We start from the raw sequence: 72089 nt of genomic DNA, 5'->3' as shown, positions 1-72089 counted from the left end.
AACATTTTATACTATGCTCCCGTATCCCCCAAATTCTCTGCTTAGTCTATGTCCCTTATCTCAATAATTGGCAACTCCCTTCCTTGAGATGCTCAGAGGAAAAGATTAAAGGCATCTTCCACATGGCACATATAATTACATCAGTTATTCAGCATATAGTGTTACCCCCAAAATAAGACCTAGCCGGATAAGATAAGATAACATAATAATATATATTGGGTCTTATATTGATTTTTGCTCCAAAAGATGCATTAGAGCTGATGGTCCGGCTAGGTCTTATTTTCAGGGAAACACGGTAGTATTGTATAAATTATCTAGAATCCAACTATTTCTCACCATGTCCACTGTAACTACTGTGATGTAAGTCAGTATTATCTCTAGCTTGGATTTTTTTTTTTGCAGTCTAATAACTAGTCTCTACGTTGACCTTGTACTTCTACAGGCTGTTCTCACTCAGTTACCAGATAACTCTTTTAAATTATGTATCCAATTTACAATGTTGGCACTTTGCTGCAGATTGTTCAGTGGCTGTCCATGTCTCCCAGAATAATAAAAATCAGTATTCTCACCTTGGAATGATCATTCTCTGTGTGATCCGATCTCGTGTACCTTGCTATCTTCATAATATCTTGTTAGCTCAGGTCCAGCCTCCCTGTCCTCCCTGCTATTCCTCAGACTTGCTATGAAAGCCCCTGTATCACAGCCTTTGCTCTTGTTCCTGGAATGTGCTTTTTTCTGTGGCCACATGATTCCCTTCCTTTCTTCTTTCAGGTCTCTACTCAAAGTATTCTCATCATGGAGTAGCCTACATCCTATATGTTTGGGTTTTTTGTTTTTATTTTGTTTTCTCTTTCTAATATGGGTCATTGCCTGACAGATATTCAGTTGATTGTTTAATGCCTACATTTTCTTAATCTGAATGCAAGCTATATGTGTACAGGGTCTTTTGTTCTGGTTTCTTACCGCAGTGTATGCTGCTTCTAGAACTCAGATAGGTACTTAATGAATATTTGTCCAATGAACAAATAACTGAATGACTATTCTGAATGTTAAATATGTGGATGATCCACACTTTCTTACATAATGTATTTTTGAAGAACAAGGCATGTAGAGTAAAGTATAAAATAACCAAAAGTAAAAAAAAAAAGGACAGGAATTTTCAATACCAAGATCCAAATGCTTTATGAAAACACCCAATGTATCTGCCTATTAAACATACACATGAAAGATGCATTTTTAGCATGTGTTTTCATCATTGATTTTAATTTTCAACATAATATAACATTCAGAATGAGGTATCACTATTTTTTGATTGTATACTGTTTTTTATCTTTTCAAATACAATGTTTTCTCTCAGATAGTTCTCATTTTTCCCTTCTACTATTTTACTAAGTAAAGGAGAAATGCAAATAAATATTCAAATACAAAGTGAATGTATTATAATACATTCAAAGACAAAAGTGTTGATACTGCTGGAACAGAACTCTTAGCTAATAGGCAACATCATGATGTAACAACTTTTAACTTTCATCAGCTGATGTACAAAGGACCAAATTTGGTTTCTAAAAGGCAGCTCATGAGCATCAGTGTGTAGAGAGTGTGGGCTGTCTAGCTGCTGACTTGGTCATCTCTCAGATCTGAGGAAAAAGAATAGAATTTCCTCAGGGTTCATAACAATGATTCACATTCCTTCACCCCTCAGAGAGACTGAGTTCCTGGATGCTGGAAAACAACAAATCACGGTTTTAGCAAAAAACAAAATAAAAGTAAAGAACCCTAGGGTGCTGATGGTGTAAGATGCTTGATACTTTAGGAAGCACACTACGTTGAGGAGAGCACATTATAATAATGCATACCTTTTTGGTTTCTAGTTGTCTGAATGCTTTACTTATATCCCATTCTCTTGATATTTCAAGCTTATTGACATAACTCAAAGTCTTTTTGAAACTGCATCAAGGACCTCTACATCCTCAGTTGTACCTCAATCTTTTTGAAATGAGTAGCATGAATAATCTTTTTCCTTCATGCTTATTTTTGGAGAGTGTAGATAATAGGAATTTTTTCTAGCACTGGCTTTTTAGCTTCAGGCATATATATATATATATATATATATATATATATATATATATATATATATATATATATTCTTTCCAATATGTAATTCTTCCCATTACTGTTTCAGTTGTATCAGTTTCTCTCCATCCCAAGACTGTAAAGGGAGTTGCAGAGGATATGTTATCTTTGAAGCTGAAAAAGCTACAGTGGTTAAGATATGGGTAAAATCCTGTCTTGGTAGGATTCAGATACTATTATATTTCAAGTTCAGTGTTGAATAAAAGTTTTCTATAGCTGAAAGTTTAATATAATTAGCTGTAGCTCAATTTATGCTACATTATAAATATCATTTTCACCAGATATATTGTATGCTTTATTTTCCCTCAAGAATTCTTCCACTTGGGAGTGAAATTCTTCTGAAGTACCTATATTTCAGAAATAAATAACTGAATTCAGAATACTCCTTCAAATAGAATGTTACATTTTAGATTAGATTAAATATACAATAAAAATTGAATTTATTGTCAAACCAATTTATTTGCTGATTATTAACAGATATTTATAAGTATTTCTTGAAGTTATAAAGTTAATGTTTATTAATGTAATATAGGCTAATAGAGTTTAGAAATATTTGAAAATCTCTTGATGACCATGCACTATGTACTTGTGGTAGTTATTTCTGTATTCCCCAGTAACAGTGTATCATAAGGGCTCTTGGAAAATTTCCACATTTAACTATAATGAACACAACCAAAGCAAGATCAGTTAGATGAAGACAACACACAACAAGGACAGACATATGAAGTTATAAAATATCAGTTATCTAAAGAGTATTAGGGGAATTTTTATTTGCAATGTGATAGAACCACCCTAGTTGAAATGGCTTAAACAAAAGGAAGTTTCTTATTTTAGTTGAGAAGTTCAAGCCTAGCTGGGCTATTTTCCTCCGTATATTCTTCACTCACAAGCAGGTGATTTCCTTTTTCCATTGGTTGGAGTTGGCTTCAGCAGTTCCAACCTACATTTTATTTTCCAGCCGTACATGCAGAAAAGAGATTTGGCTTTACCAAAAATTTCAGTTAAATGGTGAGGCTGACAGTAGATGGCCCAACTAGATTATGTACCAACCCATTTACCGGGATAACACGAACGTGCTTAGGACTGATACATGGTCCTAAGCTTGGAGCTGGAGTGAGAAGTCAATGTCAATTCTGCAAGTAATGCTAGATTTAGAATAGCGAGGATGTATATTTTTGTCAAAGATAAAATGGAAACTGGGTAGGCAGTAAAAGCAGACATTTATCACAATGAAAATTGTTCCATGATTCCTTTAAGATTGGAGAGAACAGGATTAATATACTCCCTGCTTTTGATCAGTTAATAAATGTCATGACTTTAACTCCCTCCTGCATTATGATACTTGATGTTTGGAATAGCCAGTGGACAACAGCTGGTTTTGTATAGTAGTGTTATCTATTTCATGAGGAATAAATGGGGGAAAGACTAAAAAAGATAGACTCCCTTATCATTCTTCTTCCATTTCTATTCATTTTAATTATAGTTTTTTTTAGTATTTCTTTTTCGAAGCATCAGTATTAACCATACCAGTTCTGCAGTCTAATTTCAAAAGATATTCTCAACACTTCCAGAACCAATGTGACTGCTTTGTTTTACCCACTCTGAAAAAAAAAAAAAGTTTAATTTGCTTTTGATGAAATTGAATCTCCAGTGCAAACTCTTCTTTGTATAATTAAGGAAACTATTTTATTTTCTTAGATGTTTATAATTCATTCTCTTTTGATATTTTCTTACCAAATCTACATTACAGTTATCATTAGACCTTCCATAAAAGTTAACTATTAATCATTGGAGAACATTTTGTGAAGGGATTTTGTGGAGAACATTATAGAATAACTCATTGCCTTGATCAGGTATAATGATAATAGACCGGAGATAAGTTGGGAAATTAGACTTCAATGAATTTAGATACAGAAAGAAATTTAGCCTCAATATTTACATTTCATCCACCATGATAAAACTACACAACGATGTAAATCTATCAATTAAATGTGGCCTTAAAATGACGTGTTTTAAAATTTGTCCAAAATATGTTAAAAGATCACTAATCTCTTATCATAATGACCAAAATAGTTACATTTTTTATATGTATTGAACATGTCATCGAATATTAGAGTAAGAAGGAAACTGAAAGTTATCGAGTATAAATCTTTTCTATTATAAATGTATTATTTAATGAACATAGGGATTAAATGTCTTGCCCCTAGATAATAAACCAACTTGACACAAAAACAAAGATCCCTTGCTCAGTGGTCTATCACCTATTTAAAAATGTATGGACAGATAATTCCCTAAGTACGGATCAAACATAGTGTCCTTTGTTATTATGGCTTTGAATATGCAACACTAAGAAGATGACAAAGAGATACCTGTTGAAAGAGTTGGATAAAAAGGGCTAGGAAAGTATTATCCTTCAGGGTTTTGTTTACTGTGTAAATCCTGCCATTTGTTGTAATTTTGTTATGATAACAACAAAAGGCTACTTGTTCTATTAGTTTTAATTTTAACATTTAAAAGCAAAGAGTACTTTCAATTTCAGGGTAATTTAGAAATAGCTAACATTGTTCATGTCAGGGAAATAGTACACATACAAAAAAAAATTATTAGCTAACACATGCATACAAATTTATTGTCTCAGAGCTTGTCTGTCACATGGATCACTGATCAATAAAGACATATTAAATGTATGTTTAATTCTGTACGTACAACACTGCAGTGGGAGATTATAGGGCGTGGGTATGGGGGGAAATGTGGTAGCCCTTGTCCCGAAAACTTAAAAATGTTGATCAGGGAGAAAACACGTCAAATGAGACACCATTTAAGAAAATTAGAAAGCAGTCTATAATGAAGGGATAAACATGTAAAGCATAAATATTTGAGAAAGGGAAAAAGTCAGGTCATTCAGTCATATTGCATTTATTTATCTACTCAATACATTTGCTTCAATGTACTCCTTCTGCTACATTTTCTAATCACAGTCCAAGAGATTACAGTGTAAAAAACCTTGAGAAAAATCTCCATATGGAAGCTTTTTTTTAATAATAAAAAAATATTTTTCTAGTACTCGTGGACCCCCCGCAGTCCCACTGCCCAACTCAGAGTCACAGTGCTGTGTGCCTTGCCCCAGGGGCCCTGCCAGGTGTGGGAAACTGGCTCTCGCCAGCGGTTGTGCAGGGGTGCCACCACCTGAGACCAGGACTGGACAGTGAAGTGAGCATGCATGAACCACAAAGCCACCAGCTTTTCTCGCACCACGTGCCCTCACCAAATGTCCTCACCTCAGAACTCTTTACGAAACATCTCTTCCTGGCCACCAGGCAACCTTATTCTGAATGTGGTGAAGCAGTAGAGAGAGAGTTCAGAAAATGATGTGAATCCTAAGACTCCATCCAAACACAACTTTACAAGATAACAATTTTACAGATATTTACAAAATGTAAGATCCTAAGATATCTATGTTATTTGTGAACCTATATAATATCACTCTGACAATCTTTATTTTAGGCTATGCCTCTTCTATTCAAGCATCTTTTCATACTTTATTTATATTACTAGCATGGAGGTAAAATCTGAGTTATTTGAACATAACTGTGGGGAATATATTCTTCTAAAACCATAAAAATATTTATTGTACATCCATTATGTCACAGGCATATAATGAAATAAGCAGTGATCTCAATCAGATATATACTGATCAAGTAGTTTTTAAAGTAATAAAAGTACCAATAAATCAATACCAATATCTTTTCTATTGTAAGACATTATAGAAAGAGTCAGTGTGACTCAGGTCACGTTGAAAATGCCAAATGAAATTGACAACAAATAGTGCATAGACCAATTTCTCTTGGAGATATATTTATAAATTACCCGAGAAAAAGAGATTTCTCTATGTCCTTTTTTATTATTGATATATAATTTACTTATTGTGTAAGTTTAATGTATACAAAGTGTTGATTTGATAATGCTTTTCAAGCATCTGACTGATATATTTCACAAATGAAATAACTTTTTACAAGTACTCTCAAGTCTTACTTATTAAAACTGGTTGATGTAGATATGTGGTTAGACAGCTAACTCCAGGAAAAAAGAGCCATTATTTAGAATCTGAGTGTGATGTGTAGTGAGTCAGGAATTCTAAGAAATCAAGGAGATGGTAATAGCTTAAAAAGCTTCCTATTTAGAACAGTATTAACATTTTGGAAACCACCATTACGTATCCTGCTGCCCCAGCTATTAATCCTCAATTCATCAAATAGAAAAAAATATGTATCTTTTTCCAGTAAAGCTTAAAATATGGATCTGTTAAATTAGTCATCTGCTTGTGAGATTTGTTTTTAAGGGTATCAATAATTCCGCTGAATTATTCCCCTCTCCTGACTCCCTGCATGTAGGATTGTAATGCAGCATATAGGATTTTTCTATTTTATGTCAATTATTTTGTGTACTGTTAAAGGGTTCTCCAATGCCAAAAAGCAAATGCCCAAGAAGGAAAATATACTAAAATATTTATGATGGGAAAAATGGCAGAGACAGAGCAAACTCGTCAGGAAAACAGTAGCAGAAGAGAAGAATTTGCTCATACTACCTCTTTGCCCTTTCTGCCTTCTTGAACACACATGGTGAAATTAGACTCATGACAGTCTTCTCATTGATCCTCTGCAAAACTCGTGACTGACTTGGTGTCTTGAATTATAATTTTAGTCTCCATAACTCAAAATAATGTCATAATATCAATGCTGCTATTTTCTTGTCGTCCTCCATGTCATGTATTTTGAAGGGGGGAGAGACCCCGGGGTGGGCATGGGAGGAAGTGCCCATAAATATTTTTTTGGTCCACGTACCTACTTGTATTTCAAAGAATATATATATAAGATATGCTATTCTAATACTGCTTACTTTCTAAATTATTTATAATTGTAATATGTATATATTAAGAATTATAAACTTTGTCTAAAGCTAAGTTTGTTTAAAACAATACCTGATTAATGGCCATGACTTCCAAATTATAGATATATCTATTTTAACCTTTGAGTTCTAGAAAAATATAATGGAGAAAGAGACAATAGTTACAGGAAGAAAGTTTTGGCACTTGAAATAGAACAAACTGGTCAACTTAAAAGAGTATAGAGGAGTGTTTGTCCTTCCCCACTGACAACGTTCTTGCCCAAGATCTGAACCAAAGAGAAAACTCCATCAAGTCTGAGATTTTGGTAGTAATTTATGAAATCACTAGAGAATAATTCCCACACTTATATTAATATTATATATTCTGTCTTCATGTAAAACTCCAACTATAATGAAACTGTGTGTGTGTGTGTGTGTGTGTGTGTGTGTGTGTGTGTGTGTTACATTGAGGATAAGGGACTATGGAGAAAATTGACAGTGTGTATTTTATTACAACAATGTATTCCTAATAAGCAGTGTGTTTTAATGATGGTAGAAGTCAGATAGAGTGGCTAGGTGTAGGGTGATCAGGGATGAGCCAAGATTTAAATGTGAATACAATTATAAACAACTATGCGACTAGCACATTTATTAATCTACACTAGTTGAGTGTGTCATACATACAGAAGATTGGTAAGAGTGACTGTGCAGATCTGTCTACCCCTTTAGTTAATATAGGAATTTTACCTTTACCCACAGGGCAATGAGAGGGCATGGTGTGAACATGCTCTCTTTACAAATGCCTATCAAAAATTGGGCTCATCTCACTCTAGACCAAGGAAGCAGAGTGGGGGCGGGGGGGGGGGGGAGTGGAGAAGTATTGCAGAACAAAGGAAAGGGAAGGTCATCATGCATACTTCAGGAAGAACATATCAGAAGTGATTCATTGTTGGAAGGGGGAAGGATGCCAGAAATGTTTAAAAAGATATTATCTTCTAAAGAACATAAAGTAGTATCTTCTCTATGAAATAGAAGCAAAGTCAAAGAAAAAATAAGGCTAAAATAAATTTTTAAAAAATAGTGTGGCATTAAAAGGCAATCATTTATAGAAAGAGCTCACAGAAAATAAAAATGTAATAGTAAAATTAACATCTGCAAGGCAGTCAAAGAAGGCGTGTACTCATGTACTCTGGAAAATCAAATTAATAATAATGGATAGCAAAACTGAATCTTCTTCCAAAATGAAGAAAAGAATAATGAATATGATGATCAAAAAGCATATAGTAAACAGTTTATAACAAAAATAAATGGCACATCATTCTTAAGAGACATAATTACAATCAGAAAAACAGTATAAAAAGTTACATAATTTCATTCATTGCTTCTCATTATCCCATCCTTGTATATTTCTAGACCACCAACATTAGTTAATCTCCCACTGTAGAGAAATTCAGTCTTTCTAATCCTAAAACTCATTCTCAGGCCAGAACATCAAAGAAACTATGTAATATTTTTAAAATATGTGTACAATATTCAATGCAATGGAATGATTATTTCGGGATGACTTTTTTTGTTATGTCTAATTGTGTGTTAGTAAAATAGCATTAAATTTGAAGTATAGGAAGCTTGCATTAAAATATATACAAAATAAATAATATCAATAGAACTATCTATAAAGGCCCTCAACAATAATCTGTTGTGTTAAAATGGTTATATCAATAACGGTAAATTCAAGATTTCAATAAGAGTTTATTTAAAACTATATTTTCAGTTCCATTAAAGAATCATTTGAAGCCTACTAATGTATAAAAAGTTATTCTCATCATAACCAAACATATAGTAAACTACTTATAATTTCTAATGATCTTGTGAACCCTCTTTAAAGTGGATGTGATGTGGTATAATTTTTAGCAGAAACACATAATAATAAAAAGTAAACACAGAAACATGTTATGTGCTAAGAGAAAATTAAATTACTTTGACCAAATTGGATCAAAATAATAGCTTTTATCTGTTATTACATAAAATCCTAATTTTTGTTTTTAGGTAACAGACAAATGGATAATGTTAATTTGTCATAATAATTTTATCACTAAAATTCTAACTAGCCACTTATTTTGGAGATTAATTTTCATTATATTTGTGAAGCAATCTGAAACATTTCTTATTAAATTGGTTATCCTTTTCAGGTTATAATTTTTCATAAGTGAAACTATACGAATATTTAAAAATTACATGTTTTAGCGTTTTTTTGTGAAGAATAGTATTTTCAGCATTGCTATTCAACTGCTTGACAACAAAAAGAGACACAATTTCACTTCAGTGAATCTTCATGTGTCAGGCTCTATCCTACGTGTTTATCAGTTTACATCTACCCTATCATATCTCCCTTCCATTTTAATAAGAAGAAACTAAGAATCGTGGAATAAACACTGCTGAGGTCCCACAGTCTGTAAGTTTATTACTACAAAGTTCATGCATTTGCAATTTCCCCAAACAGGGGCAAGACATGGTTAATTATTTTCTACTAACCTTTATCTTAAAGCAAAACAAACTTTTCTACAAATCTACACTAAGTTGACCAAAAATAATTTTAAGTGCTGTGAGGAACATACTCATACATCCAAATAAATCAAGAATCACTGAGTCTCCTGGAGTCAGATTAGTGTCTGCTTGTATTGGTCTTGGGCAAGTTAGTTAACCTCTTTCCACTGGACACGTAATGGGAGCTGCCAAATAAGTTGATAGAAATTAAATAGAATGATAAGTGAAACATTCCTAAAACAGTGTTGTAACCTAATAAAAAATAGCATGAGCTATTGCTGGATATGATTGATAAGTTGTGCAGATATACTTCCAAATGTACAGTTGTTTTAACCAAGAACCTAAAGAATCGCCTCCTCCAAAGATACAAGGATGCTAGGAGCCGAAAAAATAAATTTTGCATAGTCCCTTAATTGTGAAAAAGTTCCTGTTACCTCTTGCTGTCCAACAGTGAAGAACTAGAATGAAATGGTGTTAAAGGAATAGTATTTTTTATATGTAGAGAAATAAATTGTGTTTTTTGCTCAATTGCCTAAAACATTGCAGCAGCTTTCCAGGTAAAAGATGTAGGCAGTTTGTCTTTGTCAAAAGAACTTTCCTAGGCGACTTGCACAGATCACAAAGAACAGTGGGAAGTAAATGGGAAAATAGAAGCTGGAAATGATGTAGTACCCAAATCTAGTAGAGTGTAAAAGGAGAAAAGCAGGAAAGGCAAGAAAAGAAATATCAGTTAGACCTGAAGAACTGAAACTTTTTTCCATGTTGCCTGGGAACAAGGCCAGGTGTATAGTTTACCTCTACTAGTCTCATGGATAACATAAACTAGGCTTGATATAAATGCTTAATGGGTATCAGAAGTGATATATATAAAGTAAAATTTGTTGCACCTCAATGTAATCCAGTTTTCCACCTCTCATTCTTGTATTTTGAGATTGATTTTTTTATTGTATTAATTGCTTAGGAAAGTATGAGATAAATCAATAGCAATAACAAGCATAGTAGGCATTTAATAAATACCTATTAATTTGTTAATTAAAATAATGGAGAAAATATTTTTATATCTGGAACATCATAGGGCAGTGCTTATGTGATACACGTTTTTAAGCTGGAAGCTCTTTTTGTAGTTTTTATAGAAAAGGTCATTGAAATGTACAGATTCACTGGAGTTTATTGAGTAGTTAAGGGAATGATTAGGACCAGAAACCTTGCAATTCTTATTAAAGAATGTGTGTGTATGTGTGTGTTTATGTTTAGGTGTGTGACACATACGGAGAGAGATAGACGGAGGGAAGGAGGGAGAGAGGGAGGGAGGGAGGGAGGGAGGGAGGGAGGAAGGGGAAGAGAGAGACCTATAAAATTACATTATTGTGTTTCTTTCTTTTCAGAGTCAGTGTATGTTCTGTGCAGATGACAGCCAGAATCATTTGTTTATATTGCCAGTGAGTTCTAATTACGTTATTTAGGACAAATTTCTAAAGGACATTAATAATAGTAAATATAGACTGGCTGAATTTGTTGACCAACACTGCAATCTATAAATATGTATTAGGTAATTAACAGTCAGTTTATCAGGCATCTGGGCTGTGTGACCCTCTGTGTCTCCAAGCAAATCTCTCACTCCTGTATGCTTCAATTGTAGAACCACTTGCAGTTCCCTATTTATGGTCTTCCTGGTCTCCAGATCCCTACAAATGCCATTTCCTCTAGTGTTAACTATTATCTTGTCAACTTGAACTGATTCTCATCTTCCTAAGGTCCTACTGTATAGGTCACTTTTCAGACTCTCAAAGCTCAGGTCAAGCATCTCCTATAGGAATCACTAGTGTGCTGTGTTAACCCCTGTACAATCATTCCTATCCACTCACTCACTTGGCTCTTTTGTCTACTGTTAAGTTCTTTATAGAATGGGCACATTTTGTTCCATGTCATTGTCCCCATATCTAGTAGTACAGGTCCTGACACAAAGTATATGCTCAGTAGAGAAATGTTAAATAAATGACTTGGTGAGCAGGTAAAATGGAAATGTGTGTGTCACGTAGATTAGTGGTAGGAAGAGGAATTATTATTTCCATTTGTGCCATACAGTAAATAATTTTATGGTCTTTATTCTGACAGCTTCTCTCAACATTCTACCAAGAAGCTTCAGAAAGATTAAGTTAGCTGTCCATATACGTAGCTAGATTATTGAGACTGACACATATGAAAGAATAGACAATAAATGTTGAATTATAAACATGTGTAAAATTCATGTTTCTGACTAAATGTTCTATATGAATAAAAATTCAAAGAAGTAATTTGGGTTGGAAGATAGAGTGGGAGATGAGACAGATTTCAAGACATAACAATCTAGAACAGGGTCAACAAATGGTTTTATAAATACCAGATAGTAAACATAAGAAAGTCGACATATGTAATTTATAAGTAAATGGGTGTGGGTATGTTCCAATAAAACTTTTAATTTAAATAATAAAAATCAGGCAGTGTTTTGGATTTATCCTGGATGCTCTAATTTGCAGACACTTGGATTAGAGGAAACTGAATAAATAGGGGTACTTTTGGTGGGGGCGGGAAAAAGAGGTTTCTTTCTACATGATTCGTCTAGGATTAGGTAAGCCAAAGTTTTTGGTAATTATCTAGCTGCATGTAGTTTCTAAAGAGAACTGAACACACACACACACAGTGTTACCAGAGACATGCACGACTTGAGAAAGAGAAAACATGAATGCACTCTGTGGTCCTATTGTATGATTTTGATTATGACTATTAGATATGAATATCTAATAGATCTCATGCAATTATGTGAAAAATTAGGTAGACATTTTCTTTCTTGTTTTTCAGTAATATTGTTCCAATTTTTCTATCCAGAATGTAGAAATATTTTGTGCAATTTTATCTCAGTACAGTAAAAAGTTGTAAAACTGTATGCTTTTTTCCTTTCATAATCAGCATTACCTACCCAGTTATTTAATAACATCACTGGGGAAAACCATTTACATGTAATTTTATTTTAATATAATTACATACTTTTAAAATTGTGTGTTATACAACTATAAATCATAAAGCTTATCCAGATCAATATTTGCTGTCACTAAATAATTATCCTTAAGTTTGCTTTCCTAAAAACAGATAAAACAGTCAACTATCTTTATTTTAAAAGGCATATTGAAAAATGATGAACTTTAAAGAATGGTAAAAACTATGAAATCTACCCCTCATGACCAAGTGAGTAAGATGAATAGAGAAAAAAATTATTTTTCATTATCATTTTGTGACTTCTTCATATTTGATGCTTTAAGATTTTTCTACCTGTTAAATAAAGAAGAAACTGTAACTAGACCTATCATAAAATCAAAAAATGAAAACAATCAAGGAGGCTCTAAAAACACTTCAGTGCTTTGCAATTCAATTTTAAAAGACATAAAACGCTAAGGTCCTGTTAAATAATTACACACTTACAAAGATGGAATTTCATTATTATGATTTTTTTGGGGTGAAATTCTCATCACTTCATGTGTCTCAATTAAATATTTATATGAAATGTTTTAAAATAACTGTCAGTGCTTGCTAAAGATAAGCTTAATGTCAATGTCTTTTTCTTTTATAATCTATTGGACTGGGTTAAAATGAACATTAAACAAAGTTTTAAAGTAAATTTGTCTCTACAGAAAAAATCCTGGACTTTTACAAAATCCACATATACTATGTTTTAAATAAATAACGGCATCTCTTCTCCTTAATTTGTGACAAAACAATCATAAGACTCTTAAATCCAAGAAATTGATGCAAATGAAATTAATTCATGTGCATCCTCCATATTCAGATTACATACAAGCCTTGGTTTTGTGACAAAACTGGTCTTACTGTTATAATGCAGTAGGATCTTCCTTACACACAGCAGAGCACTCTCCTCAGGATACTCTAAAACATGGCCTGTAGAGACTCTTCTCCAAACACAAAGGCGCCTTGCAGTATATAACCACAATGCCAATTGCACAATCATTGACTGGATTTTTGTCAATGGTTATACAAGTATAAACATTGTGAATTTAATCACCTTAATGTCCAAGAAATTAGGTTATTGAAACAATTGTTCAAGCTAAAATCTTCCTGTAAGATCTGTGACACCCTGTCTGATGTCCTGGGTTTTGTGAACTAGAGATGAAGTGTAGTCACCTCACGTGAAATCTGACACTCTCTGTCCCTTGATCACATGGACATTTAGTGCCTGCGTCATCAGAGGGTATCATTCTAGATGATTTCTAGTCACTTACACTCTGTTCTTTATATACAGTTGTTACTTGCTTTGCTATTTCAGTCTCCTAGGGACTACTGTAGAATTTCACCTGAAGCACAACATGCAAACCAAAGTGTATTAAATATAGTCTCATAAAAATGTCTAAAGTAAAAAAGAATGGCTCACTTGTGTGGAAAAGGTAGTCTATTGATAACAAGGAAGCGAAACTATAGCCATTTTATAACCTGATAGTAATTGATTATAATTAATCTTTAATTTATGCATATCTACCATGTTAGAATTGGCTAGTCAATGTGTGGCAAAGCGTAGCTGACACTGGCATGTCCTGGGACATATTTTAGAAACAGTAGAATCTCAGTTTCTACCCAAATCTACTAAATAAATTTAAGAAACAAGTTTCTAGAATATGTTACTACCACCTCCAAGCTATTCACATTTCCCAAGCACCAACTATATTCCATAGCCCGTGGTAAATAGTGGTGTGTTGTGAATGTTAAATCTTCATATGTTCCTGGTGCTTTAGCATCCTCACAAGCAGGCTCTGAGCAACCCCTCCCATTGACCACGTGCCCTGCTGTAATTGAGTTTCTGGCCCCAAATTCCCCTCCTTGCCCTCCCCTTCCCGTGACCTAGTAACATACAAATGTACCAGTGAAACCCCTTCATGTCTTTCCCATGTATACTCTGCTCTGATCCTGGGGAAAGGCTCTTGCCCCGGAGTCCTCACTCTCTGTCTGCGCTCTCCACTTGCTCGGCTGAGCCCACTCCCTTGGCTGTCTGTCCTGTCCTGTAATCCTTGAGTGGTGTGTGCTTCCCTCTTCTGGCAGCTGCGAGTATGGTAAATCCTTTTATTTCATATGCCCTTCAGAGTGCAATTTCCATGCTCTCACTGGAGTGATCTTTAAAAACCCCACAAGAAGGACTTGCTCCTCCATTTACTACACAAATGGGAATAACATAAATTATTCCTGGTCCCTGTCCCAGGAGCCCATGGCCTAATGGGGAAGATAGCAGGCACATAGGGTGGTATTTGGTGAACAAAATGTGAAGCAGAGAGTAAAGATGGAATTACATTTGTTCCCTTGTGGTGGTCAGAAAACTGGAATGAGCCTTTTCATAGGTGGAAAACGTCATTTGAGAGAATAGTGTAGTTTTCACTCTTCCTCAAGACATCAACCCTCCATCAACAAGGGACATGTGAGAGCTGTGTTTGTAGTAAGACTTTATTTCCCAGAAATCCTTAATTCCATAAAAAGGGTCAATTCCATAAAAAGGGTCACACCTTTGGAATAAATGCACCCATCATGAGCAGGGAACAAGACTAATCTCTGTACAGGTATTAATAGATACTCTCCGTGGCTCATGCCCTGCCTGGCTAGGGGTTAAGGAGAACCAGCTCAACACTGCACCTCATTTACAGCCATCCTACCTCTTCCTAACACCTCACAGCCTTGCCATCACTATACCTTGACTTCTCTAAGACCAATGTCATGATGTCTGAGAATGTCAGTCACCAAAAGAAGCTGCAGACTATCAGACCACCACCTCCTCCTCTCTCTAATACTTATGTGCTCTAATACCAGTAGCCCTCAGCACAGTCTCTCGTTAGACTTTTTTTTATCTGTCCCCAATACCCAAAATGCTTCCTTTGTGCCCTCTGGAATTCATTTCCCATCAACAGTAAAATCTGCTATGTTATCTACCTTTATCCTGATCATTTCCTTCATCTTTTTTTTTTTTTTCTCAGCAGTCATTGGTCCTCCACTGAGGACACAGTTTTCCCTGTAGCCCTCTTACAATTCTGGGAGCACTGGGCTTTGAGTTAGAGGATTTGTGGTTCTGGGTCCTCATGGTCACCTCTTAAGACTTCTGCTTCCTTCTAACCAAATATAGAAGTTTTAAATCTTGTTAGTGCACTCTATCCCTGCTTTCCCTCATTGTCTTGTCATCTATAAAACCCTAGTCATTCTTCCTCGCTTCTCGATAAAGCCCTAGTCATTCTCCCATACCTCGTAGCTCATGTACTTCTCTTGCCTTACTTCTTGGTAACTGAAAATACAAATTTAGGTGATCTTTCCAAAGGCATGGCCTCTCAATCTTTTGAACTATGTGTGATATTGACTTCTAGTGATATTGACTTCCAATTATTCAAGCTCTTTACTGGCATGATCATAAACTAGACCCTGTCATTACCAATATCTGCAAACCTTCCATCATACCAGTTTTATAAAGATCATTTACTCATTGCCTCCTAATATTTGACCTCCTTCCCTCTGGAACTACAAATTATCACTATACTTCCTATTCATTGTTCATATTAAGTTTCTTGAAAGTCCTCTTTTTTTCTCTTCTCCTAATCTTTGAACTGTGTTCTCTCTCTCTCTCTCTCTCTCTCTCTCTCTCTCTCTCTCTCTCTCTCTCTCTCTCTCTCTCAAAAATTTACTCTTTTAAAAAATCCCATCTGGTCTCGTGGCTTTAAATACATATGCTATATGCTGATGATGTCCAGGTTCATATTTGCAGTCCACTTCTCTCTCTCTCAAAAGAGAGAAGCCCACTTTTTAGTGGGCTTACACTAAAAAGTAAGCCCAAAGAGGGCAGAAATATCTGCCTATTTTTTACTTTTGGGATATGGTAATTCTTCAGTAAATGCATGTTCAATATATTTAATATATAAAATTACACAACAATACATCTACGCAAGGTAAAAAGAAAGTGCACACCTTATTGAAGTGATTTCATTAAGAGCATTATTTATACCTTGTAAGAATTCATGAAATCAAAAGGTTAGCTACTTTGTTTCTATAGAATTAAATAACAAAGGTCATAAATCATACTAGGTAATTTTGCTATAAAAAAGAGAACTCATAAACAGATACTACATATCAAGATCTGAAAAAAACTAGAGACTAATTTATTTGGTATGTTAGGTATATTTACATTAATTTATTATTTTAATATTCATATAAAACATGAGCATAATTCATAGAGTATGCGAAAGTTAGGTAAAACTTTTATTGATAATATATTGACAAAATAGGTATTTAGCATCTTACATTTGTTGAGATTATTTTTTACATATATTGGAAAAGAATAACTTGTATTTGATCAAGTGAAGTGCTTCTCAAGAACTTAGAAAATATAAGGATGTTTTAACTTTTGCAATTTCACCTCAACTTAAAAAGGTTCTGGACTATAGTGACTGGCTCAGTCCTAGCTTATTATATAATAGAGATGAGTGCAACAAGGAAATTGGCCTGATTTCACTGTAAGAACCCTGTGTTGTCTCTTTGCGACTTAGGAAATCACTGAGCTTTGTATCACTTTGAATGGACTGTCATTCTTCCTAACAGTGCATGAACAGGAATAATGATTTATAATAAGTGGGCCATTCTTTAATAAAATATTTTTCAGATGGGGCAAGGGTAGAGAGCTCCGCTCCACTGAAGCAATCATAACTGTCCTTGGATGTCCTCAGTCCCCAGCACAGTCTCAGTAGAGAAAGCAAAGGAATTACATTTATCAAATTTCAATTTTTTTTATCTCTTTCCTGATAAGCAAGGCAGCAAAGTATTATTAACCCTCCAGTAGTATTTGTTAAGCAGCTTATGGTATATCTGTTGAAAAGGAAGTTTCTAGCTTTATGTTCCTAAATTACTTGGATTTATTTATATGCTTTCTAATACCAAATTAATAACTCTTCAACATATGTGGCTTTGCTTTCCTATATATGTGTCACCTAAAGAGGCTAAGATGAAATTTGGGACCATATACTGAATAGGTTTTATTTACCAAAATAAAACATTACCAGAATTTGAAAATTTAAAAATATTTAAAAATTAAAATATTTATTTTACCAGTGTTAAACTTCTGTAGATGTAAATTTACTTACAAATCCTAATTTCTAAAGCATTATAGTTATGAATTTGCAAGATTTTTTCCATTCATCTTTAAACATACTCAAATTTTTTAAAAAACTTAGAACTAGATTCTTCCCATTTTTTCATATATTTGTTCTTTTGAAATTTTTTCTGTTTATTCAGAAGAATCAGGAATGCTGTATTTAAAGAAGCTACATTTCTGAAGTGGAACTAATTAACAAGTGATAGAGTCAATATTAGAACCGAGAGAGTCTAGAGTCATTCATTTACCACCTGGTCATGCAGCCTTCTTTTTTGACAACATTAAAAGAAATTGCTCTTAAGTTTTTAGAGAAATTAACACACCAGACTGAGATAGGCAATATCTCTGAAGTATTTATCTTTATAATAGCAATATATTTTAATTGCTACTTGGTTTACTTGGATTTCTCCTTATTTACTGTATTTTTATGTGATTTTAACATCCTATTAATTTCACATATTATTAATTTTAATTTTACAGAAATAGTTTATTGTGATAGTAAAACAAAGCAAAGGCATATTTTGAAAAATTAATGCTCCATCACTCACCCTTCCATGAATGATCTCCTGATGTAGAAAGGTCAATGACTTTGTGTAACCTTCAAAAATTTCTCCAGCTGACAAATTATATGCAAACATAGGTGATTTAGTCATAGTTAATACATTTATTTGAATCTTGTTTTCTCACTTAGAATTATAAATGTACATTTCTTTATCTAAATATCTTCAGATAATTGTTTGTTATGTTATGTTATGTTATGTTATGTTATGTTATGTTATGTTATGTTATGTTATGTTATACCAGGTCTTATATTATAGTAAAATAAGAGTGGGTCTTACATTAATTTTTGCTCCAAAACACACATTAGAGATGATGGTCCGGCTAGGTCTTATTTTGGGGAAACACAGTAATGAGATAAAGGTATTTTTTCTCTTTGTTTTTTTGCCTTATGTAAACAAATATGGTTTCCAGTTATTAAACTATTTTTTTCAATACATTGAAGAGCAGGCTACTTGTGTTGTACATTGAGTTTTCACGTATACTTGGATATCTACTTACTGATACTTGATTGTGCTTTTACAGATTTGTTTTTCTATAACATCCAATCTTTTAGTATAGTGATTATGTAGTAATATCTCATATTTAGTACAGGATTACCCCACACACTAGTTTTCATTTTTATTGTCTTTGTCTAAAAAAATTTTGTGGATATTCTTGAGCATGAGTTAAAACAAATATGTCTATTTCAAAAGGAAAAAAAAGAACAACAGAAACAACAGAAAAGCAAAACAGCAAAATTGCCTTTAGAGTTCAGATTGCAACTGCATGTAATCTGTAAAATATTTTGAATAATTGAAATTTTTAGGATCTTCCTATCCAAGGATGAGTATTACTTTTCATGATATACGTGTAGGTGTGTGTTTGTATATACATCCTGTTGAATATACTATAGACATAAAATTATACATAAAATATACACATATGTTTCCTGTTAAATATACTATACTATAATTCTTATAGCCATACATATGTATACATATAAAATAGGAAATATAACAGATATTTGGTGTTTTTAAATGTGTGTATATAGATAGATAGGTACAGATGTACTTCCTGTTAAATATATTGCTAAATTTATATAATTTTGAAACATTTATGAATAGTGCATCAGTTAACTATTGACTACTGATTAACAAAATACCCCCAAATTCAACTGATTTGAAAAAGAGCAAGCTATTTGTCAACTCATGAATCAGAAAGCCAATAATTTAGACTGTGTTCAGCTAGTTCTTCTGGTGTCAGTAGATCTTCCTCAGACATCTGCCATCAGCTACTCTTTGATTCAACCTCATTGTTTCTGTGTGTTGACTAGTAGTGAGCTGGGGTACAGTTTCTTACCCTCTTAAAGGTTAGCCTGTATTCTCATGAAGGAGACTTAGTTTGAAGAGAAGAAATGAAAGCACAAAAGACTTATCAATGCCTGGAATTTAAACTGGCTGATTTCTTATTGTACTCATTTGGTGAAAATAAGTCACACAGGTAGAAAGCATTCAAGGAGTGGAGAAATACTGGCAACTATGGAAGGTTCTCTTCTTGGCAGGACTCACAGAGTCAAATTGTAAAGCATGTACATATCAGGAGACTATTGATTGGGGTCAGTGCCGCATTCAATCTACATCAAAGGTAATATTTGGTAATTATATTTTTAAATGGTTATTCTAAAAACAGTCACATTTCATAAAATTCTATATTTAATTTTGGCAGATATTTTAGAATTATATATTAGACTTTGGAGATATTTGATTATATCATCTAGAAATGCATATAATTTTGTCCAGTATTTTGTAATGTTTTTCCTTAACATTTTAATTCTATCACATCAGCCAGAAGTTGGAAAACGATATTGAAAAAATAAAAATGGCAATAGTGGATTTCTTTAACTTGCTCCTTAGTAATTCCATTGATTACATGAGAAATATGTGTTAATTTCGTTGTAATTTCCGAGTAACAAAAAATAATTCAACTTAATAACTAAAAAGATTACAGATTGATGTGCATTATAAATATAACTACTTCACTATGCTGTGAAAAATAGTTCCTTTTTTCTTTCAAACAATACTTGAATAGTGTACTTTATTATTTAGGATTCTAACAAGAAACAGAAAACAATATGAATAAGAGAGTAAACATAAGTAAAACAAAAGAGAATAAACATAATTCAAAGAGAGTTTATTATAAAAGTTTAGAAATCACAAAGTGTAGTGTTGAAATCTTGGAGTAGTAGTAGACAAACATTCACCACCTAGGTCTTTGGCTGAATTTGTTTTCCCAAAATGTCCATAGCATTTTGGGGTGTGGGGGATGTGGAGTCCTATGTATTCTTCCAGAATCTGACCACTCCTCCATTTAAGTGTTAGAATCTATTTCACCTCTTCTTAAAACTGGACAGAACTTTGTGACTGACCTAATAAAAAGAATGGGGTGCAAGTAATGCTACCCGATTTCTGAGGCTAAACCTAGGCTTGGTTTTCAGGCTAAATCTAAAAGGCAATAGAGCTTCTGTCTAGTTTCTGTCTCTTTCTCTCTATCTTTTCTCTCTGTCTCTGCCTTTCTCTCACAATCAGGATACTCATCTTTTGAATTCAATCAGTGTAATTTGAGGAAGTTCAGGCTATGTGAAAAGTCCCATGGAGGTGTTTTAGTGTACAACTAAAGCCCCAGCTGACAACCAGCTTCAAACACCAGACATAAAGGTGAACAAGGCTTCAGATAATCCAGTCCTGGGCCATTTACTATTCCTGAGTCTTTTAATTTTCATTGGAGACCTCAGACATCATGAAGCAGATACAACCTCTCCCTGCTAAGCCCTGTGTAGATTCCTCACCCACAGATTTTGTGAGCATAGTAAATGGTTGTTTTATACCACTGAGTCTGGGGGTGATACAAAATGCAACTAAATAAGACCACAAAATAACAGGAAAGACAGTTAGTAGAACTAGAGAAAGGAGAGATAATTTCATAGGGTCATCCAGATTGAAAGGATACATAAATTTTGTTGGAAGATAACACACAGCTCAATACAAACAGCTCAAAGTAATAAACACCATTACCTCACTCTTCACTGTCTCCTTTTTCAACTTCTGATGGTGCTCAACATTGTTTGAACCAAGCCAAGACAAAGGCCTGGGAGCCCTATTGATGTAGGTTATACATCTCGGCTTCCCAGGCAGAAGGTAGGTTGAGAAGTGTGCAGTGTATTGTGAGACACAAATGATTTCAAGCATATGTACCACACACAACTTTCCAAGTGATTTTTTCCCTGAAGCAAAAGCATGTAAAAGGCAGGCATAACAGGAGAAAAAATACTATTTATTTTGAATGGAAAGCTTACTTTTACACCACATTGATATTTATGTGGGCTTTCTGAGATCAGGGGAGAAGGGACAAACTAAAATGTATTCTGTGAGTTCATGGGAATAAGAAATTCCTTACCAGCAAAAATAACGAAACAAGTTAGGGCAGTCTAATGCCAAACCCACTGTATTTTCTACTTCAGTTTGTTTTTACTAGAAATTTATAAAGAATTAAAATAAGCAACTTAAATTTATATTTATGTATTAATATGGAGAGCACTGTAAACTAACAAATATGGTTAGAAATTATTATAGCCAGTATCAATGCCATGTTATTGACCACATAAAACTGATATATAAGAAATATCTTTCAATGTTGTTGTCTGCAATAGCTCAGTAATGGCACCTATGATGCAGAATGTATTCTATAGCGCTCAACCCATCTTTTGTGTTATTTTATTCTCCTCAGAGTTGGTGATAGTATGGAGAAATCATTCCTATATAAATGTTTGCAATATAAAGAATTCAACAATTTGTATTGGTTGGCTGAGTGGCAAAAAAGAGATGTATGGCATCTTGATTCTGATTGGTCCAAAATGGAAGAAGATGGTAATCATTATCCCTTTGTTTATTTTTGTTTTGTGGAGATTTTATTTATTTTTTATTTTTTATTTTTTTATAGTTTTATTTTATTTTATTTTTACATCCCTCACACCGTGAACCCCCTCCCCCCATCCACCACCACCCCGACCTCACACCGAGCCATCACATTATACACATAAAATTATAGTTGGCATTCATTAATGTCCAGTCTCTGGTGTACAATGCCATGACCAGGCATCCACAGCATCCCTGAGGTGGTCTCCCAAACAGGACACATGTCCATCGGACACCCAACAAAATCCCCAAACACTATTGAATAAGTTCCCCAAAGTAATTCTCAAAAAACCCTGAGGCCATCCTGTGGTCACCAGCCGCCCCCCAATCCCTTCACCCGTCCCCCTATCCCCAACCCCCTCGCCCCCGCCCATCTAACAACTCTCGGTTGTTTTGTGGAGATTTTAAATGACACAGCTGGAATTGCTTTTGTATAATCTTTTATTTCCCTTTTATTTCCAGTTTCTCTCTCTCTCTCTCTCTCTCTCTCTCTCTCTCTCTCTCTCTCTTTCTGTGTCTCTCTCTCTGTCTCCCCCCCCCAGACAAATGACTGTGGCGCTTAATTTCAAATCCCATAACAATACTAGTTATTTCTTTAAGTAATACATTTACAAGTATAGAAACATATTAAGAAAAACAAAACAAACAAACAAAAAACAGGAAGATTCATGTGAAAAGAAAAGGTTTCATTTTCCTGTTACATCTCTAGTTCCTAGCTAAATCTAAAAGGCAATAGAGCTCCAAAGATGGCCACTGTTAATTTTTTTTTTTTGCAAAAATTAGTACCTCTATCTGTCTCTACCTATTTATTTGTTTATCTAACATCTTATTTTCTTTATTTACAAAGGAGAGATATAATGCTATATCCATTGCACTATAATTTATTTTTAGCATTTAATATTTCTGAAATATATTTTGTGTTTCTTAGCCAATTTATTTTAACTTATTTTTGGAATAACTGTGTAGTATCCATTGGATGTGTCACAATGTAATAGATACTTAATCTTTTGCTCAGTTGGATGTTAATAAGAAATTATCTTTATGAAAATAGAATATCTATTATTGAAATGTAGAATACAGACTCATATAACTGTTATTTAACATCAAAAACTTGGAACTAAAACTATGTCCCATTAGAGTTAAAAAAAAGAAAAACTACAAATTCTATTACCAAGAATATTAAGTGATATTTTATATTCTGGGATGTAATAATGATGACAGAATGTATACTTGGCCTCTTGCCCAAAATTGCCCATCTCTGATCTACCTCATAAATAGTTTCCTTAATGAATTTCCCAAATTAAAAATGTCATGGTTTCATAAATATCCCCATATAATATTAGTAAATATTATATAAAAATATATACTATGAGCAAATAGTTTATTTTAGAAATGCAAAGTTGGGAAAATTAATTATTCTAATTCACTACATGAAAGAATCCAAGGAAAAAAATTAAGTGATCATTCTTTTTTTTTTTTTTTTTTTTTTTGAACTGGTATTTTATTTTATTTTATTTTTTTTTCATAAATTTATTTATTTATTAGTTTCAGGTGTACAAAACAAGGTAATACTTAGACGTTCATCATCCATATCCCTCACACTGTGAACCCCCCTCCCCCCATCCACCATCCCTCCAACCCCACACCGAACCATCACATTATATATATAAAATTATAGTTGGCATTCATTAATGTCCAGCCTCTGGTGTCCAATGCCATGATCAGGTATCCACAGCATCCCTGAGGTGGTCTCCCAAACAGGACGCATGCCCATCGGATACCCAACAAAATCTCCACAACATTATAGAATACCTTCCCCAAATTAATTCTGATAAATGCAGAAAAATATTTTGACATAATACAATGACTATATGTGATTTAAAAATATAAACAAAACTAATTCTAAGTAAGCTAGAAATAGAGGTAAATTTCCTCCATCTAATAAAGGGAATACATGAATAAACTATCTGCTAGTGAAAATTTGAGTACTTTCTTTATGTGAAGCAAGAGAATGTCTTCTCTCATCACTTCTGTTTATCATTGTACTGGGGATTGTAGCCGCTGCCCTGAGACATTAAGAAAGAATATAGATTGGGAACAAAAAAGAATTAAGATTGGGAACAAAAAAGAATTAAGATTGGGAACAAAAAGAAAAACTGATTTTATTTGCAGAGGATGTGCTTTTGATCACAGAAAATCATGAAGAACTTACCAAGATATTTGCTAGAACTAATAAGTGAACTTAGCAAGGCTGTAGAATACCAGAATACAAAGAGAGTATTCAAAAATCAATTGTATTTCTGTATATTGGCAAGGAAACATTAGAAAATGAAATGAAAATACCATTTATGACAGACTCAACATATTAAATATTTAGAAATTTTTAAGAAAGAAGTTTTTTATTGCAGTTGGATAAATAAGGGGAATGTATATTGGACAGGGAAAGGACTATGAAATGAACCGTAAAGGATGATGGAATAAGTACAGGAAAGAGAGAGTACAGGATAAACTAAGAGATTGACACTGGAAAACAGAGCATGTAAAGACCTCATACACAAAAAAAAACACAAATTAATAACAGACTTTAATGTAAAATTATTAACATACTAGAGGAAAACAGAGTATCTTTGCAACTGAGGGCTAGACCCAATATTTTTTAGAACCAGAAAGCAGAAGCCATAAAACAAAAGAAAATTTGGTACAATGTATGACAGTGTAATAACTTGTTCAGCTCATCAAAAGATGTGCCTGAAAACATAAATAATTAAAGCAGATTGGGAGAAAAAAATCTGTAACACATATATCTGGGAAATGCTTGTATTCATATAAAGAGTTCTTACAAACCCATATTAAAAAGAAAAACAACCCAGAAGAATGAGCAAGCTATTTGAACCAACACTTCAGAAAGAAGATATAATAGTGTCTGATAAGCACATGAAAAAGTGCTCTATGCAGTCATCTGTAAAATGAAAACTAAATCCATCAAGAGATACAAATAAATGAAAGAAGAAAGAGTGAAAACATGAAAAGTTAGGTGGGATGTGGAACCCACCAAATCTCTCATGTATAGTTGGAAAAAATACAAATGTGTCTAACTCTTTTAGGAAACTGGCATTTTCTTTATTCAACCATTCCATTCTGTGATTCAGCAGTCCTCATCTGAGGTATTTATTTTTAAAAAAATGAAAGTATGTCCTCAAGAGCCTTGAAAAGAATACCCACAGCAGTTTTCTTCCTAACAGCAAAACAACAACAAAGAAACCCTGAAAATATTCCCAATATCCATCAAGAGGAACATGGATAAACACATTTTGTTATATTACTGCCTAGTAATAATGGGATACATGCAATGACAGGATGAATCTCAAAAATACTATGCAGTTAGCAAAAAAGGATATACTGTACAATTCCATTACTTTGAAATTTAAGATTATGCAAAGCAGAGTCTATTAATCTGTTAATAGAAATCAGATCTGTTGTTTCTTCTGGTTGGGGGAAAGGGCATAGGAGAATTTCTGTTGTAATGGAAACATGCTGTGTCCTAATATGCATTTGTCAAAACTTGGTTGAAAGTTACACCTAAGAGTTGAGCATTTCACTAAATGTGAATCATATTTCAACCAAAAATAAATAATAAAAGGAGGAGAAAAAATGCCCTGAATATATAGTAAGTGATGGAAAACAAACAAAACATATGAAGAAAATAAGTGCTTATAAATCCCACCTAGCAAAAAGCAAAATATTTTTTGCCAAAAACTTTTATTTGAACATGTAAAAAATGTCTGTGCCAAATTCTCCCTCAACTCACTTAAGCTAAATTATTGGGAAAAGAATACTCAGTAGAGGCATTAAAGCCATGTATTTTTTTGGGGGGGAGGGAGGGAGGTAAATTATTGTGCTTTAATTTATTATTATAAAACCATCACTTATAAACTAATATACCTTAACACTTCAGTAAAGTCATAGTTTTATATACAAAGTTTACATATACGTGGCAGCTAAATCTGACTTTGAAGCCAACTAGTGTGAGCAGAGTATAAGTGGGGAAATACGGCTCAACTGTCCTTTGCACTTTCACTGCAGACCTCACCACTGTTTGTAACAGAGCAGTGGATCGATGCACAGCACGTTCTAATGGTCCACCTCAGTTTATTTTGTTGCCACCAATAAATTATGATTTGTCAGTTACTGTTTTTAAAGTGATTTGAAATCTCCAAAGGAAAGCTACTATTTTGCCATGTTGTACTACCCTTGGCAGATGACAGCAACAGAAATACAAAGCAAACCAGAAGGTGACATACTTCCCTCTTACCTCTATTTTAGTTCATAGATTCCCGACTTTCTAATGGAATATATGCTAAGTCTTTTAAAGAAAAATGAGAGAAAATAAGGCTTTGGTTTATTTAGCTAAAGCTCTGATTTGTCTTTTGCTAATCTCTAGTGAGAGCAGCTGTTTCAGACGAGGATAGCCTGCAGGCAGGTTGGGTAGACATTTTGTCATAGCAGGAACAATAATGTTGCAAGCCCTCATGATGTGTAGCTGAGCTTTTAATGTCTGAATTAAAAACACTGAACTTCTGGGAAAGAACCTAAAATAGAGACTCCAGCTAACTTAGACCACAGGTGACTTTCTCAGTTTCATCTGAGACTGATTTCTACCTTGAAGCTTAAAATACGGGTCAGAAAATATAAATATTGCACCACAGTACCTCACATGATAAAGTGATCTTCTCTTTGTCACTTGAAGGTAGGAAATAAGATACTGTATAGACAACACAGAGTTTGTGCCTATTCTCACTGATCTTAAACCCATTAAACATCTCACTTTAAACCACGGCTCATTCCTAAATTTGTCAGCCTGGCTGAATTGACTAGTTTATTTCTACCTAGTGTGCCAGTAATGATGGGATTTTTCATCTCTCTGGTGTGTGACAATGATGACGATGAGAATGATATAATTTTAAAACCAACCTCACTAATCTCTTCCCGCAGTAACTGTTATATCTTTTTTTCCCCATTACTAATCCGATTTCTGATACTTTTAATAGGAAGAAAATGGAAACAAGTTTCTATGCAATGATAAAATGAAACCAACTGTTTTGACTATAGCTAGGTTTAAACATACTAACATATTTTTTCTATGTCACTTTGAACCATATTCCTTAGAAGAAAGGAATCTGGTTTAGGCTTCTGACCAGATTATCAACCTCAAGCATGTGACTTGTTCTTTATCTATAATTAATGATGCATCTTTGTATAATGATTTTCCGAACTATATCCATCTCTTAGATGCACATATCATGCATTGATATACCCAAGAATAGTATTTATATAACTTTAGAGATTCACTCAGAAAGCACAAAAATCTGCTGTTTTGTGACTACCTGATAGCTATCCGAAGATTGCATTTGTGAAATGTAGGCTCAAAAATAAATCATTCATTCTTTATTTAGCTAAATTATCAGGACTATAGATAGGAATATTAGCTATCTGGAGAATATATGTAGGCATAAATATAGATATTAGGAATCAAAGACAGATTTTTAGCATTGATTAAAACAAAAATAGTTTAATCTTCAGTTCATATGATTGCTTGGAAAAATACTAAAACATCACTTCAGACAACTATATATGTTATCTTACCAATGAAAGCACAATAGCATAATGGTAAAATATGCCAATAATTCTAACAATGTGGCTTTATATTTGTATTTAATAATATTAAATATTTTATAACATATCCTTTATAGTTAAGGGTATGGTAAAACAAATCACTAATCAATGGAATTGTTCAGTAATAACAATACATAATTTTGTTCATTTATATTTTAAAGAACCTTATTAATGACAACTGATGTCATGGCTCAGTGCATTATTTGGGGGGGAATGTGGGCTAGAGGAAAGGCAAGTGTCCACAAAGAAGGTAAAATCGTGTCACAGAACAGATGAAATACAAAACGATATATGTAAAAGTTAATATTAAATAATTGAACAAGTTCTCTATAGTATCTGTGACACCAATGAGCTAAGAAGGGAAAAAAAGTAAAAAGCTTATTTAATTTTTGTAGCAGGCTCATATATCAGAATGCAGGTTCATTTAAAATACACTTTTAGGAAAATTATCAAACCAAGGTTGTAGGACCACGTGAGCCTTTTTGGAGCTGCAACAACTATCATTTTGCAAAGACTTAGGGCACACAAATTCTTTAAACACAGTCACTGTTTTAAAGTACTTACAATCTGGTTGAATAGATAAGACTTGTACAAACAAAACTACAATTCAGGCAAGTATAAGATAAGTGTTAAGAGTGTGATGTAAACGCTTTCTGTTGAAATTCAAAGAGAAATATAACTCTGGTTAGAGCCTCACGTGAAGCCTTGAAGCAATCTCAAAGAAAAAAGTAATGATGAAATGCTCTGATTTTGATTAAAGTTGATATCGTTTTCTTAGAAAATACTAAATTGATGCTAGAGTATCAGAGTCTCTAAAGGCCTTATGTATAATCCATAAAATAGTATAAAAGAAATACATTTAAAGTGATAAAAATATATGACTCAATACCAATAATCATAATAAATTCTGGTTTGTATTCCCATGAATACCTTTATAGTATATATTAGGAAACCTACCTCCTACTAAAACAATGAAAATTCACACAAAATGGGAGTTGGTGAGCCTTAAAATTTTCCTATACATACACAAGCAGGTCACGTTGGTATATTAGTGAGAGAGAGAGAGAGAGAGAGAGAGAGAGAGAGAGAGAGAGAGAGAGAGAGAGACAGAGAGAGAGAGAGAGAGAGAGAGAGAGAGAGAGAGAGAAATAGAGAGAGAGAGAGATTCTATGAGTGATAGACCACATTTATTGGTTAAAAACAAATTCCAGTATAATTAATTTCATGTAGGGGTTTAAATAAGTAATGGAAGTCAGTGACTTAATTCAGTCAAGGGTGAGTTCCTGGGGGCATCACAGTCTGATATAGGTTAGATTTTTGTCTTATATGTTGTCCTCCCTTGAGGTGAGTCAGGATGTTAGTTTCTTTCCTAGTTTGTCTCTGCCATCTCCTAGTCTTTCACTTCCGGTTCCTTAGAGGAGGAGAGAGACAAAGAATGGATATTCACGGTGGATATCTTAGTATCTAGACTTGTAGTACTCAGTGTTTCTACCCACATTCACTTTATGGTGCTACTTACATTCAATGTAAGGAATAGATGCTCGAAAATACAGTCTTTATGTGTTCAGGAAAGAAATAAACCATACAGCACACTACCTATGTTGAATTTCTTTTTTAGTAAATATGAATACAGTGAATATGTTAATTTTATCACCCGATATTCATTTCTCCTATAAAACCGCTTTTGTTAGTTTTTAATGTGAGATATGACATCTCATTCAATTTCTCTCATCTTTGTAGGATAATAAGTCAGTGTTCTGTTTTATTAGCAGGAAACCCAAAAGCCCACATATAGTTTTACTATTAAGTCCTTTGTCGTGTTGTTTTGGTATACAGTCAAAAGGTGGACATGGTACCCAACTCCACCAACTGAATCTCTCTCCCTTGTCTTTTTGAATAATGAAAGAAATATTTCAAGGTTAAAAAAATGGAATTGACATATTTATTTTAGTGATGATACCGGTAAAATATGTTTAAGTATTAAATCTCTTTGTCTCTAGATGGTTGCAATTACCTGATTTCTATTTTAGTTGTCATGTGTTTTTTGTTTTTTTCTAGCCAAAATAACCTGGCACAGTAATCCATTATGTGAGCTAACCATTATTCTGTGAGTAGTTTTTTTGTTGTTGTTGTTGTTTGTTTTCCCCTCTGTCGCTTGCAACTAAAAAAAACTTGATTGATAGATTAGTATTTTCATATAAAATACAAGATTATGGTTGTCATTGCCTATGAACTATTTAATACTAAATTTTAAAATGATAACTACCTGGATTATGAAATAAATTTGAAATAAGTTGGTTTTCATGACCTAATTTAATGGAGAAACACATTAATTTAGTCTAAACTAGGAGATACTAAATCAGCATATATCAGCATTTTTGCTGATTTTTGTTCCTATTTTTTAAAAATGAGTTATTAAATCTGATAAAAGGATCCATTTTATTTCAATAAGGCTTCATTATTTCTCGGGTTAGATCTTGGCGCAGCATTATGATATTCAAACTGTTAAATTTCTCAACATTACACGTATAAGTAACTGTAAAAGATTAATGAACATATGATCTAAAGCAAAGAATCATCCTTTATTGTGGATATAATACCTTTACTCAGGAGATGGCAAACTTATTCTGTAATAGGCCATATAATCTCAGCTTGATAGCCATCCATCACTGTTGCACCTGCTCAGTTTATTTCGTATCAGAAGAGCAGCATTTGCTACCACGTTTCCCTGAAAATAAGACTGGGTCTTATATTAATTTTTGCTCCAAAAGATGCATTAAGGCATATTTTCAGGAGATGTCTTATTTCTTCATGTACAATAATCTACATTTATTCAAATACAGTCATGTCATCTTCTTCTTGAACATAATCGTAACATACTAGAAGCGTCCGGCTAGCTGACATCTTAACTGGGGCTTATTTTTGCGATAGGTCTTATTTTCGGGGAAACCCAGTAACACATATGTGAATGGATATGACTATGTTCCAATAAAACTTACCTCCATTAAAGTACTTAACTCCATTAAGCTATTGACAATAATTAGAAAGGAACACAAAGTTTGTGAGTGTATTTGGGGAGAAAAGGAACAGGAGTTAATAAATGATAGAAATAATCCTTCAGAGGAAAAGTCAACCAAATACATGTAGATTTCAGGAAAAAATATTTCTAAACAATACTATAAAAGTAACAAAATTATAGGAAATAATATATATTGAATAGTTATAAGTATTGACAAAATTGTAAGAAAACCAAAGGAAATAAAAATTGATACTCAAAATTTTTAGTGAATAAAGCCCCAAACAGGAAAATAGACACATTATAGAAATGAAGCGCAATGTAAAAGAAATAACATGAAAAAAGAATTAAAATGACCAAATGGAAAGATGAAGCAATATCAGACAAAACTGAATATAAGGGGATGATTCTTTTCCTTAAGATGCTTTGTTAAAAGACTAACAAACTTTTCTCAACATATTTATAATTTTTCTTTGCAAAAATAACATAATAAACAGAAAAGTATTTGAATATATAATAAAAAAAATAATTCTAAATTATTGAAATGGTACTGCATTTCTCAGGTAAATAATAAAAATAATCAGCACCATGATAGTCTAGTGAAGTTACTAAACTTTGTAAACAACAACAAAAATCATATGTATCTCCACACAGAAAAACAACTACAACAATAACAACAAACAAATGTTGAATATTGAATTCATTTAATACTAATCGTGATGATTACATATGTAGAAAAACTGTTATATATACACTCAGACAATATAAAATTTTTATTATAACTTAGGAGATGGGAAGATGTCAGCAGGAGAATGTGACTTGTTAACTCCATAATCTTCCCTATAGTATAAAATTTATAGATATAGCTAAATTTGAAACACATAGCACTTAGAGAAATCAGGTATATTATTGTTTTAATCTTTTTAAACTTTAGAGGTGTGTTGTATATATACATATTTCTTGTTAAGAAAATATTTATCTGAATTTTCAGCAGTTTTTTCCAAATTATTTTTTTGTCTCACAAGGAATGTAATTCATTTGAGGTATTTATATATTTATTTATTTGTTTATTTATATAACCCAGTGTAATATAATTGCATTTTACTACATTATATCTACTATGTACCTCTTTATAGGCAGGAAGAAATATCTATATGTTGCTCACAAAAGCTTCATTGTGATTATTTCTGAATAAAGAGATTTCAAGTGATATTGTAATTCCTTTTTCATTTTCTCAAGTTGTTTGGTATTTTTCTGAAAGCCACACATTTATTCAAAAATAAAAATATTTTTTAAAAGGTTATGGTTATTGAGATATGTAGAAATACTTTTACTACAAGATCAACTTTTGAAAATAATACACCAATGTTTTTGAGTATATGCTTTTGGCATTCTTTTTCAGTGCTACTTTACAAGTAATAAGCAAAAAGGCGTGATATGTTTCAAAATTCACATTGACTACAAGCCTTCATTCAAATTAGAAGTATCATACATATCACTTCTAAAAGTTTTGTTGTGATTGTAGTTATTGTTGTTCGATTTGTGTGTGTGTGTGTGTGTGTGTGTGTTTCTGCACACCCCTTTGTTATTTTATCAGAAAAGTAAGAAACATTAGAAACATCAGTTCAGTACTTAAGTATAATAATTGGGGAAATACCAACTGTTGCTTTAATACTTTGAAATATGAATTTAATGTAAAAGCACAAACCAGGCTATGGCAGCACAGACCATCGCCTTCTAATTCAAATCAGTGGTATGTCTACTCACATCCATTAAGATAGTTGAAGTAAGAAAGTTATACTTCACCATATTCCTAAAACCATAAATCCAACACTGATGATAAATCTTATACACTACAAATATTAATTGTCACTATCAGTACCGCAGACATCTGGCTTGAACTCCATGAAGCTGAATCATATATATAATTATATCATCTTTCACCTGTTCTAGAGCATGATTTTTAAATCCAGAATGATATATACACAATGAGATTAAAGTTACATTGTAAAAAAGTGAACCAATTATTAATTCATGGATTATAATTGTATACCTAATTGAGATTTGGGTATATAAAATATGAAATTTTAAAATGCTAGCAGAGAGAGACAGAGAGTCAGAGAGAGAGAAAGGAAAAGAAAGAAATGAAGGAAGAATGGAAAGATTAACACAGTTGTAATGGGAAATGAGTTTAGTGTGAAAAGAGCAGTAACACAGTGGTTGCCCAGAGGGGAAATCTCATCTGCTGTAATAAACATCAAGGTAAGAGGCCAAGATGAATTTGAACAATTTTCTCACTCTAGCAAGGAAATTGAACCAGAAAGTTGTTAATCACAACTGGTCACTTTCCCTGCTGTTATATGGAATTGTTGTAAAGACTTTCTGGTTAAAAAGCTATTGGTTAGAGATTTATGTAACATGTAAATTTGGATCGCTGCAGACACATTCTCTAAAGGTATTTAGAGCGAAGCTCCAAAGGAGGACATTTTGTAAATTTTTTGAGTACTTTTAGCTTTTCATCTCTGATTGAGTGTAATAGAGACTTAACTTTTTTATTTTCCATTAAGCCAATCAAGAAGCAAGTTGGAATGAAATTTGCTGTTAAAGATAAAGTTGCTGATGGTGGTTATTTGATTTCAAATTGAGTGTACGAGTATGTAGATTACAGGAGTGTAGAATTTTGCATAGAAGTAATAAATATCAGACCCTTTGCAAAGAAGGAGAGAATGAAAGAAAAAGTAATAATAACCTCCAAGGAGGAGACTATTTTCAAGATACCTGTATCCTCTCATATAGTTCAGATCACACTTCGATCAAATCAAGACAGGCAACCTCAAAGTTGAACCAGCTCCAAAATCACTGTGTTATGGTGATTTTGTATTCCAGTCACCTAGCTTTTATGTAAAATAAAAGAAGCTGTGGGAGGAAGGGGATACCATTTTACAGCATCAGATATCTGAAGTTTTTACACCATATATTTGTAATGATGATTGTGTTTAAAACATATTCAGGTACTAACATTCTGCCATTTTATTAACGTGTCCTTTTTACTTTTCAACACAAGTGACCGTGTTCTATAATGTGATTTGACTTGTGCACAGCAATGTGGCTGTCACGGAATGGCTGAATCGTAAAGGGGAGATTTCCTGCCTTTAAATGTAAAATGTCAAATTTAAATCTTTAAATTCGATTTTCCTCAATTGGTGTTGATCACAGCACATTTGCTCAGCATTTTAACCAAATTTAGGAGCAAAAAAAAAAAAATCTTTAAGACCCCTAGTGCTTGAAATTTTGTACATAATTAATTTGAATTTAGGGAAACAAATTTTACTTTGTAAATGTAAATCAGAGATATTTTGGACAGATGCTATTCTACTTATCCTAAAAGAAAACCATGGTAATGTGAGTGGGTAATTAACAGATTATTTACTTAATAAATTAAACAGTCTTAAAAAGTAAATATAACGATTGAACTATAGCATAATCAATAAAATATGTTTTCATTGATAACAGGTTCTAAGATTTGTTGTAATCTGGAAATCAGTGCTTCAGATAATAAGGAAGTTTCTTTTTTCCCACATTCTTTTATTTTTCTATATTTCTAGTTGTTCAGACAAGCTATTTACGGTAGCAAAATAGGACATAGGTGTTTGAATCTTATTTGTGTTTGAATCTTTTTAGCAGTATGACTGAGACAAATCACAATAAACTCAAGATATCATTTACCTAGTCCATAAATAATGATAGTATTGCCTCTCTCAATTTTCTGTAGATCATATGAGATGTACAAAAATGTTACTTATATAAATGTATATTATAATAATTGATATTGTGGATGTTTTTAATATTGTAATTTTAAAAACAATATTCTTTAAGCCAATTTAATTTTATTTAATTCTTCTATCCCTCAGTGACCACATACTGATGCCAGACACTGATGCCAGACTGATGTGTCTCAGTGTATGGAGGCAATTCTTTTAATCAAACCGAATGGTTTGTAGCAATTGTCAATGAACCTTCGATTCCCACGAGCTGGAATACATATAAATGTTAGAAAAAATAAGTTTTCTTCCCTTGGAATTTTAAAACTAATAAACATCGGATGCTGATTTAATGGTCAACAACAACAACAAAAAAACTTTTGTATATTCCAAGTAGGGGAATGTTTGATGCTAGAGAAAATAGGAAATATTTCATAAGTATGTTTTCATTTTTGTTAATATTATCAATTTATAATAAGTGAGTTGTGAGTTAAGCTACTAGGTTTGTAAAATAACAGATGGAAGGCATAGAAAGGTGAAAGAATGAGGAAAGGGTGTCCTAATTTGTATTCCTAAATATCGTCTTTTAAGATCTAGTTCCTTAGTTTGGAGTTCTTTAAATGATCATTTCAATAAGTACCACCAGTCCCCAAACTTGTATATTTTTTTTCCTAGATTTGAGAGTGGAACTCTGCCCCCCTCACACATACCAGGAAGGAAATGATGAAGAGTTTCATGATATTTAACCTATTATAATTTTGTCTTCCTGTTTTTTAAAGAAAATTAAGAGATAATCTAAGGTATTAAATGATATTCTAATAGTAAAATAAAAAGAATAAAAGCAGCACACGAATTGCTTCAAAGAATAAAAGGAAAACTTAGTTTTAAGCATGGAATAAATATTTTGCATCCTGGAGATAAAGTAATCACTAAATACTCTAGAAGTATTGACAAATTTATTTTCCTATTTCTATTTTATGCAATCTCAGTAAACTTGTTCTTTATTTCATATAATAGATTTATTGTGCATTAATTCAGATTAGCAGACAATTAGTACTGTCCAAAATGTCCATGGAGACAATTGGTCCACACCAAAAGGTCCTTGAAAGTCCTGCAAGGGTTAACTTGTATATAACTCTAACATCCAGAAGTAAATTGCAGATTATGGGTATATCTAGAGATTAAATATTAGCCATTAAACCACAATAAAGAAAAATAAATACATCTATGTATCTATATCTATATCTATCTATCTATCTATCTATCTATCTATCTATCTATCTATCTATCTGCCTATCATCTATCTATCTACCTATCTATCTATCTAATCTATCTATCTATCTGTCTATCTATTTCTGTCTCTTTCCTCTATTACGTTATTTTACTATCCAGGCTAAAGTGTGTTTATTTTAACACATAAGACATTTATTGGGTAATATACTTAAATTTAAGTTATATGTTTGATTGTGTCATTGTGGGATAACTAAGTATTATTTATATTCATGTGCTCTCTGATACAATGAGACATTATAAATACTGAGCATTTTTTAAGAAAATGTATATCTTGGCAGTATGGTAAAACTCTAATAGTGAACATCTACTTAGAACATTAGTGAAAGGAAATCAGAGCCTGGACAGAGGAATTCACGGTAGACAAGAATTATCACATGAGAACTCAAATTGAAATTTTGACAGATTCGAGCCTTTATTTGTGACATAAAAATTATATTTTGTGAATAGATTTCACCTTTTAGGAACACAGGTTATTCCCCTTGACAAGAAATAAAATAGATTATTTACTTTAAACCTAAAGGATGACAGTCCACAGACACTCATATTTAAGGAAATACTCTCAAAGTCTTTTGAGTAAAAAAAAAAAAAAAAAGTGTGAGTTGTCTTATTTACAAGATATTCAACTTCATTTTGCTTGTCTTTTAATTCTAGGAAAACTACTTTGAAACACCAGTTTACTGAACCTGAATGTGAATTACACAGATTTATAAAAGTTGAGTTTAACAAAATTAATCATTGTGGCTATTAAAGGAAAGACCTTCAGCTCCAAATATGTTGAATTCAATCTAGAATATAGCATCTAGATTGTCAGGCAATTTCTATTCTAGTCTTTGATTTCCACCTTGTAAATTTTTTTAAAATCATTCAACAGTGATTTACCGAATACTTTTAAACATCGAATAATTTCTTCTCTGAACATAAAATCAACACATGCACAATGTAGAGAGAGACCTTTTGAAATGCAGGGGTAAAAGAAAAGATGAAGGCTAAATTTACTCAAGACCTTGCTTTTAAGCCTGTGGATATAGATGAAATGACACTAAGATGATAAATCCTATTTCTACGGCAAAGTTACTAAGTTTTCATTTCTCTTCTGATTAATACTATACACTTAGGAGAATCCAAAAGCATAGCTCACACCCCATTATCTCATCAAGAATTTTCAAGAAACGACCTGTCAATTCTTAGTTGCATCTCTGAGATCTCCCAAGAATTCACTTATATTTTCTACAGGGTTGAGGAAGGTGATGAAACCAAGTGAAAGGGTGACTGCTCTACTCCCTTCTTATGATAAAGCTTGTTGTATGTTCTCTTGGTCAGTCCGTCAGTGCAACAGGTATGACCTCTTACAGCTGATCCCCAAATGAACACAAGTTTAAGGCTCTCCCTGTGACACTTGCCACAAAATAAGGTAAAAATCATCTATAATGCCACTACCTAAATGTCGCTATTATTAACTTTTTATATATTCGGTTCCAGTATTATTCTATACACATTCTTATGGTATTTTTAAATATATGCTTATATAACATTGATTTTTGCTTTGACCCTAAATTTTATACGGATAGTTTATTAAGTCACTGCATATTTAAGCATATATTTTAATATATGCATAATATTCACTTGAATATATAACTATATGATGGTTTGTTTTGCATTTTCTTATTTTTGATTTAGGTTATTTCTGTATATTCATCAAGCTATGAATATCTTCATTCATAAAATTTACCTCATTTTCATCTCATTAGAACTAGTTCTTAAAAGGGGAAATATTGACCATGGGCATGGTATGGATGTTTTTACAGCTTTGGAGGCTAGTTTAACTGTCTTTCTATATGGGGTCTACCAATATGCACTGAAATCGACAATCTTTAAGTGTACCTATATCAGAATATCCTTGCAGAATTTGATTAACTGTCATTACTTTAAATAATGATACCCTTTTTTCTCTCATCTTTTTTATATATAAAAGTTCTACTTACTGAATTGAGACAGTAATTGGGAAGTTGAAAGACAGAACTGATTAGCCATAACTCAGAAGATTTTCACTGTCATATGTAAACCAAAGAAGAATTTTTAAAAATAATCTTTTATTTTTCAATTACAGTTGACATCAATATTACATTAGTTACAGGTGTATAACATAGTGATTAGGCATTTATGTAACTGACAAAGTGATCACCCTGATAAATCTGGTACCCATCTGACACCATGCATAGTTATTAAAATATCGTTAACTATGCTATAATGTAGATCCCCATGACTATTTTGTAACTACCAATTTGTGCTTCTTAATCCCTTCTCCTTTTTCACCCATCCTCCCAGCCTCCCTCCCTTATGGCAACGATCAAAATTGTCTCCCTATCTATGAGATTGTTTCTTTTTTGTTTGTTTTGTTCTTTAGAGTCCACATATACATGAAATCATATGGTATTTGTCTTTATCTGTCTGACTTATTTCACTTACCATAATACCCTCTAGGCGTATCCATGTTGTCACAGATGGCAAGATTTCATTCTCTTTTATGGCTGAGTAATATTCCACTGTATATACGTACACTTCTTTATCCATTCATCCACTGATGGACACTTAGGTTGCTTCTATACCTTCGTTATTCTAAATAATGTCTCACTGTATATATGGGTACATATGGCTTTTCAAATAGTGTTTTAGGTTTCTTCAGATAAGTACCCAGAAATGGAATTACTGGGTCCTTCTTTGTCTCATTTTATAGCCTTTGTTTTAAGATCATTTTGTCTTAAATGATAGTAATATAAGTATTACTACCACAGCTTGCTTTTTTTGTTTGTTTCCATTTTTGAAATATCTTTTTCCATTCCTTTCAGTCTGTGTGTGTTTTTGATCTGAAGAGAGTATCTTGTAGGAAGTATATGTAAAAGTTTTGTTTCCTTATCCATTCAGCGACCCTATATCTTTTGATTGGCATTTAATGTTTAAAGTTAAAGTAATTGTTTATAGATATATAGTTATTTTCATATTTATGATCATTGTTTTCTTCTTCTTAAAGCAATCTCTTTAACATTTCTTGTAATACTGGTTTGGTAGTGATGAAATCCTTTAGCTTTTTTTTTTTTTTTTAGTCTGGGAAACTCTTTATCTGTTCTTCATTCCTAACTGATAGCTTTGCTAGGTAGAGGAAACTTGATTGTAGGTACTTGTTTTTTATCATTTTCAGTATTTCATGCTGATTGATGCTTTCTGGTCTGCAAAGTTTCTGTTGAGAAATTGGCTAACAGTATTATGGGACCTTCCTTGTAGTAACAAACTGTTTTTGTCTTGCTGCTTTTAAGATTCTCTTTTTTGTCTTCACCTTGAGCATTTTAATTATGATGTGTCTTGATGTCAGCCTCTTTGGGTTCCTCTTGTTTGAGACTTTGCATTACCTGGGCTTGCATGTCTATTTTCTTTGCCAGGTTATGGAAGTTTTCTGTCATTATTTCTTCAAATAGATTTTCAATTTCTTGCTCTTTTTCTTCTCCTTCTGGTACTCCTATGAAGTGAATGTTGTTATACTTGATGTTGTCCCAATTGGGTAACGACTGTCTATTCAATAAATGGTGCTGGGAAAACTGGACAGATACATGCAAAAACCAAACAAACAATAAAATGAAACCTTCTGACTCCATGTATAAGAATAAACTCAAAATGGATTGAAGATTTAAAATGTAAGACCCGAAACCATAAAACTCCTAGAAGAAAACAGGTGGTAAAACTCTCAGACATTACCCTTAGTAATATTTTTTTTCTGATATATCTCTTCAGAAAAGGGAAACAAAAAATAAACAAATGGGACTACATCAAACTAAAAAGTTTTTGCACAGCAAAGGAAACCATCAACAAAATGAAAAGACTTCCTACTGAATGGAAGAAGATATTTGTCGATAATACATTTGATAAGGAGTTAATATCCAAAATTTACATACAAAATTTCATACAAAACTCAACGCCAAAAAAAAAAAATCTAATTAACAAATTGTCAGAGGACTTGAATAAACATTTCTCCAAAGAGGGCATACAGATGGCCCAATGTACATGTGAAAAGATACTCAGTATCACTAATTATCAGAGAAATTCAAATAAAAACCACAATGAGATATCACCTCACTACTGTCAGAATGGCTATCATCAATAAATCAATAAACAACAAGCACTGGAGAGGATGTGGAGAAAAAGGAACTGTATTGGTGGGATTTCAAATTGGTGTAGCCACTATGGAAAACAGTATGGGGGTTACTCAAAAAATTAAAAATAAAACTACCATATGACCCAGCAATTGCACTTCTGGGTATTTATCCAAAGAAATCCAAAACACTGATTCGAAAATGTATATGTACCTTTATGTTCACTGTAGTGCTATTTACAATAGCCATGATATATGGAAACAACGAAAATGCCCATCAGTAGACAATTGGATAAAGAAATTATGATATATATATATATGTATATATATATATATATATATATATATCACACACGCACACATACATATAAAGGAGTATTACTCTGTCATAAAGAATGAAATCTTATCTTTTGCAACAACATGGAGTGAAACAACATATACTGAGAAAGACAAATATCATATTATTTCACTTTTATATGGATTATAAAGGACAAAACAAACAAACAAAACAGAAACAGACCCATAGATACAGAGAACAAACTGATGGTTACTGGAAGCCTGGTGAGAAAAGGTGAATGGATTAAGAAGTACTACTTGGTAGTTACAAAAGAGTCATAAGGATGTGTCACAGGGATGTATACTGTGAGAAATATAGTCAATAATATTGTAAAAACCTATGTACATTGTCAAATGGGTACTAGATTAATCCGGGGATTGATTCATGAATAAATGTCTAACCACTTTGCTATACATCCTAAACTAATGTAAAATAATATTGAATGTTGGCTATAATTTAAGAAAACAATCATGTGGATATATAGTACAGCATGGGGATTGTAGTTAATAATATTCTAATAGCTATGTACAGTGTCAGATAGGTAATAGATTTATTGGGGTTATTACTTTGCAAGGTATATAAATGCCTAATTACTATGTTGTTTTGTACACCTGAAACTAATTTAAAAGAAAGAGGTAGTGTACCTCAGAAGTATAATAGTGAATAGCATAAACATTGGAAAGTTTATGATAGAATGGGGAGTTGGAAATAATGACAGGGTTGCTAATGTCATATTACATAATGAAAAGCCAAAAGATACTCTTAGGTTAATACAACAAGAATTAGAGATTTACATACGTAATCTATATATGTAAAGTATGCAACACAAATATATACAAATTGAAGTTGGGGCATGTAAAGTTGTGATGAAAATAATTGTATGGGCACAATCAAGTCTTTTATGCACTAAAGTTAATAAATAAGTAATATTTTACATTTATATATTACTTAGGGTTACAGAAGTTATAAACAGGAAATTTGAAAATCAAAAAAAAGTTTTTATTTTTGAAGATTAGTAAGAGTTAGAAGTAGGCTTAGGACAAAGAGGATGTTATACATTCTTCTGTAGGAATTGACTCGCTCTAAATCCATCCACTCTTTTTTTTTTTTTAGAGTAATATACTTAATTTGTCAGTAATTTGAAATTTTCAACCTCAGCATTAATATTTAATTTTAAAATCACCATTAAGAAAAATATTTGATGCTTTAGGATATAAATGCTAACATAACCAAATTACATTACCCAATGATCATATATTTGTAGTCATGCATCATTCTTTAGTGAATATTTTTTCACCTTCATATTTTTCTTTTTCTAATTCAGCAAGGTATTTTTATTAATTAACATAAAAGGTAATACTACAAGCCTCAGAAATGTAGCTAGGAAAAACATTGTACCAATTACATGGAAAACAAAATCGAATAGACTCTCTGTGATCATGTCCTGTGGTATACAGTCATAACCAGAACTAGTAATTTTGATGAAATGAATAAAATTGTTATAAACTTGCTGTTATCACTCAAAACCTCTTTTATTAGTATTTTAATAGATATCATAAAGGCCCCTTAATATATCCTTTGCGTTAGTGCTCATATGTCTGTCAACATACACACATATACATACACACACACTTTCTTATGTCTCAAAGGTAGTTAGTTGCCTGCAGAGCATTTGTTTGTCGTTGTCATTTTTAATATTATATGTTTTAATATCATGTAACTCTATTACTATATTTTGTAAGTAACTTTTTATTTTGAAATCATTGCAGATTTACATACTGTTTAAGAAATAATAGAGTCTCTGTGTACTGTTTATAGTTTTCCCCAATGTTAACATCTTGCAAAATTATAGCACAGCATCACAACCAGAATATTGATATTTACAACCTACCAATCTTCTTGAGATACTGCCACTTTTACCTGTACACGTGTGTGTGTGTGTGTGTGTGTGTGTGTGTATTTATCTCTATATAATTTATCATTTATCACATGTGATTTGGGGTAAACACTAATAAATCTCTGCTTTTCTAAATCTGGTAGTAATTTATATTCATATGGTTATCATATTTATATAATTGCACTGATTTTTATCACAAACTATGATCTACTCTTTATTGAACACCTACACAATGTGAAACACTACAAATATATTTTTAATTTTAACCTACATGTGGTCTATTGTGTAGATTAAAAAACTGCAGAATTGTGATTTTAGGTTTTTATCCTTATAATTCTTGACATCCTTTAAGATAGTCATTTTAATTAAAATAGACTTCCAAGAGGAATTTTCCCTTCCAATAGAAGGTAAAGAAATTTGATGTAAAATCCAAAGTTGAAACAGGAGAGCCAAATAGAAATGAAATTCTGTAATATGATTTTCAGTAAATCTTTCCAGCAAAGGAGCCTCCACAACAAATTAATGCAGCTTTCATAAAAACCAAAATGAGATTCAGTTTTTGAAAATTTGATTAAACAGACTCTTAGTTTCTGAGAGTAATACTACAAACTCGATGGCTTAAAACAACAGTGGTACAATAAAGTATTACTCAGCCATAAAGAAGAATGAAATCTTACCATTTGCAATGATGTGGATGGACCTAGAGAACATTACCCTAAGTGAAATAAGTCAGATAGAGAAATACAAATACCATATGATCTCACTTATATGTGTGTGAAATCTAAAGAATAGAATAAATGAACAAACTAACCAGAAACAGTGTTAGAGATATAGAGAAAAAACTGATGATTGCTAGATGGGAGGGGCGTGGGGATGAAGAGAAGGTGAGAGGATTAGAAAGCACAAATTGGTAACCACAAGATTTTCCCGAGGATACAGAAGATAGTTCGGGGAATATAATCAATAATGTTGTAAAGATTTTGTAGGGTATCTGATGGACACTTGTCTTATTAGGGAGACCACCTTAGGGATGATGTAGATGCCTGATCACTGCACTTTACACCTGAAGCTGAAGCTGAATAACAATGAATGTTAACTATAATTTTATATATAGTCACAGGATGTGGAGTACAGCATAGGAATAGAGTCAGTGGAATTGTAACAGCTATAAACGATGTCAGCGGGGTGGTGGGTTGAGGGAGGGGGATGTCACTTTGTGAGTGGTATAAATGTTTCACTATTACATTGTTTTGTACAACTGAAACTAATTAAATAAAAACAAAAGATAGAAACTTACACTCTCACGCTTTTAGAGGCTAGAAGTCTGAAATCAAAGTGTCAGCAGGGCCATGTTCCTTCTGAAGGCTTTGGGGAAGAATACTCGCTTGCCTCTTCCTAGATTCCATGTGGTGGTGGTCATCTTCAGCTCGGAGCTTCCTCACTGCACTCTCTGCCTACACCTTTGCATGACCTTTTCCTCTGTGTATCTCTGTGTATCCCCTTCTCTTATAAGAATACTAGTCATTGGATTTATAGCCACCATAATTCAGTATGATGTTATCTTAATTATCTGCAGACCCAATTCCAAATAAGTCACATTCTAAGGTTCCAAATTGACCTCACTCTTGGAAGGACACTGGTCAGCCCACTAAATGCCCCGAAGAAACAGAATTCTAATTAATAGAGTTATCTTTTCATATTTAGTCAGCTGGAAGAGTGGAAATATGACCGTTTATCTAAGGTAGATATAATTAGTGCTCAGCACCACCGGGCTCCCCTTTTGGGATCTTAGAGAGAACTAAGTTTTCTAACACTTTCTCAGTAAGACAGAGCATTATAATTTATTCTGGTCATTGTGGTGTAAGCAGAGTCATATACCTTAGTTCTATGTAAATCATTTAATTATGAGACTCACTTTCTATCTCTTTCCCAGATGCAGTGACCAAAGAGACCTTTACAGATAGTGGATTGACATTAAAGACAATGCAGCTTTCATTATCCTGGACCCTTCATGATACTGTTGAGCTGAACCAAGTAAACATGCACTGGATAATTGGGTGAGTGAGAAACAATGACTAATTTTGTTAGAATTAACTGAATGTTATTTTTTGTTTGTTTGTTTGTTTCTTCAGCACACTCTTTCCCACCATAACCAATACTTTCTTTCTAGACACTTCCTGTTCCAGGCTCCCATCAACCCATTATTAGTCAAATACTCCAGTATTAAATTATCTCCCTTCTCTCCTATTTGATGGCATAACCAACCAAATCTCAACTGTTCTATATTACTAAAAATAAAATTAGAAATTATATTCAATCTGATACTTAGTAAATTAAAAAACTTCAAGCATCTATTATTTTCTCATTTATAGTCAAGGAATAAATGCTTCCCTCTCTGACTTCGTAGTTCCTTAAAAATTGGTATGCTTTTATATTTCAAAATGTAAAATAATTAAATTATAGATATTATACATTAATGCAAAAATATATAAATGTCTCAAAAAATTAGAGTAATGACATTTCCTCCTCTTTTTATTTCCACATAATCTGTAATTTTATAGTGCATTTGTAATAAAAAGGGCTGTTGGTCATAAATGTGACAAAATATTTTATAGTTGATTTACAAAGTAAACAATACTATTTCTGTGAAGCTATATAAGTGAGTTCATGTTGTAACACATTGTATAATCCTTGAAATGAAGAATTAGCAGGGGATGTGGATTATAAGGAGACTCCAAGGCAGAAATATATGGCAATAACATAAAAATTATAAGTCAATTAACTCTAGATGTAAAAAAAAATATGTTTAGCAAGATAGGAATACAAATTTACAGAATATACACTTGTTTTCCATTTCAACTCTCATAATAGAAAAGACACAATTGCAGTGTGTTCCAAATTAGAAGGCTAATTAGCTGCTTAAATCCTGCATCTTTGTAGTACAAAGTCTTTTATTTCAGATCTGAACATTTTAATTTCAAGTGAGTATGCTTTAATTTATGTCTTATATGTTTTATATATATATTACATATTATGTATATGTGCATAGATGTGAGTTTATGTGTACACATGCCTATCATTTCCTAAATAATTCTTCAGTTCTTTTATTTGGACTGTGTTTTATTTGCTCAGAATCAAATACACAAAGAAATACTGAATTTCACAGGAGTACTAAATGATGCAAGGTATGAAAGTGAAAAACATTATCTTCTGGTACCCAAAACAATTTTTCAGATGTGTTGAGAGACTTATCACTTCACTTCTATAACAATTATATTTGATGTGTTTCCTTCAAGAGTCATTTATATTCAGCCACAGTATTCTTTGGTGTATTACAAAAAATTCATTGGGATTTAAAATTATAAAATGAAAGAAATAATGAAGTAAAATGCACACGCTAAGTGCAGGAATGAGTGGAAGGGAAGATGGTGAGCAGAAGGATGTTTCCATCTATCAAGTCTTACTATCCTGCTTTTGGCTACCTTGCCAAGGTGAAAATCATTAATGCCAACAAAGTGTATTAACTAATGGGGTATTGAGGCATAGAGACTCAGTTTATGACCACAAGGGATTATAAATCCAATTCCACAGAAGTTGGGTCGTCAACTTCTAAATACAAATAAATACAAAGTAGTAACTGATGAAGATCCAATGAAATCTGTGGAAGAGTTTTGAGTGATGAGACAGATTACTGTAGGTGTCGTTGGATTTGCTAATTTAGTTTTTCCATTAATGCATGATAAATTTAATCTTTTCATAAATAAGTTAATCATGAATCTGTGGGTCACATATAACCCCATTTTCAGCCAATGTATTTAAAGTATACATATGCATAATTTATATTGTATACATATATATCATATATATGACAGTAGGAATACATTATATTTTCATTAATATAGATTTACCTTTTACGATATAGCATAGCGTGGATCTGAAAATCAAAAGACTCTATACTGAAAGACTAGAGGTACTCATTTAGGAGTAAATTAATTAATCATTCAACCTATGGTAGATCACATAATATGTCTAAGACTGTATCAAAAAGTGCCTGAGGTTTTTGTTACTTTTGGTAATTAAGATAATACAGTTTTTTGTGTTGTTTTCTTTTCCAGACAACTGAAACTTTGTCAATTAGAAACACAATTCAGCATGTCACTCTCAAATCCCTATAGGGAAATAAAATAATAATAACAATACTAGCATTGGGGGTGGGGGGAGGAAGAAAAACTATTGAATTAGAAAGATCCCAAATTATTTCCCGTACATGTAATAAGATGAATATAGATTACACATAATTTCTGAATTTTTTAATTTTAAAATAATAGTACTTAATAGGACTCTAAAACTTCGTAATATTTTGAAGTGACTTGTGAGTTAATAATGACTGTGGCATATAGTCATCATATATTTAGTGTTGTCTTTCCCCTGGGAATTGATACTTCATTTGTTTGACTGTATCAAGCAAAACACTCCTAGTCACTTAGCAGGAAGCCTAACTCATACTTAGTACTCAATCAGACCTTCTAACCTGTTCCGTTGTGTACTGGTGTATGGGCAATTAGTGCTAGATGTTGTTAAATAAAAAAGTTATCAAGTTGGGAATTTGGGGATGTTGAGTTAAACATGTTTCTTTATTGTAAGAATTCCCAAAACCTTAATGGGCAAAATATAAAGGGGCATAGCTTAGGTACAGTATTTTCCAATGTCATTTGGCTATGGGTAATTTTTTTCATGGTATAACAATTATCATATCACTGAACTAAGATATAACTCTATTTTTGAAGCACTTCCCTAAGCTGTAGTCACACATTGATGAAAGAATTTTTTTGTCTCTTGCTAACTTTCCCATCTACTATTAACCAAAGTCAGTCAGACATTTTATACTTCCTCTTTATGCTATTGCCCTTCATCTTAGCTATTGCCATTTGGCTTCTCTCATTTTATTTAATCAGTTCTCACCCACTCTGTTCTATCCTCCACACTGCCCAGATAGAGCTTTTTTTTAGCACAGATCGTTCATGTTCCTCTGCAGCTATTGCCTATCAATGCAGATTCAGTTTAAAAGCCCTATCAGTGGAGCCTAATACTACTCAGAATAACTTCTTTATTATTCCAATTGCTCTGAGAGTCTATTACTACAAGGATCACATATGTCTGTTTTTGCCAAGTATATATCCATTTTGACTAAGCATACTTTAGGTTTTTATTTTTTTTTCCATGTTCTTGTTTTAGTTTCCTTTTTTTTTTTAAACTAGATTTTTTTACTTTAAAATACACATTAGTACAGCTTACAAAGTATGTCCAGTTTTCTTTATTATGGTCCATCGTAGGGTAGTTTTTCACTGACCCTTGGAATTAAGGTCATGTGACTTGGTCAATGGCACATGAATGGAAAAGATAGTTATTACTTTGGAGTAAAGCCTTAAAAGTCAGTGCATGACTCACCTCTTTCTTTCTTTCCTTCTCTCTCTCTCTTTCTCTCTTTCTCTCTCTCTCTCTCTCTCTCTCTCTCTCTCTCTCTCTCTCTCTCTCTCTCTCTCTCTCTTTCTTTTCTTTTCTTTTCTTTTTTCTTTTGTTTTGTTTTCTCTTGTCTTGTCCTCTCCTCTCCTCTCCTCTCCTCTCCTCTTTTCTTTTCTTTTCTTTTCTGCAATAGTAAGGTGTGGTATTTCAGATAGCCTACCTAATCCCAGAGTAAGAAAGACAGGGAGCTCAGTCAAGTAACAATAATGCAGCATGAGAGAAAAGTAAGTTTCTATTGAGATTATGGACTTTGTTACCACAGTGTAACCAAGCTTATCCTATTACTACATGAAACACCACATTGATTTGTATAAGTGATCCCTAAAATTATCACTGTTTAATTAAATAATGAGCTCAACTCATCTATGTTTTTGTTTCTCACCAGATTTTGGAAAAATGCTGCCAGAATAATCACACCGAATTAATTTGTTTTAACTCAAATAAATCTGAAAATAAAAAGTTCTATTATGAATTTATATTCAGAGTTACCCTAATTGCTGTCTGCAATTTATTGGCCTGTATTCCGTGGCTGTCCATGATACAACCATTCCAAATTTAGAGAAGCAAGCATACAACTTTCCATCATTTCCATACCATTCAAAAATCTTTCCATTATTACACATAGGAAAATCAATAAGCTTCCAAAAAAATAAAACTAAAATTTAAGGTTGATAGCAAACTCTTTGTAATTTCTATATTTATATTTGTTATATTAGATTTCTAAAATTTAAGATTAGATGACCACAATCTTCAATGTATCTAATTGTATACGAACCTTCCTACAGGCATGTATCATGAAAATTTCTAAAAATAATGCACATCGAATTAAAAAAGTTTCCTTCCCTGTCAAAGACATTTCCCCCTCTCCGTGATAGAACAACATAATGAGAATCTGTGGTTTGTGAACTCTCAGAGATTTTGTGAACTTCTAGAATAGGAAATAAAAACATATACATTTGTTATTTTGTGGTATTTTGAGGGTATTGAGGTCCAGTGTGGTTGTATCTCTAATACTTTTCTCACTATTATATATCACTATGCTGTGAGTGACATTGACCATATCATTAGACACAATATGGTCTAAGCCTTCATTTTACAAACAGAAGTTGTGACCTGTTGATCGATTATCAAATAAATTTACACTGTTACAGCATTTCCACACAATAAAATGTGGGATTTCTGTTATCTGAAAAATAAGTTTAAGGAGCATATGTTTGTTCTGTGTATGTATATGTACATATGGACCTAATGATTCACAATGTAAATATCTGTTTTTGCTTGATGAGGTTTGTCATCAAATGGATTAAACCCACTCATTTGAGCTAGCCAGTGTAATTAATCCCATTCCTTTGCTAGAGATTCATTTAGACAGGGACATGCTAACTGTGAGTCATTGTTTGGTAATCCCTTGGTTACATAAATCAGTACTGTTGGATGTTTACTGAAGGTCTTTACTTCTCCCTTTGAGAAAAACTTTGGAAGTGATTTCTCTTCTTTCGTGTGGAAATTAAGTGTGAATATGTACAGTTTAGAATGAGTATCGTTTTCTAGGTGTCAGCCTGAAGGTGAAATTCACACAAAATAGTTCAGAGTAACATAGGCAGAGCCTTAGTGTTTCCAGCCAGATTGCTTATCTTCCTCTCAACTTCATCAGTTATACATGAACCTAAAAGTCTCTTTAATGTTTAAGCCACAATAGCCAAGAATTTCAGCAGTCAAAATATTCTGTATAAAATGTATCATAGGTCATACCAAACTGCTGTAATAGGAACTTTTGCAATATCTGCCATAGTAGTGAAGTACTAAATTCAGTTGCATGTAAAGAAAAGCTAAACAATGATCTAAAAAATAATACAGTATGTTGCTATTTTCAGGTAGAAATAAAGGTCAAGCAGCTAATGACATTGTCTCCGAGACCTTAAGACATCAGGTTTGAAGTCTCAGCAATGCACTGGGTCATTTCCTTATGGATGTGAGGTGGCTGCTTTGTCTCTACACCCCTGGCTTGAATTTTGTGCAGGAAGGAGGAAATATTCAAAAGATGAAGGGAGGATGGGAAATGTAGATTTTCTTTCCATGCTGGGCATATTAGAGTTAAAACAAGACTAGGGTTCTCTTAGAGAATTAGGAGAGAATGCATATTAGACAAGGAACCAGGAGTCTCTGTCACATCTACTGCAGCAAGGACAGAACAACAAATTTCAGTGTGTGCGAAGAAATGATACATTTCTTTCACGTACACTAATAAGATAGGATGGCACAAGGGTTGGCCATTATTCCAAAGTTAAATAAAATCTCAGGTACTGTAGAAATCCAGGGAAAGGAGAAGTAATTTCCCAGAAGTCTCAAGAAAGAAAATAGAAAAGACATTTAGGTTGTACTAGATGAAGTGCTTCTCTGTGTAAGACAGAGAAGACTAATTCTCCAGGGTTATTTTACAAAAAGGAAAAATCTGCTGCATGACAGCCATAGTTCAAAACACTAGAATTCTAGCAATATCAAGAAAGAAGTAATGATCCACAGAACAAATTAAAACTGCTCATTATACTGAGGAAGTACAATTCTCAATGGTATGACAGAATGTTTCTCTCAAAATAACTACAGTATCCATCTTTAAAATGACAATAATGAAAGAAAACTTCTCTCATGAGAGTTACCAATTGAAGAAAATTATGCTTAAAGATTGTACACTGAAAGAATACTTTCATATTGTGGAAGATAATTAAGTTCATATCTATTCATAGCTACCTATATGTATGTATATACAGAGGGTACCAAAAATGTATACACATTTTAAGAAAGGAAAAAACTATATTAAAATTGTAATACTCAATATATACTGACAGCAAAAGATGAATACAAGTCATGTATACATTTTTTTGGCACCCCAGGTGTATAGTTACATATTATATACTATTTATAAGTATACTTATAATATATTTTATATTACATATAAAAATAGTCAAGGTGTTTCTAAAGTAAGGATTTGAGATCAAATATCTGGACCAAACATTGCAATAGAAGTTAATTGTCCATTCAATCAAACAAAAATATGATTTTATCTTTTTACAATTTTGCCTGGCTGTTTGAGATGATCATTTGCAAAGGAAAACATGGTTTTCTCCTTGAACAGACAAAATAATGATTAAAAATGTTTTGCTAATGAAATCGGAAGCACTGCTCCTCAGAAATAAGCATTTGAATTGTTGCTTTTTTTCAATGTGGGCCTGACCATAGATGGGATGAGCAAGAATAAGTATATAGTACAAGGAAAAATAGACCAACCCACAATTTTGAAATTTAAATATCCCTCTCTCAATAATTGTGGAACAAATAAAGAGAAAGTTAATACAATATAAAAATATCCGAACAACCCAATCAACCAACTTCAACTAATTAGTTTTATAGAATAGTCCACCATCCTGCTGTTGCAGGATACACATTATTTTCAATCACACACAGAACTTTTACCAAGCTCTACCATAAAATAAGTCTCAATTAATTTAACATGATGTAAATTATATAAAGTATATTCTCTGATCACAATTAAATTAAATTGGAAATCAACAAAATACATGTATACAATTCACAAATATTTGGAAATGAAACAACACTTTTCTAAATAGCTCAAAGGTCAAAAAGTAATCAAAATGAATTTTGTGCAGGAATTACCAAATATTTCAACTGAATGCCAATGAATAGAAAACCATACTTTGCAAGAGACCATTAAATAGTGTTGAAGAAATTTTCTAGCAGAAGAGAGTTCTCAAATCAATGATCTCAGCTTCCACCCTAAGAACTAGGAAATTTAGTATAAATTAAACACAAAGTAAGCAGATAAAAGGACATAATACATGTTAAAGTAAAAACCAATGTAATAGATAATGTGAAATCAATAGAAAAGATCAGTGCAACCAAACAGTGATTTTGGGGATTGTGAAATTAATAAACCTGTAAGTTGTCAAGTCAAGGGGAAAAAAGAAAAGACAGAAATTACCAATGCCAGAATGAGAGAGATGATATGACTAGATATTCTGCAGACCTTAAAAGAATAAACAGAGAATATCACTAACAAATTCATGGCAATAATTTGACAGTGTAGAAGAAATGGACACAATCCTTAATGCAGCCTATTAAAAGTCACTAAAGATTAAAAAGATAAGAAAAAGAAAACAAAACTCCAGATCTAGATAGCTTCACTAACAAATTCTACACAATACTTAATAACTAATACTAATGCTACACAAACTCTTCCAGAAAATTGAAGAAGGGATACTTCCCAATCAGATACATTCAAGAAAAGAAAGCTTCACAACAATATCCTCATGAACTTACATACAAAAATCCTTAAACATTTTAATAAATTTAATCCAAAAACATGTCAACAGAGTTTATTTCAGGAATTCATGGATGGCTTAAGTTTGAAAATCAACTGATATAACTTACCATATTAACATTAAAAAGGAAAATAGAAAACATATACATGCTTAAAAATAAAATTGTAATACTTGAAAATATTAAACTTGCCTTCTGAAAAAAAAAGGAAAATAGAAAACACATAATGATATCACTAGATGTGTAAGAAGCATTTGACAAAATCTAAAAGCCAATCCTGATAAAACTCTCAATGAACTATGAATAGGAGAGAACTTACTCAATTTAAAAAATGTGCATCTATGAAAAACACAGCACTAACACTATACTAAGTGGTGAAACCCTGAATGCTTCCCGCCTACGATCCTCATTTCTATGCAATACTATCTTGAGATTTTAGGCAGTGAAATAAGCCAAGAAAAGGCAAAAAAAAAAAAAAATATATATATATATATATAAATATATATATATATAAATATATATATATATATATATATCTCAATTGGAAAAGAACTGGACATGGGTCAGATCACTCAATATTGTTATGCTGTAAATTATCTTTGTATTGCTCGATATATTCTATTTTATCAAATCAAAATCCCAGCAGGTGTTTCTTTATATAAAAAATTGTGAAACTGATTCTAAATATCATAGAATCATGGAAATGCAAAGATCCTATTATACTCAAAAGACTTTTGAAAAGGTGTAAAGATCGCAGGCTGACAGTACATGATTTCAAGACTTTATAAAACTGTAGTTTTGAGACAGTGTTGTACTGGAACAGAAGAGATAGTCTAGAAATACACCCAAACAGAAAAGGGTAACTGATTTTTGACAAATGTGCAAAGGCAATTTAGTGGAGTAAGAATAGCCTTTTCAGTAAATGGTAATTGAAAAAGAGGATATCTGTATGCAAAGAAAAGTGAAATTTGATCCACACCTTAAATCATAAAGAAAAATGAACTCAATATGAATCATAGGCCTAAATGTATAACCTAAAACTTAATAAGATTAGGAGCAAACTGTAGAGAATATTTTTATGACCCTGAGTTTCGTAGATCTGACCCAAAAATTATGTTCCATAAAGGGAAAATATTAATAAATTGAATTGTGTACAAATTAAAAATGCTTGCACTTTGAAAGACACTCTCAAGAGAATGGAAAAAGAAGCCATAAACAGGAAAACTATTTGCAATCCATAAAGAAATTGTATTCAGAGTATATAAAGAACTCCCAAAACTTATGAATAAGAAAAACTCAATAAAAAGTTTGGATCAGACACTACATAGAAGAATGGTATATAGATGGCAAATAAGCACATGAAAAGTTGCTCAATGTCATTATGTACTTACAAAGACTCTTTCACGAATGTTTATTAGAACTTTAGTTGCATTAGCCAAAAGCTGGAAACAACAGAATTATCTATCATCAGGTGAATGGATAAACAAATTATGGCATAATTGGTACAATAGAGTACTTCGAGCAGTATAAAGAAACAAATTGCTTCATGCAACAACATAAATGAACCTCAGCATAATTATGCTGAGTGAAAGAAGTCAGAAAAGAGAACATCTGTATAGTACCATTTACATAAAATTCTAGAAAATGCAAATGCAATCTCTAGTGGTTGCCTAGGAACAGGGGGTGGAGGAAAAAGAAGGAATTAAAAAGGGACATGAGGAAATTTTTAGGGAAATAAATTTAGGAGTATTTATTATTTTATTGTGGTGAAATATTCCATTGATGTATATTTATTACAAAATTTAGCAAATTGTACATTTTAAATATATGTTGTTTATGCATGTCAATTTTATCTCATTAAAGAAATTAAAAATTAAAAAAAAACTAGAAAAAGCATATTACAGTGGGTGGTAGAGCAACAAAAATAAATTTTAAAAAGACAATGACAAAGAAAATAATGATCCCTAGCTACATCTCAGTGTCCTATGATGTTTATATGTATTATCTCATTTAATCCTTCAGAACAACATTTTGGACTCTGTATCATAGTTACCTACAAATGAGGAAATTGAGGCACAGAGAGGTTAAGTACTTTTCATGTGGTCATTCAGCCAATAAGGAGTAGCGACAAGATTTAAACACTGACAGTTTAGTACTAGAACATATTCTTAATGATTTTCCTATATTTTGTCTCAATTACAAACACATTTAGACTATTCACATTGATGAAAATGATAATGTAAATATTAATAATAGAAAGTTGTCAAACTGATTTTGGTAGAATCCACGCTTCATGCAACTAGGACTCTGCTGTTTCCTTCTGTGTTTCTCATGTATAGAAACTGTGCCTAGCATATAGTAGAAGTTCATTATACATGAGTTGAAACATCTTGAATAAAAAATGAATGTCTGATATTACCAAAAGTTAGATATTGTATTTTTTAATTTTCAAAGATTGGCTCAATGCTTCTAGATGAAAGAGATATATGGTAGTAGTAGCATAAGGTACAGTCTTTTGGAATGCAAGTCAAAACTCCTGAATCTTGTCTCACAAGCAAATGGTTTCTGACAAAATGGATATCACGAGTCTCTTTCAAGTAGCTATCTCCTTTTTGGTAAAATTGAGCAATTAGAAATGACAACTGGCACTGAAATTTAATTTTTGCAGCAGAACATTCCCCCTTTATCTCTACCTCCTGGGAACACCTCTATATCTAGGGTAACAAGAATTGTGATTTGAAGACTCATAAAATAAATGAACTCCAGTGTCTTTTCCAAGTATAAAATATGACTGATTAACATGTAAAATGAAGACTTTCCTTAAACTGTTCAATGTTACTTGTTTCCTTCACCTTGAATTTCCTCTCTGCTCACTCCAGAGAAGGACCTCTTGAATCCATCCTTTAAGATTGATTTCAGCCTCCATCTCTGGGAAGTGTCCCAGTCCTCCAGTCAAAACTGATCTCTGTCTTCCTTGCACTTCCCTTTCCCTAGCCCATTTCTTGTACCATATTGATTTGTCACATTTGGTCCCAAATTGTTGTGTGACTGTTTGTCTCCACCAGAATGTACCTTCTGGAAGGAGAGGCCTTAACCATCTCTGAATTCCGAATTCTTTGATCATAATTAGCTTTCAAAGTTAGGCACTTTGCCATTCATTTCACACCTTCTTTTTGGGGAGTAATGGCAATCAATTGATGCCTTTTTAATTTAGCCTTCTAAACTTAATTTCCTGGCCCTGTTCAAGAAGTGACTCTATTCTCAGAGAGAGAAACAGCAACAGTTTCACTGCAGATAGTACAGCCAGTGTCTATTTGCATCAAGCCCTGAACTTCCCCAAGAAAAAATACACACTCCTAAAGAAATGTGTATTAAAGGGAGAAGTCTATTGTCATAATGACCTTCTTTATGTATCTACTTCTATTCTGGCTAACAGACAGCTTTGGACATTTCAGCATGCTTGAATTACCTGCACTTATTTCTCTGAAATCCACACCGTAGGACAATCCAGCTATAATAAATCTAGACTTGTACTAAATTTCCCTTTTGACTTAATGATCCGTTTCGTGTTAGACCAGACCCCAAAAGAGACAAGAAACAGAGTTCTGATTCAGCTGCATTACATCTTATAGCAGGCGAACCACCAAACTAGGGCAATAAAACCAAAGTGTGTATTATCATGAAGCAAGCATGAGTAACAGGTAGACGTTTGCTTTAAATACTCAGGCGGTTTTATGATGATAAGCAACATAATGTAGATAGAAAAAGCCTATAGTCTCTCAAATTCTTGAGCAAATGAATTTCAACCACTTTCAAGTCCCTGTATCCTCAGGAAGCATAGAGATGCTTGCGGCAAATAATGAAAACATTCATTAAAAATAATCAAGAACTTGATTCATTATGTATTTATTACAGAAGAATAGGTGGTATTTCAGCCTATTTGGAGTCATTCATTTGGATTATGCCGAACAATTTAAGATGGGAAGGGAAATTATAGTGTTCCACGGAGAGCTCATATCCCTTATATAAAACCACACTATCATTTCTCCATACTCACATGTCCTAGAGCAAGGTGCCACTGTAATGTGAACCTGGGCGGCGGAGGGTTAGGCAAGATAGGACTGAGGCTTGCTTGATAGGTGTCATGAGCCAGACTTCTTACAGATGAGTCTGGGACGAGGAGTCTGGCACCAGGGCACCCAGGTGTTTCTAGTCCTAAGGACGCCCCTGTCAACCTCATAGAATCCCCAGGACCTAGGAGATTAGGCTTCCTCTGGGAAGAGTGATTGTGGCAGCAGAGCCATGGGCCTGATTCTGCTCTTCTCTGAACTGCCCCTGATGCTCAGTGGGTTCCTTCCCATCCTCTCCGGGCTTCTCCATCAGGACCTGCCCTTACTCTCACACCCCACACACAAAGCCACAGAATGAACCCCGCAGGCTCAGCTGCACCCATTTGAGTTCCTGGAGTACCCCACGCTCCAGCCACCCAGACCAGGTCCCAGCCTCAGTCTGTGGGCATCACCTATAGAAAAATAACATTAAAAAGTTTTGAAAGTTGAAGTTATTATCATCAGTCTTCTTTTGTTGCCCTATTTTAACTACGAATAAAATAGTTTACAATGTTTTGCTAAATCTGTTCAATATTTAGATATTATAATAACTATGAGGCCATAGAATTTTAAAAGTGAATTAACAGATGTTATACAAATCTCTACTTATTCCTGTTCCTATGTTATGCCAAAAAAAGGACGTAAGATGTTATTCTAATTATATAATGAGGATAGTTCTGCCTTGGGTGTTTATAAAATGCTGAATCAGAATTAAATAATAAGTCATTATTTTTTCTTTGTTGAAATTTTATCAGTAATATATTATTTTACTTATTCACTATTTTCTTATCATGCATTCTATATATAATGAGTGTCTTCTATACGCAAGTTATTTTGCTAGAGAGTGGGGATACAGCAGTGACAAAGATGGAGAGGGCTCTTGCCCTCAAAAAAATGATGCATCTGTTTTAAACCTACACAAGCAAATACTTTGTATGTACAATAAAATAATTAAAGGGATAAGTTCAGTACTTAGCATGTGAAATGTTAGTTTCTGTCAGGTATTATGCTAAGCAATTCACATATATTGAGCAGTATAAGTGATTGGTAAAAATAAAATACCATACTTCAAAATCATCACCTTTATAGAAAAAGATAGTGCTAAAAGAATATATAAAATAGAGACTTTCATGTTAAATAAGTTGCATTCACTTTATCAAAATGTTAATCTGGATGATGCATTACTAAATTCAGATTATCTGATTGCTTAAGAATTTGTAAAACAGAATGTAATTTTGTATTTTTTCATCAAATATTTTAAAGATATATTTACTATCTTTGTATAGCACCATAAGTTTTAGAGAAAAAATAGTAGATATTTTCTTGTTTTTGTTTGGTAAACCAAATTTAGAGAAACATCGTGTATCTCTTAATTGGAATCGCGTGGTTTAGTGTAGGGGGAAGGGAAATAATTTTGACATATAACATTTTAGTCTATCTTCCTGACTGTGACTCTTTCTTTTCTTTCTTTCTTTCTTTCTTTCTTTCTTTCTTTCTTTCTTTCTTTCTTTCTTTCTTTCTTTCTTTCTTTCTTTCTTTCTGTCTGTCTGTCTGTCTGTCTGTCTGTCTTTCTTTCTTTCTTTCTTTCTTTCTTTCTTTCTTTCTTTCTTTCTTTCCTCTTTTCTTTCCTTCCTTCCTTTTTCTTTCCTTCCTTCCTTCCTTCCTTCCTTCCTTCCTTCCTTCCTTCCTTCCTTCCTTCCTTCCTTCCTTCCTTCCTTCCTTCCTTCCTTCCTTCCTTCCTTCCTTCCTTCCTTCCTTCCTTCCTTCCTTCCTTCCTTCCTGTAAGTAAAATATGTGACATAGTAACATGAGTAATTTGGGAACATACTATATAATGATACTTCTGAATTCCACAATAGGCAGCTTTCTGCAGTGAATATAGAATTATCATTACTGGAACATAGACTACCTTTTCAATGAAAAGTTTATTTCGAAGTAGAAGTTACTAATTTTCATCTCCTTCTTTGCAATTGTCTTATCTATTTCTTAAGCTAATTCTTTTTTTATTTCTTTTTAAATATGTATTTTTATTTGTTGGCATACAGTATTACATTAGTTTCAAGTGTACAATATAGTGATTAGACATTTATATAATTTATGTAGTAATCACCCTGATAAATCTAGTATTTATTACAATATTATTTACAATATTTATTACAATACTTATTACATATTTATTACAGTATTATTGACTATATTTTCTATGCCCTACTTCACATCCTTGTGACTGTTTTATGACTAGCAATTTGTACTTCTTAATCCCCTCCCCTTTTTCACCTACCCTCATAATCCACCTCCCATCTGGCAGCCATCAGAATATTCTCTGTATCTGTAAGTTTGAAAAGATGAGGTACATATTTTTCATAGTTTTCCACTTAAACAATGGCAGAAAGGGTCCCCACCATAGTTGATCATGATCAAGTTAGGAATACAATATGTTGCATTACATTGTATTTCAAATTAGAAAAAATGTAAATATTTATGCCTTTGAGCCAATTTAGTTCAAAGGAGATAGAGGTTAGTGAATACATAATGGTTTCTGCATAGAATGTGTTTATTTTCATTTTTTTGTTGGGGTACTAGGTTAAATATATCCATAGGGAAACTTGTTCTTGTTGTTCTGAAAATATTCTTGAATATTGTATTTCCTATAGAGTTCATCTAATTTATTTCCTTTTGTTCACTCTTTTTGGGATCTCAGTATTTAGATGTTAGCATGTCTGGATGGATTATTTTGTAACCTTAGCTTTTGTTTTTATTTTCTACTATTTTTTTTTATATTTTCTGGAAGATTCTCACTACTCTACTCTTGAGTTTTTAAGTACTGCCTTTATGTTATTAATTTTCTAAAGTTTTTTAAGTGTTCTATTTATAGACTCTTTTAATATTATCCTGTTCTTTTTAAATACTAAAATAGCTGATTTTATTTCTCTATTAATATTCAAAATATATTTTGTCATTTATTTTATCTTCAAATTGTTTATGTTTCCTAGAAGTTGTTGTTTATTTATTGCTTCAGTCTTCATCTTTCATAACTGAGATTTTTCTCAGATTTGAGAATTCTTGTTTGTCTCATCATATTTAAGGTTAGAATTCGAAAGGATTCACTTCAATCTATGAGTAGTATAATGGGGATTGTTGAGTGAGGATCTAACTGAGCAATTTTGAATGAAATACTACTTTTTACTTGAAAGGTTTTCCAGAACACAATTTTGCATTTCTTTCTGAAATTACAGTGACCTAGGGGAAAGATAGCTGAGATTCCAGGCATTAGGAACACAACCGATTCCTTAATCTCTACATTTTCCACATGGCTTTCCCACCTTCAGCCATGCCTGATTTCCTATAGTCTTCTGTTTAATCCTTTTTACAGACCGCAACTCCCATCTTATTCTATGATGGGGAAGCAAAGTCACAGTTTCAATGGAGTAATGGCGGGGATGAGGCATTTTGTAGCTTCCTAAACTTGACACAAATCTTACTCATTTTAGTCTTGCCCACATCCCACAATTGCAAAAGCATCCAGCAGTGTTAATTTTGGAACCTTTGGGGATATTCTGATAGATAACAAAAGAATGCTACTTGGTTTTCCATATTACAGTCATGGAGTTAAACTCTCACTGATATTCTAAATCTTTTACCACCTTTCTTGTTTGCTTCAAAAATGCTTTCTCCTCCTCTGTATTCTCTCTGACCTTGTAGAATTTTGTTCATAAAATAATCTCATTAACCACTTTTTTTGAGCTTATATGTTGTTTTAACAGGAATTGACTACACTTGAGGGCATTCAACGTTCTATGTTATTTAACCAGCATAAGTACTTCTTTAACATATTTCCCCATTAGGCTGCGAGGATCATAATGGCAGGGAGTTAACCTATCTAATTCATTGGTTTATCCACACTGGCTGAGGAGTTCTGGGAGCATGAGCTCAATAAAATTTAATGGATAAGAGGGGAAAATGTAATGAAAATGCCTTAAGGAGATATAGAGAATGAAATATTCTTCTCTCCCATGAGAGAGTTTCTCTCTTGCCCGATTTTGGTCTAACATCTTATAGAAATTGGTTTTGTATATCTCTACTTCTTATTCAGGAATCTTTGTCCTGCCTTCTGAAAAGCCAAATTATATTTTTCTACTAATTGTATGAAAGTCCATCTAAGGAGGAGCCCATCTGAAAACGTATTTGGGAATATGTTGTATATGGGGTCAATAAAACCATGTTGACATATATCAAGAGCATATCTTATATTTATCTCAGCCTGTAATTCCCTAAATACCTACACTTCATTCTTGAAATTGCCAAATTCCTGACTTCCTGAGTCCATTTAGTACATCAGTCCCCTCTTAGTGCATTTTTCAAAGCTCGTATCCTGTCCCCACAATGATGGAAAGTTATTAGCGAAGACCATAGCTTTACAGATCATAGTTCTTAATTTAACTGAAATAATATTTTATTTTTACTATATTTTATCTTGACCTATTAGATACTTAATGCCAGATATCAGATACCATTCTTATCTTCACCGAGTTTATATTTTAGAAGATGTAGACAGATGAATCACGTTTAAAGATGAGATCATTTTAGATAGTAAAAGCTACAACTAAAGAAATACTACAGGAATATGGCACAGAGAATTATTAGTGGGGGTGTTTTAGCTTGGGTTATTATATAAGATCTCTATGAAAAGATGACATTTCAAAGCAAACAAGAAAAGATGAAAATGAGTCAGCCATGCAGCAACCATTAAAAGAGCATTCTAAGCATATGGAACAACAAATACAAAATCCCTGTGCCTATTTTGATGATTTGTGGGGAGAGCAGAGACTTTCCAATGAGCATGGACTTTAGTATGTTTTAAAAATATTACTTGAGATGCCAAATGTAGAATGGATCATTATAAAAATAGGAATAATATATTAATAGTTCTCATGAGAACATGGGCTGGGATCGTGACAATATCAGTATCAACAGTCCAAGAAATCATATGGCCATTCTCCAGTGACAACCTAGATTTCATAACTCTAAATTCTAGTCCAAATGCCCTTTTTATGCATAGAATATTTTTTAAACTTATGAATTAAACTTTTATTAACTTGGAGACATAAAACCACAAGGATCCTTATGAATTGTGTGAATAGTTTTAGTACTTAGCAAAAGGGTTAATGCCACTTGGCTAGAAAAATCATTGCTAGACTATAAAATTATACTTTTAAAAAATGTATTGAATAAGAGAAACAGATTTTCTAGTTTTAAACAGGAGAATATCATGCAACTCTGAAAAAAAGAATCATAGTTTAGTCCTTAGTGAGGGGTTAAAGGATAAAATTTATTTTGATTCCATATATCTGATTCTATAAAGCATATTACCATTTCAGAGGATTTGAAAATATGGGAAAAATTATTACCAATAAATATCTCCACAGTACTGAGTTCTAAAGACCCAGTATAGAGCTGAATTTGTACTCCCCCACCCCATATCTTTCCTTTAGGCCCACCACATCCTAAAATGCCCACCACATTGAAAGTGGAACAGAACCTGAAGGAGAGGAAATAGAGGGGTCAGACCAAATATTTTGACATTTTCTTCTCCATTACTGTTGAAAGAGTAGAGGTTTTCTGTAGAAACTTGGATTTGCAGTGAAATGCCACTACCTTCATAGAGCAGAGCCTGAGGGAATCATCCAGCCAATTTGCCAGTCTTCACATTCAGACAAACATGAGCACTCCACTGAGCTGTTGTAACCATAGTGTAGACATAGCTGAGCTAGATGTCACCATGACATCACATGCATTTCTCCATATACCACAATGCCTATGGATAGAAGAAAGTGAAGAAATAACAGAACTGTTCTGGGTTGAATTGTGTCCCCCTCAAAATACATGTTAAAGCCATAACCTCTAATATCTCAGAATATGTTCTTATTTGGAAATAGGGTCATGGCAGTTGTAATTAGCCGAGATAACAGGATACTAAAGGAGGGTGGGCCCTTCATCCAATATGCTTATAGTTCTCATGAGAAGAGGGACATTGAGAAACAGAAACAGAGGGGAGATGCCAGCTGTAAGCCAAGGAATGTCAAGTATTTTCAGCAAATGCCCAGAAATTAAGATGTAAGGAAGGATTTTTGTTACAGGTTTCAAGTATATTGGATATTTAGCTTTCTTGTGTATATTGATAGGGCAAAGCCAATCCCACACTAAGAAGGAAGCTGCCCATTCTGGCGGGGGAATGCAGCAGCTCATCCTTGGTAACTGTTTAGATGTTTTAGTTCTTCCTCCTTGAATTCACTTAGGTTCAGTAAATCTACTCAAACTATTCATTTTTTTTAAGCTGTAGATACTACCAATGATAGAAATACAGGGCCACACTTTGCCCCACCAATACTCTTGCCACGTTTATTTTTTGTTTCCTTTTTATCCAAAAAACGCAAGTCTTGTCTATTCAGAAGAGCCTTTTGTTAATTTCTATGCTAGTACTGTAGATGAGCTAATTAAGGGTGATTTTTTGCAGTACAACCATTATATTCAGAATATAAAAATATTTCATAAAGGTGCTTTATAAAATATCTGATACAATGTGAGTTTTACTCAGTGTGGCAGGATATGGCCACTGTTATTTGTTAAGCCCCAAGCCTAGAAATGTATGTGTGGCAATCCCTGTGTATAAGACCCATTAAGGTGACAAATTCCAGGCCATATGGTGTGGTTAAAAATCTAATACAGGAGTACAGAAGTGAGGTGTCCGGAATATGTAATTCCAGGGTAGTTTTTTTGTGATGGAAGGTGGCCATGTGATTTGGCTTTTGGATAAAAGTACTGAGGGCAGGTTGACTCCGAGTTCCTCAGACATGGTGTTATGTCCACACTGAGCAAGGCACATAAAAACAGATGTCCTCAAGAGCTTACAGAAGTCACAGGAGAGTTTTCACTACTTTAGTAGTATATGTTGCAATCATGGTGACTGCATACCCAAATATCTGATGTTTTGCTGACCCATTTATTTCCTGAATATTATTAGTCAGAAGGCAACAAAAAACTACCTTTATTATAACCACAATAACAAACCCAGACTCTCAGCTCTTATACAAGTGCTGTGAAAACAAATTTTCTCTAAAAGCCTGCAATGTTTTCACTTACACCGCATTCTTCTCCCAAGTCTGTTAGGTAAACCTGCCACCATTCTAATCACACTCTGAGCATTTGAAGTATTCAAATGAAAAGCATTGTGGAATTGCAAACACACAGAAATGAGTACTATTTTTTTTTTACTTTAAAGAGTTTTACTTCTCTTTAATGTGACGTCCTGTTATATTCCTATTAGATATATCCCGTCTTTTATAATGCATTTCTTGAAGATATTTTTTTTTATTTTTCAGACATTTTTAAAATCTTAGAAGGACATATTATAAAATATGCTTTAAAGCACGCTATTTTTACTGTTATGCTTCTGTAATAAATCAGGAATCATAAGGGAAATTTTTATTCTTTATTAGATAGTGTATGTATGTTAAGTTCTAGAAAAGGCAAATTGCAGCACAGTGTGAATTTGAATACTGAATACTATGATAGGACAAAACAGGTAAGCAGTATCATATACAGTTTCTCTTCTTATCAACATTTTCCTTTTTAAAAAGGCTTTTTAAATACACTGCCATAGCCAATATGATGCCAGTGCAATTCTAGACGTGTCATGAGCACTCTATACACCGCAAAACTTTCTTTCGATCTTAGAAATGCCAAAAATAGGAATTGTAAAGTGTAGTGTTAATCTTAGGCACGGTTGCATTCTTGTGCAATAAATAAAAATAATTTTCTAAAATACATTCTGCAGAAAAGAGTTCCTTAAGGTGCTCAAAAAGGAAAACAATTTTATAGTCCATTATGTTTGGATATCATATACCACCATAAACTTCTCTGGAGACTCAACTTAAGTTAAATTGTTAGCACCTCAATAACTCCTAAAACAATAAGTCCTAAAACAAACTATACATGTTTACATAATTTACATATTTACATGTATATCATTTACATATATATGTAAATAATTTAAGTTAAATTACAGTTTTCCTCTTTAATTCACCCTGGAAACTTCTTTTTATGCCCAGTCTTCAAAATTACCCAGCATATTATGGTCCCATAGAATTTGTTTTCAGAAAAAGTAAAATGAATGCCATTTTATTGATGTTGTTTACTACTGTCTTAGAAAGTGGTTCCCAACTTATTGTTGAGTTTTCTACCTGTTTTTTATATCTGTAATGTAATGGAAATGTAAACTTCTGATAACTTCTCTTTTGTTTTATTACTATTGATTTATAAGATTTTATGTCACTTATAATACTGATGTCATTGTATTTATTTATTATTACCTTTTACATTGCTCCACATATTCTAATATTTTAATTAACATTAACAAATAATATAAATCCTTTTAAAAGTTACTTTTGTTATATTCTTAATATTGCTGTATTGCCCATGTGATTTTTCTAGTAGGCAATTACCAAAATTTAAATATACTGTTCATATAATTGGTGCAATAAATGAAAACAGTTCCTGAAAACACATTCTGCAGAAATGTAGTTCAGCATATAGCAATTTTTTGTAAACATAGTTGAGAAAATTCTGTGTGATTTACCTTTAGCACATTTTAAGTACTTGTCTTTTCTGCATGTCATCATGAACTTAGATCCTTTATAAAATCTACTTGATAGAATTGACTGCAATTACTATTTTCTTTTTATGAAGCTCAAATTGGCACTTTTTGGGAGGTGGGAACTCTGATTCTCTGGCTTCTTCATTCTTACTGGTATTATTTTAAACACCTTTGGTATTATCTTTGCTTTCTGGCAGTAACAAGATATTCTTGGGTTATCTTGACTTTTCTTTACCACTGATGTAGCTGACTCTTAGGACAATATTAAAGGTCCAAATTTGGGTGCTAAGTTTCATTGAAAATAGTCCTATTGAAGTATAAATCACAGGCATGGTGACAACAAAAGTTTCAGAAACTCTTTTTCCCTGAGATGGGATATTTTTCTTTTAACATATCATGAGGTCATGTTTATTTCTCTAATTTAATTTTAAACTTATGGAGTTCTTATCATGTTCTGCTATAAACTTGATTCAATGCATTATTTATTTTGGTAAACTTAGCAGCTTATCTCCTTTCTGTCATTAGAGCATTTTTAAAATCAACTGTAACATATTATACTCTTTATTTTATACCAAAGAACATTCATTATGTAATAGTCCATTTCCCAGTTATGTTATCAAATATTTAACTATGTAACCAACATAAAACAGTGAGTGGCATATTTTAAATTTTTTATAGACTATTTGAAATACTTGATTGAACTCACAACTCAATTATTACTGTCATTGATTTAATAATTTGTGTATGTGAGTGGCAAAACATAGTTTGGATCTAAATTTAGTGATCAGACTTAGCTTTAATATTTAAGCAAACCTGGAAAGTGGCATCACAAGTGCTGCCAGGCAAGATTCCTGGAGGACTGGAAAAGGTACAGAATTGTGGCAGTTTCTGCCTATAGCTATAACATGTAATTGGGTGGAAATAACTGGAGGTACTATCTTCCACTGCATCTGCTTTACAAGAAATATTGAAAAGAGTTCTTTAAGTTGAAATGAAAGGATACTAATTCATAATATGAAAATATACAACATTCCAGTAATAGTAAGTATATAGTCAAATTCAGAATATTCAAGTACTAAAATATGGTGGAGTGTTAACCATTTAACTCTAGTATAAAGGTTAAAGAACACCGGTATTAAAAATGACTAGAGCTACAATAACGTATTAATGAGCATATGATATAAAAAGAGGAAAGTTGCAAAATCAAAAACATAAAAGCAGGAAGTAAAAGGATAAAATTTTTTATGTGATGGAAGTTAAGTTGTTATCAGTGTAAAATATTCTTTCATATCTATAAGATATTCTATGTAACCCTCATAACTACAAAGCAAAAATCTACAGTAGATACACAAAAGATAAAAAGAAGGGAATCAAAGCATACCAATATGGAAAATCAATACAGAAAGGAAGGCAGCAAGAGAGGAAGAAATAAATAAGGGGACTACAAAACAGCCAGAAAACAGTTAGTAAGGTGGCATTAATAATTCCTTGCCTGATAATAATTACTTTAAATATAAATGGATTATTTTCTACAGAGGCAGAGAGTCACAAAAATGCATAAAACATGAGACCCAATTATATGCTGACTGTAAGAGACCTCAGCTTTAAGGACACATGTAAGTTTAAAATGAAGAGATGGAAAAAGATATGCCTTGCAAGTGGAAACCAAAAGAAAGCAGTTATAGCCATACTTCTATCAGACAAGATAGACTAATTCAAAAGCTGTAACAAGAGGCAAAGGAGGTCATTATATACTTATAAAGGGTTCAGTTCATCAAGAAGATGTAAAAATAGAAATATGTATGCACCCTGCATTGGATCACCTAAATACAGAGGGTGCCAAAAAATGTATACACATTTTAATAAAGTGAAACTGTATTAAAATTGTAATACTCAATATATACCGATAACAAAAGATGAATACAGGTCACCTTTGACTTCTGCAATTACAAGAGGTGCTCAAAGTGGTTACCATCCGCGTCCAGATACTTCTGGTTATGACAAACTACTGCTTGAGCAACGCTGACCAAAATATCCACTTGTATACAATTTTTGATACCCCTGGTATATTAAGCAAGTACAAACATGCCCGGAGGGAAAAATAGATAGCATTACAATAATAGTAGAAGACTCTAGTACACCACTTTCAAAAATGCATAGATCATCCAGATAAAAAATTAATAATGCCATGTTGGACTTGAACTATGCTTTATACAAATGTATATACAGAATGGTCCACCTAACAGCAGCAGAATACATATTTTTCTCAATTTCATACTGAACATTCTCCAGGATAGACCATATGTTAGGTCACAAACAAACTTTAGCAAATATAAAAAGACTGAACTCAAATCAAGTTTCTTTCCTAACCACAATAGTATGAAACTAAAAACCAATAACAGGAGAAAAACTAGAAAGTATGCAAATATGTGGAAAGAAACACATTGCTGAGCAACCAGTGTGTCAAAGAAAAAATCAAAAGGGAAATCTAATATATGTTGAAACAAACAAAAGTGGAGCATAATATACCAAAGCTTATAAGATGCAGCAAAAGCAGTTCAAGAGAGAAGTTTATGGTGATAAAAAAACCTACCTATGTTAGGAAAAAAGAACAAGTGGGTAGAAAAAAGAACAACAGAAAATTGAACAAGTAATCAAAAAACTCCCAACAAAAAGAATCCAGGACCACATGGTTTCATTAATGCATTCTACTGGACATTTAAAGAAGAATTAACACCAAACCTCTCAAACTCTTCCAAAAAAGACACTGAAGAGGACATAATACTCTCAAACACATTTTATGCGGCCTGCATTACCCTGATACCAAAGGCAGATAAAGATACTGTAAGCCAATGTCTCTGATGAATAATGACGCAAATTTCTCATCAAAACACCAGCAAATGGAATTCAACAGCACATTAAAAATATCACACACCAGATCAAATGGGATTCATCCCTGGGGATGATTTAACGTACACAACTCAATAAACATGATATACTGCATTAATATAATGAAAGACAAAAATCATATGATCATTGCATTAGATGCAGAAAAAGCATGTGACAAAATTCAACATCCTTTCATGATGAAAAGTCTTTAAAAGCAAAGTACTTTACATAATAAAGACTGCATCTGACAGGTCCACAGCTAACATCATTAGCAGTGAAAGACTGAAAGCTTTTCCTCTAAGATTAGGTACAAGACAAGAGTTCTCACTCTTCAGTGCTCCTATCACCATAGCATTGCAATCCTAGCTAGAGCAGTTAAGCAAGAAAAATAAATAAGCTATCAAAATTCTAAAAGAAAAAGTAAAACTGTCCCTGTGTGCAGATAATATGATCTTATATAGCTGAAGTCTTCACCAAACAACAAAAAAGCTGTTAGAACTCATCAGTGAATTCAGTAAAGTTGCTGTATACTAAATTAACATACAAAAAATCAGTTGCATATCTGTTCCCTAATAATGAACTATCTGAAAAAGAAATAAAGAAAACAATCATATCAACAATAGCATCAAAGACAAGAAAATACTTAGGAATAACCAAGGTGGTGAAAGGTTACACATTGAAAATTGTAAGACATTGATGAAAGGATTTGAAGAAGACACAAATAAATGGAAAGATATCCTGTGTTCGTGGATCAGAATGATTGATATTATTAAAATAGCTCTACAACCCAAAGCCATCTATAAATTTAATGCAGTGTCTATCAAAATTCAATTACATTTTTCACAAAACAGAAAAACAATCCTAAAAATTGAATGGGACCACAGAAGACCCCAAATAGCTAATGCAATCCTGAAAAAGTAGAACAAAACTGGAGCCATCAAACTTTTTGATTTTAAACTTTATAAAAAGCTCTAGTAAACAAACTGTACGATACTGGAGTAAACACAGATACCTCAAGCGATGGAACAGAATTGAAAGCTCAGAAATAAATCCATGTATATACAGTCAATTAATATTTGACTAGGGAGTTAAAAATAGTCAAGAAAAGATCTTTTGTTTTGGTGGACTAACAACCATATAGATAAATTTTTGTGTTAATTATGTGTTGTTTTTATCCTTCTTCTAGAAGGTAAGCCCAAATGGTTTTTAGATTTTTTTTTTCCTGTTCTTTCAACTGATGAATTCCAAATGCTTAGGTGAGTACCTTTCACATAGAAGGCATTTGGCAAATGTACAAGGTGTGAGAATTAAGTTTGAGAACTTGTTGCAACGATGTTGCTAACCTTTTTTTGATATCAGAGGGACTATTCATTATGAATTTGTACCAACTAGACAAACAGTTAACCAAGTTTATTATTTAAAAGTGCTGAAAACGCTGAGTGAAAAAGTTAAATGACCTGAACTTTTCGCCAACAATTCATGGGTCTTGCATCACGACAAGCACCAGCTCACATGGCACTTGTCTGTGGGGGAGTTTTTAGCCAGTAAACAAATAACTGTATTGGAACACCCTCCCGACTCACCTGATCTGGCCCCCAATGACTTCTTTCTTTGCCTGAAGATAAAAGAAATATTGTAAGGAAGACATTTTGATGACATTCAGGATATCAAGGGTAAGATGACAGCTCTGATGGCCATTCCAGAAAAAGAGTTCCAAAGTTGCTTTGAAGAGTGGAGTAGGCGATGGCATCAGTGCATAGCTTCCCAAGGGGAGTACTTCAAAGGTGACTATAGTGATATTCAGCAATGAGGTACGTAGCACTTTTTCCAGGATGAGTTTGCCAACTTAATTGTCAGACATCATATGTTGATTAAATAAATGCAATTAATGAATGAAGGAAGGCATGGGGGTAAATATTGCAGGACATTTTTTACTAAATGCTTATTGTGATGTGTTATGAATACTGCCTACACAATGACTCAAACACAGGTAATGAAACATTTCATAAATGAAAATCTCTTTGTTCCCATGTTAAAAATGTAGAGCAAATGCTCATTTTCATTTACTGATTCTGGTTCTCTTAAAACCTTATTTCCATATGTCCCAAAACAGACACATTGCAGTTTTCAAAGCCTTGCAGTCTTGCAATCTATCAATACATTTGGAAGAAACATATGAGAAATTGTGTTCTTCTGAAACTTGTTTACATAAAACTTCTGATTCAATTTTTAGTTCCTCTAAAATGTTATGACAGTCCCTGGAAATTGAAATTGATCCATTTTTTCCCTTCATGAATTACATGAACTCAGTTCTTCAATTGCATGTATTAATTTTGCCTGGATTTTTTCTTACATAAGCACATATTCTGGTTATGTAATAATATAGGTGATCAAGTTAAAAATATCTTCAGTATTATAGTATGATAGTTGTTGAACTGAACGTTAATATATATAAGAAGTTTAAATTTATTAAATAGATTGTGTGAAACAGCTATTAGTTTGCTTAATAGTTGTATTCAATGCCCAATACTCAGTTTTAGGGTTTCTGCCCAATGATACGGTATTCTTCAGCTTTACAAAATTCTATTACTGTATTTAGAACCTTAACTCTTAGAACAGTAGAGTTGTTTTATCCCCAGTCAATTAGTTAAAAACATTTTAGATCATCTTGGGATAAGATATGTGTTCACTTACCTTTCATTTATTTCTGTGGAACTTTACTATAAAATGTAATAATTCTAATTGGTGATGTAGTTATATACCTTTAAAAGGAGGAAACAAGAGGAAATGTATTTTTACATTCCAGTGACATCGATTCCATTCAATTACAAGTTGAATTTTAGTTAATTTGTAATAGCAAACTTAGCAAAGAGCTTTGATTACAATTGCATGTGACAGATGTAAATTCAAGAATATTAAAACACATACACAGTATGGTAATACAGGTAAGAGTTATACATTTAAAATGTCATTTATTCACGCAGAAAATAACAGTTTTTAAACATAGTGGAAAGGCTGTGATTTTTTTTTTTAATCTTTGTCCATTTTTGATGATATTTGAAATCTTGGGCATTTGAATGCTGAAAGATTAGAGCCTTGAAATATTATCAGTGCAGGATTGTGATAAAAAACAAGATAAATATTATAGTGAAATTCAGGATGTGTCTTTGGCTAGGGGCTGTGTTTATTGATCATTCCTAAATGTTATATTTCTGGCACTTTTGCATTTTGATGAAGAAAATGAGTAAAGGAAACTAATACAATGAATGTTTTTAAATGCGTGTTAAACATGAATTCCAAAATTTTTGTGTAACAGATGGGTATCATTTTCACTTTCTAAGTAACAAAGAGTATAGGTAACATATGAAGGGGACTCTCCGTGATACTTCATATGTATTTTATTCTGTGAATATTTACTAAATACCTGGCAGGCTCTGATATTTATGTATTTACTCACTCAGCAAACACTGGACATTGTGGTTTCAGGTAATATGTTATTTGGTGATTATAGATAATGACACAAGATATGGTCTTTTCTCACAAGAAGTTTAAAAAATAGTTGAGAGATAGACAAGTAAATCCATCACAATATATGTTAAAATGTATTATTCTTTATCAGATGCTTTATGCTATAATTTGTCTAAAACTTTTATGGGAATAGAAAGGACATAGAGGGATTCTGATAAGAGCTTATTCTGAATCAGAATAATGAATATGTATGAATTAGGCAAAGAAAATATGAACTCACCAGTGATAGAAGGGCATTGGAGACATGTCTCAGTATAATGAATAATTTCTTCAAAGGGTAGATGTGGAGAATCATTGACAGATGAGGATAATCAGAAACTAAATGTCCAAGAGCCCTCAATGAAATGCTAAGTGATATGAATTTTAGATCAAAGCAAAGGAAGAAAATGATCAAATTGGGTTTTAGAAAGAACATCTGGCTTCAGGTGCCAGCAGCGTCTGCAACTTGGGTAATACTTACGTATTGTTTATAGAATGACAATAAGTTAAATTTTCAAGAATTCTAACTGTTATTACATTCCTAAAATTAATGGGTTTGAAGGGTCTCTTAAATGGCACTTATATGTTGCAGGTATTTATTTGATTCAAGAAAAAGAGTCCTAGTTGTTTATGTAAAGTTTAGAGTTTGGTGTATCTAAAATTTGTTATTATACTTAAACCAAAAACTTCTTCACACTTTACTTTGAAATTTTTAAAATGCATAT

Source organism: Rhinolophus hipposideros (genome assembly GCF_964194185.1).
Source record: "Rhinolophus hipposideros genome assembly, chromosome: 7".
Classification (NCBI taxonomy): domain Eukaryota; kingdom Metazoa; phylum Chordata; class Mammalia; order Chiroptera; family Rhinolophidae; genus Rhinolophus; species Rhinolophus hipposideros.
This window is presented reverse-complemented; position numbering follows the sequence as displayed.